The sequence below is a fragment of the Malus sylvestris genome, chromosome 15, assembly GCF_916048215.2.
Source record: "Malus sylvestris chromosome 15, drMalSylv7.2, whole genome shotgun sequence".
NCBI lineage: Eukaryota > Viridiplantae > Streptophyta > Magnoliopsida > Rosales > Rosaceae > Malus > Malus sylvestris.
Genome location: NC_062274.1, coordinates 28444501 through 28516589, shown reverse-complemented (window position 1 = coordinate 28516589; position 72089 = coordinate 28444501). Strand labels below are relative to the sequence as shown.

Genomic DNA, 72089 nt, shown 5'->3' with positions numbered 1-72089 from the left:
AGGTCCAAAGAAGAGGAGGCCTAGGCAATTTTATTTTTTCGATTTTTTTTTCGATTTTTTGAATTTTTGAATTTCCGAATTTTTGAATTTTTGAAATTCGAAAAAAAAAATATATATATATATATATATATATATATATATATATTTTAAAGCTTTGTAGATGAAGCTTTGGTGTTGAAGCTTTGTAGGTGAAGATTTGAGGTTGAAGGTTTGTTGGGCACCATGAATTGATTTTGCTTCACACTATCTTGATCAAGATAGTGTGAAGCTTTTGTAGGTGAAGCTTTTGTGTTGAAGCTTTGTGGGTGAAGCTTTTGTGGGTCAAGCTTTTGTGGGTCAAGCTTTTGTGGGTCAAGCTTTTGTGGGTCAAGTTTTTGTAGGTGATGCTTTTGTGGGTGATGCTTTTGTGGGTGATGCTTTTGTGGGTGAAGCTTTTGTAGGTCAAGCTTTTGTGGGTTAAGCTTTTGTGGGTGAAGCTTTTGTAAGTGAAGCTTTTGTGGGTCAAGCTTTTATGGATCAAGCTTTTGTGGGTGAAGCTTTTATGGGTGAAGCTTTTGTAGGTCAAGCTTTTGTAGGTCAAGCTTTTGTGGGTCAAGCTTTTGTAGGTGAAGCTTTTGTGGGTCAAGCTTTTGTGGGTGAAGCTTTTGTGTTGAAGCTTTTGTGGGTGAAGCTTTTGTGTTGAAGCTTTTCTAAGTGAAGCTTTGGAGTTGAAGCTTTGTAGGTGAAGCTTTGGAGTTAAAGCTTTTGTTGGGTACATAGAGAATTTGTAGTTGTCTTCCATTGATGAAGCTTTGTTGAATTCCCTTTTTTTTTTAGGAAACTAGAAATTTGAAAATGTGGGAGAGACAACATATACAAATTTTGATTCCACACTGTTGAGCAAGAGATTGTGATGCAAGCCACACCTTGTAGTAGTCGAAGGTTTGGATGAACCATATAAATTGAATTTACTTCGAAGGTCTGAGAATTGTAGTTGCCCTCCATTGATGAAGCTTTTGTTGGCACCATAAATTGGTTTTGCTTCATACTGTCTTGATCAAGAGTGTGTGAAGCTTTTGAGAATTGTGGTTGAACTCCTTTGATGAAGCTTTTGTTGACACCATAAATTGGTTTTACTTCACACTGTCTTGATCAAGAGTGTGTGAAGCTTTTGAGAATTGTGGTTGAACTCCTTTGATGAAGCTTTTGTTGACACCATAAATTGGTTTTACTTCACACTGTCTTGATCAAGAATGTGTGAAGCTGTTGAGAATTGTGGTTGCCCTCCATTGATGAAGCTCTTATGGGCATCATAAATTGGTTTTGCTTCATACTGTCTTGATCAATAATGTGTGAAGCTTTTGAGAATTGTGGTTGAACTCCTTTGATGAAGCTCTTATTGGCACCATAAATTGGTTTTGCTTCACACTGTCTTGATCAAGAGTGTGTGAAGCTTTTGACAATTGTGGTTGCCCTCCATTGATGAAGCTCTTGTTGGCACCATAAATTGGTTTTGCTTCACACTGTCTTGATCAAGAGTGCGTAAAGCTTTCTACGAGTTAGAGTGTTTGCATTGTTACAGAGGGGAAATGTTTGAAGTAGATGCAAGAGAGTTGAATAGCTTGATCTTCGTATGCCATGCACTGAAGTTGCTGTTAGCTTGCAATAAGACTTTGTTGGTGACTATAACTCTTGTTGGGCATAAGTGCTTCCCTAGTTGAGTTGTCAAGCTTGAGGGTTTTTGATTATTTGTGAATGCTAGGAGTTCACATGTACAAGTTGTACCATTCGTTTTCTTGTAGGTGGAATGAATGGTGAGTTGCTTTCATCATTTGGTTGGTGGTACGAAGGTGAGTTCCTTTTTCCCCTGGTTAGTGGCATGAATGGCAAGTTGCCAAATGATATTAGGGTACGGGTTGTACATTTCATCACCTGGTTGGTGGCATGAAGAAGAGTACAGGTTGTACATTTCATCACCTGGTTGGTAGCATAAAGATAAGTTCTTTCTTCACCTGGTTGGTGGCATGAGTGGTAAGTTACCAAATGGTATTAGAGTACGGGTTGTACATTTCATCACCTGGTTGGTGGCATGAATGAGAGTACGGGTTGTACATTTCATCACCTGGTTGGTGGCATGAATGGCAAGTTGCCAAATGATATTAGAGTACGGGTTGTACATTTCATCACCTGGTTGGTGGCATGAGTGGCAAGTTGTCAAATGATATTAGAGTATGGGTTGTACATTTCATCACCTAGTTGGTGGCATGAAGGAGAGTACGGGTTGTACATTTCATCACCTGGTTGGTGACATAAAGATGAGTTCCTTCTTCACATTTCATCACCTGGTTGGTAAGAATAAGGGCAAGGTGTTTAGACACATTGTAGCAAGTGTCGAATGACACAAAATGTGTTGAAACCTTTCAAAGCACAGTTGGCTTATGTATGAATGTGTTAGAATGTATGATTGAATGAATATATTGTGAAGCTGTTAGTTTATTTGTATAGTCTTGTTAACATATTCTTAGACTTTGTTTCATGTTGGAAGCATTCATGTTGAAGCTTTGAACCCGAGTGTTTCATTGCTAGAAATGTAAGAGGATTAGGATCAAGTTGTCTAAATCACCTCTTTATTGAATTCATGCCAAATAGTCTTCGTTACATAGGATGCTGAATGGCTAAAGCTTAACACTTGTACAATGTGAGTTTACTTGTAATAGTACTTCAAGTGATCAGCATTCCATGGATGGCCAAGGGTCTTGCCATCGGAGCTTCTAAGCTTGTAGGAGCTAGGGCGACTGATGCCAACAACTTCAAACGGTCCATCCCAGTTTGGACTAAGTGTTCATTCACTCGGGACTTTGTCGCAAAGTAATCTTTTCTTCAATACCCAGTCCTTCACTTTGAAAGAACGAGGTTTAACCCTTGAGTCATAGTAGTTGGAGATGCGCTGCTTGTAGGCGACATTCCTCAAGTGAGCTTGATTTCTGTGTTCCTCGACTAGATCTAAGTTGAGGGTAAGTTGTTTGTCATTTTCGCTTTGCACGTAGTTCTGGACTCGGAACGTTGCTTGCTCAAGCTCAACTAGGACAACTGCCTCTGTACCAAAGGCAAGTGAGAATGAGGCTTCTCCTGTTGATGTCCGATACGAAGTGCGGTATGACCAAATAACTTGGGGTACAAATTCTGGCCAACAATCTTTAGCCTTGTCCAAGCTGGTTTTCAAAGTTCGCTTGAAGGGGGTGTCGATGATCCTCCTTGTGAGAGGGCCAGGCCTGGGTTGGTTCTAGTCAGGTATCTCGGCCTAACGTTCAGCCTTCAACTTGTTTACTTCCTCAAGGAGCTGTAGGACAAGGGGTCTTCAGTGGAGTCATGTACCACTCGGATTTTCTTTCGTAAGTCTACATCGCCTATTGGAAGTAGGAAAGTTTGAGCAAGGGCGTGTGATTTTTCCTTGGACTCGTCGTACTGACTTCTAGGGGAGTTTGTCGGAATACCTCAGAGTCCCCTGTACCTTCATGTTCCTCTAGGATATGTCATTCCTTCCCTAGATTGGCAACTGGCCTGGGTCGTGGGAGGGGACCAAGTTTTTCAGAAACCCTTGGGTCATTGATTTTCAAGCATATATGGAGGGGATTATCTCGACGTTGCTTTAAGAAGTCTCGGCAGTCACGATAAACGATTTTCCATCCTTCCAACCCTTCTGCAAGGAGATGTCTTCCTCCACTTGTCCTGCTTCGGGTCAAAGCAACTGGGTTGAGAGAAGTCTCATGTTGATCAATGTTTTGATGATTAGCTCGTTCCTCATCAGGGATACCCATGTCAAATGAAGGTGACCTTTCGTGTTGGGGGGCACCCAAATGATGGTTGATGTCCACAGGGGCAACAAGCTCGCGTGTTTGAATACGCATAGTTTCGCGAAGCGTCTTAAAGAGCTTTTCATACTGCTCTTGGAGGACCTCATTCTTCATTGCTATCTTGTTGTTTTGAGCTTCTAGCTCATCGACTTTAGCTTGAAGAGCAACCCTCTTTCTTTCCTTCTTTCGTTGCTTCGCATTAGGTGTAAGAGGGGTGTCATTCTGTGTGCTGTGGCTTCATTCGCTCCCCATGTTGGAGAGGGAGGCCTGGTCAAAAGAGAGTGTACGAATGGTGGAAACCACCTTGACAAAGCTGAATAGAGTGGGAATAAGTGTCGTTTCCCACAGACGGCGCCAAATGTTGATGCACAAAATCAGTGAGGACTTTGGTATAACAAAAAGTGTTAAGTTTGTGACCTTCACTAGATTGCTTCGGTCACTAGTGTGGATAAGTATGTAAATGGATAGAGACAGGGAAGCAAACACAAAATGTACGTGGTTCATCCAGATTGGCTACGTCTACAGAGTAGAGGAGTTCTCATTAATTGTGAAGGGTTTACGCAAGTACATAGGTTCAAGCTCTCATTTAGTGAGTACAAGTGAATGATTTAGTACAAATGACATTAGAAAATGTTGTGAAAGAATGATCTCTATTTATAGAAGACAGTTTCTAGTTTCATTCTGACCTTGACACGTGTCGTGTTGTGATTGGCTTCTAATGTTGACACATGTCGCGCTATGATTGGCTTCTGATGTCGACACATGTCGCACTGTGATTGACCTCTTGGTTGGAGGGAAACTCTTCTGGGTCCTTGACGGTATAACGTTGACCGATGCTCAGTAGTTTCAGGATTTGTCAAGTATGGTACAAACACAAAATATGCATGCATAAAAGCATAAGTAAGTTTAAAAGAAACTACTATTCTTGCTAAGGCTCGTGGCCTCGCCATAGCAAAAGGGATTAGTTACGCACAATCATAAAGAAAAATATTATTAAGAACATAGCTAGAAAACACATTGTAAATAAACTTGAATTGTCAAAAGCTCTCTAAGTCGAATTCTCTAAAGTAGTGCGTTTTTTACCCTAATGGCTAATTAGCCTATGTCTAGTACTACAGAATAAAATCCTTCCAAGAACAGATCTTCTAAAAACTATGCAACAAAATAAGTTAAGAGATACTAGGAAACATAATCCCTAAATGAAAAGGAAAATCTGCCAGCAAAAAAATAAAGCCACGTTTTGGACCTTAGACATAGGGGTGGGTTCAAAAAACCGAAAACCGAAAAAAACCGAAAACCAAACCCAACCAAAACCGAAAAAACCGAACCGAACCTAATTAATTAAATTAATTTTTTTATTTAATTATTTGTTTTGGGTATTATTTTTTAAACCCAATTTGTAAGTTAAAATGTGCTAAACCCAATGTGTTGCCAAACTTTAAGCTCAAAATATTAAAAAAGGCCTATAAAAACTCTAAACCCTAACCTATTATTTCTCCCCCATATAAGGTTCCGGAACCAAACCTCTTCCTGAAGTACCTATATCCATCTCCATAGCACTGTCTACTTCTGCCCCAGCTTTCTTTTCCAAATCTACTCTCATATAACATGTAACAGAATCCATTAACATTTATTTCAGGTAGATTACTTGCGTAATTTGTGATGGAAAAGAATCCATCACACACTAAATAAATCCACCCACGCATTACTTTTACTAATCTAGTTGTCGACATGCAGTTACAAGCATACAGCCCTGATCTTTGAACAACATCATACAATTTAATTTTTCTAAATCATTTGTACGATTTTGGTGTTGTGAGGTTGTTAGTTTGGACTTTGGAAGACTTGATTGATGATTTTAGTTCAACTTTAAATGTTTATTTTCATTGTCCTTGATTCTAGTTAGAATGCTTATGTTATGATTGTGTTGGAGATGTTAAAATTTAAAATTTTAATGTTTTTCATTTTTTGAAGAAAAAAAAAAACAAAAAACCGAAATCAAACCGGAAAAAACTGAACCGAAAAAAAACCAAACCGAACCGAAATTTCGGTTTGGTTTTGGTTTTGGCAAAAAACCGAACCGATTTGAACCAAACTCACCCCTACTTAGACACCTCCAAAACAAGTCCAACATGACTTATTTTAAAGCTTAAGATGTCATAAACATATTTGTAGAAAGGTGCGAACCCAAAAAATGCCATCTTGGATGCCAAAAGGCTCAAATAAGCCCAAAACGTTACTTTGACAGTACTGCACGCTGCTTCTTTTTTTCATTGCTATAAATTAACCACTTCGTAGAAAAATCTGAAACTCTGAGACGAACAAGTTGAAAGACTGACGAACATCTTCCAACTGGAATTACTCCAAAACTTGTCCACTTGATTACTTTTTGGGATGTGATATCCACACACCCCATTTTACTTCTCACACACCTTTTTAATTTTCGATCGTCGGATCGGATGAATTGAAGAAGATCAATGGACATAAATTATCAAGGGGTGTGCGAGAAGTCAAATAGGGTGTGTGGATAGCACATCCCTACTTTTTACTTAAGAGAAAGTCACTTATCCTACATTAGAAATATACTTTAAAGTATCAAAATTCTCACAAAAAACTAATAAATTAATACTAAGAATAGAGCAAAATATATATTATAATATTGAATCATCGCACGCCATAGAGCACAAAAACTGTATTATTTGATATTGCTAATAGGCCGAATTTTTTGTTGGGCTGTCCATCTGTACATCGGCCGGACCAATCTTGAGATTGCATCCTCCCTTGTAGGATATTGGATCATACCAACCTCTTTTGGAATGAGTCTTACGCCAGAAGTCCGGTTTGAATAGAGGGGTGTGGTGGATGGATTAGAATTTGGTGACCTCAAATCCAAATTCTTAGACTAATTCAAACATTGAATTCATATTTGTCCTAAATCCTTCTGGCATCTTAGAATGGACTCTCTTTTTAAAATTCTTATCGACTCCGGGTCTTGGATCTTGAAAAGCCTTAACTGAAATGGCTTGGTGATTCAATGTGGTTGATTTGGCTCATTGTGCATTGTGTTCATACAAAACAATTTTAAGAACACGTGCGTAAACTTAAATTAAGTTTAGAATTCCAACCTTTAGATTTCATAGAAGGATGAATTTTTGGCTTGGTGATTCAATGTGGTTGATTTGGCTCATTGTGCATTGTGTTCATACAAAACAATTTTAAGAACACATGCGTAAACTTAAATTAAGTTTAGAATTCCAACCTTTAGATCTCATAGAAGGATGAATTTTTTGTTGAGACTCTCAAGTGTTTGCCCTCTCCTAATATCCACATGAATGAATCTCAAGTTGATGAAGAAAGAAGACGACAAACTGCTAGGTCCTTGTCCTCTACTAGGTGCGTCGGCAAGGAGTATAGGGTGTGGTGTTTTGTTTTCCAATTTCTCTAAATTTCTAAAACCTAATTCCCCCTTCTCTCAAATTTTTTTATTACACAACAACAACAACAACAACAACAACAACAAAGCCTTTTCCCACTAAGTGGGGTCGGCTATATGAATCCTAGAACGCCATTGCGCTCGGTTTTGTGTCATGCCCTCCGTTAGATCCAAGTACTCTAAGTCTTTTCTTAGAGTCTCTTCCCAAGTTTTCCTAGGTCTTCCTCTACCCCTTCGGCCCTGAACCTCTGTCCCGTAGTCACATCTTCGAACCGGAGCGTCAGTCGGCCTTCTTTGCACATGTCCAAATCACCAGAGCCGATTTTCTCTCATCTTTCCTACAATTTCGGCTACTCCTACTTTACCTCGGATATCCTCATTCCCAATCTTATCCTTTCTCGTGTGCCCACACATCCCACGAAGCATCCTCATCTCCGCTACACCCATTTTGTGTACGTGTTGATGCTTCACCACCCAACATTCTCTGCCATACAACATCGCTGGCCTTATTGCCGTCCTATAAAATTTTTCCTTGAGCTTCAGTGGCCTACGACGGTCACACAACACGCCGGATGCACTCTTTCCATCCAGCTCGTATTCTATGGTTGAGATCTCCATCTAATTCTCCGTTCTCTTGCAAGATAGATCATAGGTAACGAAAACGGTCGCTTTTTGTGATCTTCGCTAGATTGCTCCGGTCATTAGTGTGGATAAGTATATAAATGGATAGAGATAGGAAAGCAAACACAAGATGTACGTGGTTCACCCAGATTGGCTACGTCCACGGAATAGAAGAGTTCTCATTAATTGTGAAGGGTTTACACAAGTACATAGGTTCAAGCTCTCCTTTAGTGAGTACGAGTGAATGATTTAGTACAAATGACATTAGGAAATATTGTGGGAGAATGATCTCGTAATCACGAAACTTCTAAGTATCGGAGTGTGGTGTCGTCTTGACTTGCCTTATCTGTCTCATAGGTAGATGTGGCATCTTCTCTGGAAGTACTCTTCCTCCATCCAGGGGTGGTATCTTTAACTGGTGGAGATGCACAAGGTAATGTATCAATTTCACTTGAAGCTTACTTGTAGTTTCAGGCTTGGTCAAGCGCGATACAAACCATGTAGTAGGAGTCCCCCAAGTCGCCGAGCTAGGGGGTCTGCTGAAAGAGGTGACAGACAAGGTAAGCAATCAGAGCTCCGACTGATTGTTCACCTTCTCCCCATCTTGCAGCAGCATGAAGGATAAAGAGAAGAAAAATGAGAAGAGATGATATGAGATACTTTTGCTTTTGAAGAAGTAACTTTCCACAGGCTTATTCTTGAACTGAGCTGGAGGGTTTTCTGGTTTCCTCCAGAGTATAAGGCCGACTGAAGAATTTGAGGGTCAAAACAAGTCCATCAAATCTAGAGTACGTTCCACCCTGCTGATATGGGATACTTTTGCTTTTGACAGAGTAATGGATGTATCGGCACGTGTGCTGTTACGCTTGTCTCCACATGCTTCCTTGTATCCTTCGCACTTGCCCTATCTGTTCCTCAAGCAGATGCGGAATCTTCCCTGGAAACATAAGATGATGAAGATGAGTACTCGAGAGCAATGCCAGGTAAGTAATCAGGTAAGGGGTTCCAGGCAGTCAGTTCCTGGCTGGAAGCTTGATTCCAAGTGCTGACTGATTGCTCTCTTTCTCCTTGTCTTGCAGGTAAAAACAAGGCCAAAAGAAAAAACAGGGAAAAAGCATGATATGGGATACTCTTGCTTTTAACCCTGATGATATGAGATATTCTTGCTCTAGTATAGCTTGTTTGCAGAGGTATTATCGGGGGGAAAGAAAGCTGAATATTTCGAAAGGCTTTGTTGGGAGTGCCCTCTCAGATATGATGAAGGGTTGAGCATTTTTGCAGGTCTGCCTGTCCGTTGGGGATGGAGGTCGACATATATAGGAGTCTCCCTAACAACAAGTAGTAATGCTATTCCTTTACCCTGCTTGGTCATAGCACGGTAGTGGGAGCTGCCAGTTTCACATGTTTTAACTCTGTCAGAGCACTTTGAAAAAGTGGTCTGTGGTATCTGGCTCTCGAGATTCGGAGAACGATGCCTCTTCGATTTTTGAGAAAGCAATCATGCTGGGGGTCTGACTCTCGAGATTCGGAGAGCAGTGTCTCTTCGATTTTGAGGAAGTAATCATGTTGGGAGTCTGGCTCTCGAGATTCGGAAGGCGGTGCCTCTTCGATTTTGGAGCAAGCAATCTTGTTGGGAGTGTTGTCTTGAATGTGAGTAAAGGTTGGACATGTTTGCTAGTCTACCTTGCCACGAAGCACAAAGGTTGACACACAGGGACTTTCCAATTATCCAGCAATGGTACTGTTCCTTTACCCTCTCTTCGATTTTGAGAAAGTAGTCATGTTGGGAGTCTGGCTCTCGAGATTCGGAGGACGGTGCCTCTTCGATTTTGGAGCAAGCAATCTTGTTGGGACTGTTTTCTCGAATGTGAGTAAAGGTTGGGCATGTTTGCTAGTCTACCTTGCCACGAAGCACAGAGGTTGACACACAGGGACTTTCCAATTATCCAGCAGTGGTACTGTTCCTTTACCCTTGTGGGTAATAATATGGTAGCTAGACCTTCAAAATTTATGTGTCTAAACTTTGTTAGTGCTTTTTCTTTGCTATTCTTTTACCTTTCTTGGTCAGAGCGATGTAGTGGGAGCTGCAAGCTTCACGTGCTCAACTTTGGCAGAGAACTTTGGCAAAGTGATCTGTGGTACCCATGAGTTATTGTTGCGTGTGGGAAGTGGGTGATTGAACAGTAAGATTCATGTGCTTTCTACTTCACCAGAAGTCTTCGACAGAATGCCCATAATTTCTGCAAAGCTGAGTGTGCGTGTGACAGGTGCTGACAAGGCTAGAAAAGTAGATGCCTCTTCGATTTCTGAGATCGGCCCTCGTGGTCTCTGAGCAGCCCAGCTTTTGAGAAAGCGAGCGCCTCTTCGATTGATTCGGAGAACGGTGCCTCACCGATTTTTGAGAAAGCAATCATGCTGGGGGTCTGGCTCTCGAGATTCGGGGAGCAGTGTCTCTTCGATTTTTGAGAAAGTAATCATGTTGGGAGAGTGGCTCTCGAGATTCGGAGGGCGGTGCCTCTTCGATTTTGGAGCAAGCAATCTTGTTGGGAGTGTTTTCTCGAATGTGAGTAAAGGTTGGGCATGTTTGCTAGTCTACCTTGCCACGAAGCACAGAGGTTGACACACAGGGACTTTCCAATTATCCAGCAATGGTACTGTTCCTTTACCCTCTCTTCGATTTTTAAGAAAGTAGTCATATATATATATATATATATATATAGAACAATTCCATAAACCAGTAGAAGTACAAATTAATCCTCCACCACACATATATGCCGCATGCGATACAATTCGTTTGGGCTTGTCGCACAACCCTTTCGTCACTGGATTTTTGCCTAGCTCGCTGCTAGTTTAGTTATTTAATTAATTTGGTCTTTCATTTCGAACTGAATTTCCTTATTTTATTTGAGTTTGAATAACTTACAATAAATATAAGGCCTAAGTAGGACTTAAGTTTGAAACTTTGAGTACATATTTGAGAAATATGAAAACGGAGTCTACTTCTATGTCTTGGGTTTTGTTAAAAGTCTTAGTTAAGCTTAAGCTTAATGCACCATTGAGTTTTGTCCGATTCATCTTGGGCCGTTGGGTTATACCGGTTAGCAACACAAAAACCCAGTTTAAACTTGCTCCTTCCAACGGCTTTTTGTTTGCCCAAAGTAGGCAAAAGGTTATTGGCGAAAAGGAAAAAAGAAAAAAAAAAGCCAAAAGGTTCAGTTAAGTATGTGAATAAAACATAGAGTGGTATACCACATACCACTATTAAAATGGTGAGACATGTGTGTTAAAAAGTTAATAACTTAAAAAATAAAATTTCTCACAATTTATATAAAAACATGTAATGTATCACCCGTCTTTCAGTCACAACAAAAAATTTCTCGTTAGGTACCATCAAGTTAAAGGCAACTAAGCATGTACTTCCGTGGAAAAAGGAAAATTGTAGGCACCAAATACTTTGTTCCGAATATTCAACATCGATCTTGGGGAAAGAATCGCAAGACAAAGACATTTTCTTTGAGTAAAATGAAATTATTATTCACTCCTTCTCCTTGTATGTCTAACAAATGCACAAATTCTTGAAAGCACAATAAGGAAAAACTTGTTCTTACATATTAAAATATGACTTGTTTGTAAAGAAAAACGACTCATCCCAAATAAGCAGCCGACTAAGCATTTGTTCTTGAATTTAAACCTTTTTTGGATCACCATATTCCAAGCGGCTCCATCCTGAAGTGGCATTCCTCTTGCAACATTTGTCTTTTGAATACAAAATTTGAAGGTTGAAACCTTACGTAAGGACAATTGGAGACCGTCGTACTTCACCTGTGACCCTCACCACTTCATACCCTATTTTAAAATCGAGCATGCAGTACTAAATCCAAAATTATCTCCAAGGTGAAGGCAGGTTAGGCCTTAGGGTCAGACTTTTTTACTCTGGACATGCATGAGCTCTCATGGAAGGTGCCCTGCCGGTAAAAGTTTATGAGGTGACCAAATCACTGTACACCACTACTTGAGCGTGATATCAGGGATATCTCAGCCACTATGGGAGGCAATACGGAAAGCTAAAATTTGTATGTGTTACATAAAGGAATACACTGCCTTTGACATTGTATTGAAATCAATCAACAAATTTGTTGATATAAGAGAGATGGTGGGGGAATCAAACTCAGACATTAGTTGTATTGGTGAATGCTCTTAATTGCTAGAAATCTATTGTATAAAGGATGCATGATATAAGATTTTAATTTGTACCGTAAAAAAATCAACCCTTTACTGATATTTGATTTATTATCAAACGTCTAAAATTAGAACCATACATTTAATTAAAATTCATGAAAACAATGGTGGTAAGTTGTTTGGTAAGTGAATTTGCTTAACGTCGTACACGACATTCCCACACAAACTCACCATGAAATGGGCCAGCTAGCTATTATGTCTGCAACCAAACAAAAAAGTGATATGGTATTGGTAACCTGTCCCCTTGATTCATTAATGATAATGACCTATACTGAACTCTCAAACGAAATAGTCATTGGTCAATAACATATCCTGCAAATTGATCCTTGCTTGAAAAAAAGGCTCTTGACGAAAAAGTATGTGCACGTAGAAACTTAAAATATCGATCGTTGCGTTCATTCCTGTTGGCCCCTTCAAGCTTCACTACAAAAAGCTCGTATAACTTTATATATACATGTAATAAAAGTTTGTGCACGTACAAAGAAAGCTTTGTGTACTCGTAGAAAGAAAGCTTTTTCTTTTTCTGTATCAATATTCTCTATGTACTAATATTGAATTGAAGCTGCTGCATGCTAAACAAGAAATCACAAATTAAACAACCAGAAAGTGAGAAATAACAAGGCATTTCCATCATATAGCCCTGTAGTGAAGACAAACATCTCATTTGCTCAATCATTCTCAAAAAAATTCAACTGAGAAACTAATCTATCTGTGGAGCCTTATTGGTAGATTCCCAAAATTTCTTGGTATGGGAAGTACTTACGTGGGTTAGGAAGCGCTAGTGTGCGCTCAAGCAATCAGCCATTTTCATGTGATGTGGCCCTCCTTTGTCTCCACCCATGTATTCATGAACTACGGGAGAGCATATCAGTTTGCTTTTTTCACTGAGGTTCTAGAGAAACCCACACCATATCGAACTTTAACGATTCGAATTATTTGTTTTTTAAGTTGCACCTCTTAGATTATTTTTACAAAATATTAGTCAAATTGGAAATATTTGAGGTATCTAATTGAGTTCAAAGGAATTGACGAACACTATGTTCTAAGAAATGAAATTTTATTGTGCAATCAAATAGACAAATGGTTTAGGATTGAATTAAATTTTTGCATAGATAATCTATTAATCGAGACTTATAAAATAGACAATTCCGATCATTCAAGTTCGATATGAAATGACACCCACAATTAATCTCCATTTTTAGAAAAAAATGAGGATCTATTCCCCTCAAATGCGATACCCCAGGGCTTGCTCATGTTAAACCCACATGTTCATCCATACCCACGTAACCAAAATTTTCATGTCCTGCCGCCAACCGAAAAAACTACCTTGAATAATGGTAATTTGGATATATTTACTTCTAATTAATTTTTGAGAGAACTACATAATTTTTTTCTACCTTTCATGTCATTGTCTCTATATGAAGATGATAGTTGTAAAGTAGACACTGTACGGTTATTTTAGGTCTAATGGTAATGCGAAATGTTTGGTGTCTGCTTCTTTGTCGAAGTACAATTTTATCTGTCAAAAGGTTTCCGTGTCTGAATTTTTTCTCGTCTTGTCTGCATGAAAAGTAATTAATTAGCTGTTTCCTGACTTAGACACTGCTTTGTTGAAGTACATAGAGCACCTCTAAGAGTTTTATTAAATTTTTGCTAAATTAGATAGTGAATAGTGCTATGCTAGTCAGTTTAACTTAATATTTTCATCAAAACTTTTTATATTAACATAATTTTACGACTAAATATTAGGTAGACCAATTTTTTAGATTAAAATTACAAACTATATGAAAAGGCTTGGACTAAGTTTATTTTAATAAAAAACTATGCCATAACTTTATTTAATGAAAAAGACTTAAATTTTAATGAAAAACTCTTAAACTTTAATAAAAATGACAATTTTTTTTTAATGAAAAAGACATAATTTTAATATTAAAAAAAAAAGACTGAAGTGCAGACCTGCGCGCCACTCATACAAACTGTTTATGAAACATACTACACTGTTTATAAAACTGAATGGTACTACACTGTTTATGAAACTTATTACACTGTTTATGAAAGTTAACGATACTACACTATTTAAGAAACTTAACGGTACGACACTGTTTATGAAAATTAATAATACTATATTGTTTATGAAATTTAACGGTTGATGCTTGTCCCAAATTTTCAAGTTTTTTCACCATAATGCAATAAAAAGATTTATTTTAAAAAAAAAACCATGATAGAGATCAACATCAACGCCCACACCTGACTGACTCCCTCCCAACCATACTGCCCCAAATGTGGTTCTGAGTCGAACATAACCCACTTCAATTTGAAACTTTAATTTTAGAGGAATAAAATATGTTTGGATTATGTCAAAGGGTTATGCAACTGAAGGATTGGTTGGGTGCTCTTTGCACGCGCCTTTAGATAGGTTTTTTTGTTTTTTTTTCTTTCTCTTGTTCTTATCATTAAATAAAGTTATAGCATGATTTTTTGTTAAAACTCAAAGTTTTGAAACATTTTTTATTAGTTTTCCTTAAAAAATAAGCACATTAATCAATACTTAAGTAATAATTTAATCATCAACCAATACGTCATATGATTTACAAAAATATAGTTTAAATTGTTGGCCTCTCTAGCATTATCCAACATTAATATTTTATTACATTTTCAAGAGGGAGATCTTTAAAAGGAGAGAGAAAAAGAATTGAATAGTTGGTGACTTTTAATAATTGGATGGATACCTAAACCATATAATATAAGATGGATGGATGAAGTGAAATAGTGCATCATGTCTGTTGTGCGATCTTTGTATGCCACTAAACCTCAATAAAATATTTTATAGGACGGCAATAAGGCCAACAATGCTCTATGACACGGAATGTTGGCGGTCAAGCATCAACATATACGCAAAATGACTGTAGTGAAGATAGTACTTCGTTGAATATGTGGGCACACGAAAAAGGATAGGAAAAGAACGAGGATGTCCGATGTAAAGTAGGAGCAGCCAAAATTGAAAATAGGATGAAAGAAATCGGTTAAGGTGGTTTGGAATGTGAAACGAAAACCTACAAACACTTTGGTTAGAAGATGTGATTATGAGACAAAGGCTCAGGACCAAAGGGGTAAATGAAGACCTAAAAAGACTGGGAAAAAGACTCTAATATGCCAAGAAATGAGGAAAACATGAAAGAATCTAAAACGTCCACATAGAACTCCGTGTAGGCCAATAGGGCGCATTTCGTCCTTTTGCAAATTAAAAAAAAAAAAACAATTTACGCCAAAATTTCGGGACGCACTGTAACAACCACGAACATGAAATACAAAATTTAAATAGTGAAATTCGAGGATGGGATTTCACAATTGGTCTCCTAGTTGGAGAAACTCATGTGCTTCGGCAAGGTGCCTCGGTACAAAGACTTTAGTAGGTCCATGAGGGTATAAAGTGATTGGTGCTCAATTGTTTTGGGGGTAGAGCATCTCCACCGGTCCCTTTGTTGCCATTGCAATTGGGTTAAATTGCCTCCAAGCCACAAAAACTTTCTCCACCGATCAAAAATTAAAGAGGCAATTGGGCCAAAGGCTTGCAACCTTGCAAGAATTACACGGACTTGCGCCTGTTTAATCAGCAGGAGGGTGAGGGAAGGCCCCACCTATGTGACAGCCAAGCCGAGAAACCCATGTGACAGCACAATTTCAGCACGCTTGCAGACCTTTGGATTTCCAATAGTTCTTTTATCTTAATCGTTAGATTTTGTACGATTAATAAAATTTGATAATTTTGTAGCGCCGCCACGTGGTGCTTTGTGAGCGTTTGATTCAAAAAATTGGAAACTAGGATGGCCATGATTAATGCAACTCTAAAAAATCCAAAATAAGAAAAAAAATCATAAAAATTACCAAAAAAAAAAAAACTTATAAAGTTCACACTTTAAAAATCTTACAAAGTTCAAAACACTTGCAAATTAAACATTTAAAATTACTCAAAAATCTACGGTGATAATGATATGTAGGGATAAGAAGAACAAAAGAAAAAAAATAAAAAAATATTTGAGAATAGTAATCGCCCTTACCCTTCCTTCTTCCAAACGGGTGGACTTGCACAAAAGTAACTATTGATTAGAGTGAATAGTAAGAACAATTTTATTGCCCTTACCTTCCAATTGCCCTTGCCCTCCACCAATGGGTGGAGACGCTCTTAGTGAAGTAGGTACAAACAATGCTTCTCAAGTTTCCAAAGTGAGAAAAACTTCTCGGTTGTGGACTTCTGTTGTAAAAGGGGAGGAAAACCCTTGCCCTTTCAAAGTGATCCCTCACCTCGCTTTAGAGAGAGATCTCAGTCCAAAACTGTACCCTCTCTACTTTCGCAAAGGTAACTAGCCTCCTTGTATAATGTAACTCACATTTACACAGTGGAAACAAATCTATACCGACGTAGACGTAAACCATGACATATCTATAAGAATTGTGCTTGATAGTTTGAGCGTATTGTATTAATGTTTATATAGAGATTACAAGTAGAGTTTGAGTGAAGAGCAAACTCTTCAAAACAAACCAAAGATAATTTACAGATGATACTATTAACAAATAATCTATTTGAATTCAAAATCATTCAACAGCCAAAGGATTGGACTGTTGAAAAGTTTCATCTAAACCTTCCTGTTGACTCATTCCATTGTGATCTCCAATAAGTTTTGTGGCGGGAAGCTTGGATTTCAAACATAGCTTATTAATATCTTATTCATTCTTGTGTTTGTGGGATTTACTTCCGGATCTAAGTTGGTCCAAAATCGATTCAATTTTATGAATCATCAATTCAAACAATCCATATATGAAGGAAAGTTCAAGAAAAACATGAAGAGACAACGTACAGATCTATGCTTAATTACCTACCGTACTATTGCTGAGGTACAAGATTAAAGTGTATGTTTCTTTATAATTAAGTGATTTGACTAAGTAAATATTTTTTGCACTCCAAAAGCTTTAAAGGAAATATATATTTACATCTGCCGTTTGGGATCTCGTTGGCTGTCCTCTTTGACCCTTGATTACAAGAAAAATATTAAGATAGTTAAATATGCTAATTAAATTATGGTGTATGGTAGGCCTACCTGAGATCTTCAATTAGTTTTAATGCACGCAGTCTTACTAAGACACTGATGAGTTATAAACCCAGAATATTTGTACATCAAAAACCAGGTTTTATTGAGGAACACATGCAGAAAATCAACAAAGAGCATGGAAATCGACAAAAATTCCGACTTCCATATTTTAATTGATAATTTATAGGAAAAAATAATTGATACATATTAATTATAACTTAATGAGAGCTAACCAATTAAATCCTATCACATGCAAAGATCACGGGCCGTTTGGGAGGTTACTTATCAGAAATTTGTTGAAATAATCGAACAACAACCAGATCAGAATCATCATAAATTTGATTTAATTTGAAACTATAATACGGATGGTAGGTGAATTATTTAAATTTAAATATGTTCAACCAATTTTATATTTTATTTTTTAGATAATATTTTGCTTTTCTTTTTGGAAGATAATATTTCACGCACTTTCTAATCGATACATGTCAACGGGGGGCTAGCAACATTTTATTCTTGTCACATGTCATCGAAATGGCTATTACTTGGACTTCGCATAATAAGATGAAGAAGGCTAATCTAAATTATGAATGAATCCGAAATTCATATTAAACAACACAAATTAAGGAGGCTGCTCACCCCAATGTCTTATTTTCTCATTTATAGTATATAGAGTTTTGTTCTCCTAAGGTCCTCAATTTTGAGCACAAGATCATATGGCTGTTACCTGGACTTCGCATACTAAGATGAAGAAGGCTAATCTAGATTATGAATGAATCCATTAAGGGATATTTTGGACGCGGTCCCTAATCCTTAACATTCTTTGATTAAAACCTTAATAGTATTCAAAGTTTGATCAAGGTCCCTTGACTTTGTACACCTCATTATATTACTATTAATATTTATATTTATATTTTTATAGTTTTGACATTAATTGTTTGATATTTTATGAGATTTATAATCCTATAAATTTAAAATACATCATTATAATACTATTAGAAACGGTTACAATAAAAAAATTCAAACATTTTAACATTTTGATTGAATAAATGGATAAAAACTATGTAAAAATAAGAAATAATAAATGACAAAAGAATGTATCCATAGTGTTAAAAAAATTGGTACATTTTACAAAACAATGGTACATTTCACATATAACAAAGTGGTACATTAATAAAGAAAAATGGGTACATTAGAAATAAATTAGGGTATAGATAAAATATTAAAAATTATGAATACAAATGAATTTTTAAAAATATAGGCGCTAAAAGAAATTAATATATGGGTATAAAATAAAACTAAAAAGAAAATACTATAAATTTAAAAAAAAATGTTGCAAATTAAAAGTGGGTACAAACTAAAAATATAAATATATGACACAAAGTTTAGGCATAAAACATAAGTATATCATATGTAATTTTTCTATCATTGATTAAATATACAATGTCACGTGAGGGTATACACACGGGTACAAACACAAATAAAACTTTAAAAAATATGGGCACAAAAAGAAACTAATATATGGGTACAAATTAAAAATGAAAAGAAAATTGGTACAAATTAAAAAAATATTTGCAAATTAAAAATAGGTACAAACTAAAAATAAAAATATATGATAAAAAATTTAGCCATAAATATAAATATACTAATTGTAACATTTTTAACATTAAAGGAATATATTTAAAAATAAAAATATTTTATTATTCAAATAATTAATGATGTTATTAATACCCAAGGACCTTAATCAAAAATTGAAAATGAATAGGATTTTAATCAATGGAGTAACAAAAACAAGAATGTGAACCTAATTTTTCCTTATATTAAACAACACAAATTAAGGAGGCTGCTCACCCTAATGTCTTATTTTCTCATTTACATATTTATAGAGTTTTGTTCTCCTAAGGTCTTTATTTTGAGCACATGTGAGGACTAAACGTATATTAGCCACAAAATTATATTCATATATATCCAAAAGCTTAAAATATTTGACATCTTAATAAAGCAAAATAAGAAAATAAGTTTTCTAATTGTTCATGAGTTTTAAGTTGGTTTTGCTTTATTAAGGTGTCAAATATTTTAAGTCTTTGAATCTATACTAATATGATCTTGTGGATCCTTAGGAGAGCAAGACTGTTACATTATGATCTCACCCATAATAAACAAAATTGAAACACTATTTTCCACCCACTTTATTCCATAATAAACTCTAATATATATATAAATTCTTTTGTAATATTTAGAAGAATAAATATTAGAGTGCTAATAAAGTCAGCAGAGCCTCCACTCACCAAGCTTCCATTCTTGATTTTTATTCCGGTTAGAATTCCAAAATCTGGTCACTTCCTAGATCTTCAGCCAATTGCAACTCTCTTTCCCCTTCTCTCCAAACACCCTTCCACCAACGCAACCCTCTTCCAAAATCTTGCGTAGTGCTGACAATCCGCTTTGAACTTCCACAACAGTTCCAACTTTAGGTTCATTATTCCATTCTAGTACTCCTTTTCAGTTCAACATGTATTGTCATACAAAAAGAACTTCGTGACCCTCAATGGCTTTAAAATTATTAATGATTACTAAACCAAAAACTTTCACTTTTATTTTTGGTAGAGCAATAGTGTTAATGAGTTAGATATTTAGTTGTTAGGGAGACAGAAATCAGTGCGAGTTGAACACACACCAGAGTGCATAGATATGATTGCTTTCCATCAATGCGGCAAAACGTCATCTGCTAAACCATTTTATTTTTAGTTTGACAAAGAAAAAGATATTTTATTTATAGACATTTGATAAATGATGGGAAAACATTTCACCCTTTCAAATTTTCATACTATAAGAGCATATTTTGTACAAAATGACAGGAATAAACTTTAATTAGACATATCTTGCGTAGGCTAAAATAGCTCAAGGCTCTTCAGAGGGTCAGTTTAGAGCATCTCCACTCATTGGTGGAAGGCAAAGGCAAACACAAACACAACAATGTTATCCTCAAGCCCAAAAACACCTCCATGTAATCCAATAAAGCAAAGGCAAGTGGTGTGCCAACCACTGCCCACCCAAAAGTCGAGTAGGAGAAGCCCAACCTTGTGATAGAGGAAAAGCCGACGTTAGTATGATGTCAAACCGATGCCAACGCATATTTTATTTTATTTTTCTTGCTAGGGGAGTGTGTTCTTAAAAGGAGAATGGCCCGACAAAATTGAAAAGGTGGACCCCACTGCAAGGCAAGAAAGGCAAGACTGGAAGGATAGGGTGATCATATCCTGACACATCAACAATGAGTTTTCTAATTCAAATTGTTTTTGTAGAAGTGAACAAAAATCACATCATGAGAAGAAGACTTATCATGAAAGATAAGGAAGTTCCATACACATAATGGACCGAGTCACAATGACTTTATCCCCTAGGTTGAATGCTATTAAGAATATAATTGTTTCAATTTCGCAGTTGGTTAAATTATTAAGGGATTTTTTTTTAGGAAAACTAATGAAAAGGGCTTGAAAACTTTGAGTTTTAATGATAAGGACAAAATAAAGGGTAAAGTGAATAGTACCAGGATTGACTTTTTAGTGTAAAAATGTGGTTTTTCGTTAAAATGAACAGTACCGGGTGCTTTTGGTTAAAGTTCCCTTTTTTTTTTTTTTGCCTTTTTTAAATTAATTATATTTGTGTAATACTATGCTTTTGCCTTGTATTTGAAATAATTTAATATAATTAAACATTTTCAAACTATAAAAAAAAAAAGGAATAGTACTTGGCCTTGCCATTTCAAATGATTGTGTGGTGCCATGATTTTTCAGTGCCAGAGTAAGGCTGGTCCGCATACAGTTAGCTCAGAAGTCCAGTCATAGACTCACCAGTTTTGGGCAAAGCTGTATTAGACAGGGTAGTGGTGCCACCATCAATCGACTTCGGGGCATTAGGCAGAGTCTTAGCGACTCTGTTGGATGACCATTCTTGATCCACAAGACACGTGATCTGATACGTATATGGACACAATAAAATCCTATAAGTATGGGAGTTCTTACAATCTAAGGATTGGCATGCGCCACAAGTAATGACAACTCCTAAGAGGGTGCAATATCTACTTCTAGATATCCTAAAGGATTATCTCAGCTTAGAACAAGGATTCTATCCTAAAAAGGTCTCTTTCTCCACAGAATAAATACACCCACCTAGGGTTCATCTATGGTAACGCAATCTAAACACTTGAATTCTCTTGCCCATTGCTTGAGTCTAAAATCATTCACTAACTTGACCATTGGAGAGTATTTGGCTAAAACACCCCCTCCCCTAGGCTTTTGGCTTGCTCACTATTGTTTCACTGTTTAGCATGTTGCTCTGATTTGTGCTTAACCACTGCTCACGGAGGTGCACGAATTTGGTTCCAACAATTAGAGTTACACAAAGGCAAGTACTATTCAGTATAAATAATGCCTTTACCCTTGCTTTGCCCTTGTCTTTGACTGATAGGTGGAGATCCTCTTAGGCCCTGTTCTAGCCCAAAACTTCTCAAGGGAACAATTTATGAAAAATTGGTAGCCAATGAAAACCAGTCTAGCTTTATCATCTAAATTAACACTAGAAAATGACAATACTAAATCCTGCTTAGGACAAGTTCGAGATTATCCAAGATAGTCCTAGGAGTCTAGCTCCATGAGAATACCATTAATATGTGCTTTTTCTCGTGGGGATGTGCATTTTCTCATGGGGATGCAAGTACTATATATATATATAACCTATTCCTATAATGGTTCCTAGCTCTTCTTTTGATCGAAAAACATTTTAGCATATTTCACTCATACTAGAACATGTGAATTTGTTTTTATTAATATAGCCTACAAATGGGATATGCATACATGTCACTTGCGCATATTATAATACGTGAAAGGTTCATCATCACCTAAATATATTAAAATTTGACTTTCCTACACACGGTTTCAAAAATGTAGAGGGTATTAAAGCATTAGTGGAGATCTGCCATCGAACGTCAGCAACGTATATATGACATGAGCATATGATTCAGTCACCTTCTCAAGCCGCAAACTACAGTGGTACCATTAAGTATGCTATATGGCAATTGGCAAGGAATGTATGTGTTTGGGTTAATATTTGAACATTGGGTTGCAAGTGTGTGGAAGCCCAGAGATACCAACTAAAGGGAGACCTGCCCGAAGCCTAAGCATCAAGCCCAGAGACAAATTGGCGCATTCCCATTAATGCATAGGCCATGTGCCTATGATTTTAAATGTTAAGTAATGGGGACTAACTCACAATCAGCCAAAAAGCACTTTTAAGTGGTAATACAAGTAAAAAGTTGATGACTCACTACCCTCCAAGTGCTTTTGGGCAAGAGCAATGTCACAGCAGTCGGGCTAATTCACCTATAAAAGGAAGAAAAGGCCCCAGAGACAACGATACTCAACCAATCAAACAAACAAACAACCAAACTTTGCTCTCAAGCTAGATTTGCATCCAAAAGCTGTAATCAGCCCAAATCCCAGTCCTTTTAGCAATAGATTCCTTAGAAAAGCTATCTTTTGTCTAATTTATTAGCTCTACTACTCACCCGGTAGTATTGATCTCATTTGTAGTTTATGTACAACTCATTTCCAGTCATTTAGGTCACAAGCAATCTACAATACCGGTCATTTACATTCATCTGTCATTTACATTTCCAGTAACCTTGTCATTTACATGTTGTTACATTTCTCCACATAAGTAAAGTCTTTATCTTTAAGGCAAAGAAAGAATATTGTTTTGAGCCACTGCCACTCAATAGCACAATCTCTTGGTTAGAAGTTGAACTCAGCCGCAATCTCAATCATTCAAATCTCGTCTACTAGCGGCATCTAGTAGTGGCACGCTCGCAACCCACCAGTTCCATGTTCGAGTAAATTCCTGGCATGTCTGTGATGTCTATGGCGAATTTAGGGGGTGGGCAGATTAGCTCGCCCAGTGGGACACATTTAGTCTTGTATGCCAAGAAGAATGAAGGAGAAAACCTTCAAGTGGAATACAGAATACGAGCCACCCCAGTGTCTACCAAAATCAAGCATGACAGATCAGCTAGAAGATTTCCCCATCTCACAAAGAAAAGATATTATGGGAAGCCTGACGTCATCCGAGAAGTCAGGAAAGAAGGTGACCAATGAAAACTTGCAAGCCACTATGATGCAAGTACTGAAAACTATGGAGTGTATAACTCTGGAAACCAGAGGAGAAGTAAGCAGACTATGTTCTTTGATAGGGGGTTTGCAAAGAAGATTAGATCTGGAGTACTTTACTCCAAGAAATAGTCATGCCAGGGAAGTAATGAGAGAAGCTAATCCTGAGAAAGAACCAATTATTCCCTTGTTTCCTTTGCTTGAGGAAAAGAGGGATAAAGGAAAAAGCAAGGAAGGATCTGGAGCTAGTTAGCCAGTGTTGGAGGAAATGCTAGAAGCGGAGTTGCCCTACCCCTTATTATTTTCACTAGATAGTAAGGGGTAGAATAAGAAGGAGAGACCAAGGTATAGGATGCCCCCGTTGATTGGAGAATCTAGTGGAAAAGGCGACCCTACCAAGGTAGAGAATCCTCCTCTTTATAGCCCTCTATCATTGACCAGTAAAGGAGGGGATGCTAAGTGGAGAAAGCTCGAACCAAGGAAAGAGACTTTCTAGAGCAATGATCGCAGCCCGAAGTGGGAAGCCCTACATACCCTATACAACAACGCGGCTCACCAACAACTCAAGGATGAATTGGTCGAGCTAAGAAGGGTGATAGCTTAGAATGCTCAACCCCAGGCTCGCCTGCTGTTTAGAATCACTTATCAGAAGCCATACTCGTAGTATATTGATGAGCAGAATCCTTTTCTTCTCAACTTTAAGATGTCCGTATTTCCAACTTTCAGAGGAGATGATGGCAGTGTATCCTTTAGAGATCACATCTTCAAGTTCTCCAACCATTGTGTGGCATTTGAAGATAATCCTAATTATAAGTTGAGGTTGTTTAGGAACTCGTTGGTTGGCTTGGCATCTCAATGGTACTCTTTGTTGCCCCTCCAATTCTATTGCTAACTGGGGGTAAATGGAGATAGCCTTCCATGAACAGTTTTATAGGATGAAGCCTGAGATGTCCATTAATAACCTTGTAGAGGTGAAACAATATGAACATGAGTCTACATAAGACTTCATGATGAGGTTTAGAATGACAAGAATAAGGTGCCAGTTCCCTATCAATCATGCCCAACTCATATTCGTTGCTCAAAAGGCTTTGTGGCTGCCTTTGAGGAAGAAGTTTTATGATGTGCAGTTCAATGAGTTGCAAGAGTTGGTGATTGCTACCACAAAGTATGAGAAGTTGTTGCTTGAAGAACAGTAAATGAAGCACTCGTCTAAGGTGCCCCATTTCTACAAAAGCAAAGCTGCAATCCACCAAGTGGATTTTGAAGAGCTAAAGCTAGAACAAAATGATGGCCATGGAAGGGAAGGGATGGACATCTGTGTAGCAGAGATGACTACCCCCTTTAAGCCTTTAATAGTGAAGGGGTTAGTCCAGCCAGTCAAGTATCAGAAAGTGGTAATGAATGATAATGGTTTTATCCCTATGAAACCCTCTAAATACCAGAGTTACTCTTTTAATTTAACCAAGGTCGTGAAGATCTATGAGGAGTTAGTGCGGGCAAGAGTGATTGTACCCGACAGTACCAAGAAGATGCCTAAGCCAGAAGAGCTAAGAAGGAAGAAGTATTGCAAACTGCATTATACTTCCAATCAATCCATAACCAACTGTGTCCAATTCAGGGATTGGATACAAGACCTTATAGTAAAAGGAAAATTGCTGCTGGAAAAACCACAAGCGAATATGATGATCGACATGGATCCCTTCCTAGAAGCCCCAATAAACATGATCAACCTAACGTGGGCTGAGAAAGGGAAATGGAAGGTCACCTGGGAAGTAAAAGCAAAAATGAGGCAAGTAGTTGACAGGCCAACATAAGGAGCCATCAAGTTGCCTGAGAAGCCTAAAGCAACCATAGTCAAAGAAGTGGTATTATGTGGCAGGTGTCAGTGTGAATGTGAGTTGGAAGTACCAGCATCATGAGCTATCATTGATCAGGAGTTGATCAAAAGAAGAGAAAACGAATAACAAGAAGCCCGTAAAAGTGTCTTACGAACAGTTGAGAGAGAAACCTTAAGAAATGTTTTCCAAAGGTTGGGAGGAGATTCTCAACCATAGGGCTAGTTAAAAGTATTCAGAAATTATGAAACCTCTGAAGAAGTGGAAGACAGAGAAGCCAAAACACCAAGATGGGTGGATGTGAGGCCACCCCAGCCAAGCTATGCTGGTGAAGATGTCAAAAGAAGGGAAATGATAGTGAATCTAGTCATAAAGAAGAATCCTGCCTGACTCGGGCGGAAATGGTATGTGGTTGGAAAAGATGGGAAACTTGTCAAGGAAATGAGAGCTTCTATGATTAGGAGAGTTCAGAGGTATCACAAAGCCCATATGAACTCATTAAAAGTCCCCACTGCCTCAGAAACCTATGAGAATATGAAGTTTGAGAAAGTACCTCATGGGGAAGAAATCAACTTCAGTGGAAAACAAAAATAGGTTGAGAAAGCAAATAGCAAGACTGAAGAGGAATGAGATCATGTGCCACATAACCCGCATCCAGGAAAGTACAAAATCTTGATGAGAGCTCAAGAGGGCATGGTGATGATATCAACACCAAGATGGAGCCTGGAGCCAATATGCTTAGGAATTATCTCACCTGAGAGAGGGTTGCCCGCACCATTGCTGGTTGATACTCTCTGTGAAAACTCAGCACGGACACAGAACTTTGGCATAACTCTGGAAGAAAGGTTGCCCGAGTTGATGCTACCCAAAGAAGCAGAAGCCTGGTTAAATGATTCATGAGCCACATTGGGGGCAAGAATAAGGACTTACCTAGGCTAGCAACTTCCACATAAACATGACATATGTTTTATCTGCTATGTTTTGTCCCAAGCATGATCAACCTGGCATAATGGAGGGTGATTACTTGGCAACAGAACCTATGATGGCACATGTTAGTGTTGAAGAAGTAGGAAAAAAAGAGTTGGGCATAATAGTTTGCCCGAGCTTGCAAGGAAAGAGCCCGATAGAGTGTACTCGGACATAATGGTCTTCAGTCGCCCGAGTTTGACCCTAGCTAACCATCTCAAGCCTATTTATATAACTACTTATCTAGAGGGAATACCCTTCAAGAGGGTTTTGATTGATGAAGAAGCTGCAGGTCAATGTGTTGCTATACAAGCAAATGAAAAAGATGTCTAGAAATGAGGAAGATTTTATCCTCACGGATCTAACAGTTTCCAGTTTCTCCGGAGCCATTACTAGAACTCATGGGATATTGCCCTTGGAGGTTGACTTGGGCTTCATGCAAATCATGCTAGCCTTCTTCGTTGTGGATAATACTTCCACATATGAAGCTTTACTGGGCCAAGATTGGATTCATCAGAGTCTCTCGGTGCATTCCACCCTACATCAACAAGTAGCAGTTTACCATAAGGAATGAGATATGAGACCAGGATTTTGGGAAATGGTGGAGGTCGAGTCACGACCATTCCTCCCCACTGCCAATGTGGCAGAAGCCAACTTTTATAATCCTAGTATTGGGATTCTTCAGTGCTTAGAAGCTGATAAGGACGGCTACCCGACTAAGGTGACGGCCCAAAAGCTTCTGGAACAAAGGTTATTCCTTACCAAAAAAGAATGGGATAGACCCCATATTGTCCCTACTCCCCAACACCAGTAATGACAGAACAAAGAATAAAGGACCAAGTAATTGTAGTCAGGTCCTTAATTAAAAGAATGTGGTGTATGGAAGAGAGAAGAAACAGGAAAATGAGAACTGTTGCCCGAGCATACAACAAATGGGTAAAAGTTAAAAACCTTCAAGTACGGAGAGCTAGTATCGAAAACAATTCTGCCTTTAGGAGCTCAAGTTGGAGGCTTTAGGAAAATGAGTCTTACTTGAGGAGGACCTTTTATCATTCACCAAGCACTGGATAAGGGAGAATATTACTTGACAGATTTGGAGGAAAACTTGCAAACACATCCAGTTAATACCAAGTTTTTAAAGAGATATCATCCAATTCTCGGGGATGTTAGAAATTGTTATATTAAAGAGAGTTAGTGATTTTAGAAAAGAAGTGAAGTTAGATGGTGCAGTAAGAGCTTTAATATAATGCAAGAAGTAAAGGCAAAGAATAATGTTATTTCATAAAAAGAAAGTTACAATGGCCTTAGCCTAACAAATCTACATCTTCACCTATAGTGATTATTCTGGAGTGGTAAGTCTGCATAGTTGAGAAAATTCTGCTAGGCTCGGCCAAAACAGTGCTGCTATTGATAAGTTAAGACTTGGCATCTTCTAGTTCCATATTTGCCTTCTTCACTTCTTCAACTTGCTGCTGAAGTTTACCAAGGAGAGTCGCTTGCTCAGCCCTTAGCACAGTTAGTTGCTCCTTTAACCTTTGGATCTCAGAAGACATTATTTTGATCCTCTCCTTGGTGGTTGATCCTTCATCCACCAACTGTTGGATATGAGTTGAAACAGTGGATTGTTTCTCTTTAAAACATCTCACTCGATTGGCTTGCCTCTCAGCCCTTAGATATTGATCCCTCAGAGCTCTCAAGTTCTCGAAATATGAGAGGAATGACTCATATTGAACTCTTGATAGTTGATCAACCTTAAACAAGTTAGTTACAACCTTTTCTACATCATGGAGGGCCTTGAGACTGAATGATGCTGAGAATTTTCTCCTTGACCACTCTTGGAAGACTCGGCATTGATCTTGAAGACTTGAAGACTCAGAAGGATACCTTAAGGATCTTAGCTTTGCCTTAAGTTGCCCAAACTCTTTAAAAAGCTTGGGCAAAGATGTTTTTATAGAAGTAGGTGCAGAAGTGGAAAGTAGTGTTCCAGCTTCTTTAGAGAGTGTAGCAAGACAGGAAGTTTCAATAGAAGGAGGCGCTTGAGAAATAGGAGCAGTTAGGGTCTTAATCTTCTTCTTAGGCCTAGGGATAAGAGTCCCCGTGACCCTAGAAGCTAAGAGAGGTCGAGGAAGCTCGGTCTTACGCAATAGATGAGGAGGATATTTGCTTGAGTCTTCACCATAACCCTGTGGGAAACCAAGAAAATAAATTAAGAAGAAAGATTATAAATCAGGACATAGAACAAAGAGTAAAACAAGAAAAGTGGTATACCCGAGTCAAGCCTAAAGCCTTGGAAGAAGGAGAATGATGAGTGGTGACACATGGGTGTTGAGAGGGATCATCTTTGCTAACTAGATGATGAGAAATGGTGCCCAAACCTTTACCAGAAGCCTGTGAAATAGAAAAAGATAAGTGTTAACAAACTAACTAATGCAGAAAAGAAAAACAGAAGGAGAAAAGTCTCTATACCTTAGTAGGACCCTAAGAAGGAACGGGCAAGCTAGCCCTATCTGCAGCTTGAGAAACTTGCGGGTTAATAACCTCTGAAACCACAAGGATCTCAGGGAATACATGCTCCGTAAATGCAGATGTTGTCGATTGATGAAAGGTTGGTGCAGGGGAAGATTGAAAAGAGTAAACAGAAAATAAGTATAGAATGAGGGAGGGAGGCTTCAAGCATAAAAGTGCTAAAATAATAAATACCACCAAGTTAGTATCCTTGTCTACAAAATGCATCATTTCCTTTGTCTCTGGATTGAATTGGGAGGTTGGAGTCACCGGCAACACAGGTTCCTTAACCTTAACCTACAAAGATAAAAGACAAGTGTTAATAAGATTGGTAGATAGACAAGTCAAAAGAATGAAAGAGAGATATACCTTTGAAGACTTAGCCCGAGGATGAGAAGTTTGTACCATTCAGGCTGAAGGTGAAGAGGCCTCAAGTGAAGAGATCTTTTCTTCCCTTATGGCCTATTTCAAGCAATCAGGCAAATAGTTAAGAAAAGGAAGAGGTTAAGGGAATAATCTTGAGAAGCATGCCATACCTCTAGTGCTTCAAGGGTAGCATCTTGCAAATCTTTAACTTGTTGATGCATCTCGGCCCCTAGAGGATCATCCTTGGAAACAACAGTAGGCCTCTTGGTTTTGTAGGGACCTAAACCCAAAACAAATTGATTTTTTGGTTCTTAAACACAAAATGCAAGTAAGAAGGAAAGGTTGAAACAAAATTCACTTATTGGAGGCTTTTTGTTTCTTCCTACCTATGCCCGCCTTAGCCATGGAAGCGGAAGACTTGTAGGATTTTGAAGTCTGTGCCCTTATTATCTTCTTGGTGGGGGTTGCCCGTGACTCAAGAATGGAGGGCTGAGCCTAAGGTTGCTCTTCTGGCTCAGACTCTGAAGTCTCCATTACAGTTGCCCGAGGCTCCATTACAATCTCTACCTCACCTTCTGAGTCTCTAAGGGACTTGAAGACATCTCTGCCCTCTCCAGCACCTTGCATTTCTGCCTCAGCTACGACTTTTTGGAGGATGAAGGCGTTTGCAGCATTTTCATCTTGCCCGATGACCATCTCTATAGGGTTGCCTTGAGTTGCAAGTACAAAGAAATCAGTAAAAGGATTCAAGTGGGTAGATTCATAAGAATTTCAAGTTAAAAAGTAAGAAATACCTATTAAAATGAGCTAGTTTTTCTGATGAACCATTTCCTTCTAAGTCTCAAGCTCATTTGAGCTAAGATAAAACTTGATAGAGAGATGCTTGAAGAGGCGATCATGGGCTTCGTGCAGGTCTCCTCCATATATTGTGGTCCACTTTATCTCCCACCAAGAAGCAAAGCTTGAAGTACATTCAAAATTAAGAGCCATGGTCTTTCAGGCGACCTTGCTCATGACCTCAAAACTGCGTCGGGTGGCTTGAAAAGTAACTTCAGGTGGAGAGTAAAGATGGTAGAAGGTGCCACATTGAACGGAGTCAAAGAAAGGCACCAGAATAGCTTGTCTAAAGCCCAACTGCCTGCTATAGAAGTTTGGGTGATCGACTTCTAGCCCGCGCTCGTAGCGGTCAGTCCTCATACCCCAAGCCAGATCTCTCGACTGGATGCAACTGATAAATCTCTCTCTATAAATGGGACTAGCATATTCTCCAAAAGCGTCTTGGAAAGCTTGGTCACTGAACCATGGGTATCTCCTAAGCACTAAAGCGCCCCACTCCAGATCTACCCGAGTCCTGCAGACTCTGAAGAAGTACAGATATCAGAATGTGAAATGATTGGTAGGAGATGCTTCAGCGAGGATTCGGGCAGGGGCCACTTCTTCTAAGAATTCTAAGTTGGGAGCCCAAAGCTTGAGGAGATACCATTGAAGCCAAAGCTAGATCATCCAAGTTAGGCCATTAAGGTTGGTTTCAAATGGTTTACCCTTTGTGATCTCATACAAAATATGATAGAGATGAGCAAGGAGGAAGGGGCCCATGGTCACAACATCAAAGTTGTGAAGAGCTTCCACCTGAGGAATCCATTTGATCTTCATTGCGTTGGACTTATTGGGGAAGACATGTTTGTTGAGCCAGTAGAAGAGGAAATACATATGCTCTTGATCTTTGTTGGCTTTGAAGGAAGAGGGGCCAAATTCCTTCTTAGAAAACGAGATAAAACCCATGAAGGAAGTTCCATAACTCTTAAAAGTCGTAGAGTTATACTCCAAATGAAGAAAGGGGGGATGACTGCTCGAACTTTCAGCGGTCGGACGAGAAAGAGGAACCCAGTCGTGGGTAACGTCCACAATTTTGCCCGAAGACCTGTGCCATATCCAGGATAGTCGAGGACATTGGACCCATCCTTAAGTCAAAGGTATTGGTGCCCGAGTTCCAAAAGAGAATAATTGTTGTGAGAAGCTCGGGTTTAACGAAAGGTATTGGTGCCCGAGTTCCAAAAGAGAATAATTGTTGTGAGAAGCTCAGGTTTAACGATCATGGTGGTTTTAGAGAGCATTCTCAGCTCATAAATTTCTTTGTTCATCCACTTCTGCTTAAAGGTAGGCTCGAGTTCTTTTATCCATTGTGTCTATGCCTCATCCTTCATGACTGGGAAGCCACGACGATGGTTTGACCATTTGGAGGAAGAAATGCCCGACTTAGCCTGAAATGGGTTGGAGGTGAACCATTTCTCCTTGGGCATGTTTATTTCAACAGCAATAAGGACCTGAGAAGTCCATGTAGGTCCCAAAGAGTGCACTCCTCCCTCATTGAACAAGAGTTCAGTGTATAGGCCTGCGTGAGGGCGATGAAGGCCATTGAGTAAGCGGCGCATGGTGGAAATCCCCTTATCAGTCTCGCATGAGGATTGGATTCGAGCAACTTTGGGTGCCATTAAGGACTTTGAGAAAAAGATAGGAGGAAAAGTTGGAATTAGGGGGCAAGAATTGAGAAGGCAAAAACGTACTGGAATTTCTAAGAGTTCGAAAGCTTGAAATGGTTAAAATGATTTGCTGAAGAGGTTAAGTGAGGATTATATAATAAGTGGTTAATTAACAGTGGAATTCATGGATTAGTGCAAAGGTTTTAGTTAGCAAACGGTTGCTTTAAATGGTGTAAGTCCCGAGAGAAGGCGTGCGACGGCTATTTAATCATTATTAGCGCTTGGGATTATAGCCTCAACAATGATTAAAAGGGACATTGTTTGGGTTAATATTTGAACATTGGGTTGCAAGTGTATGGAAGCCTAGAGATACCAACTAAAGGGAGACTTGCCAGAAGCCCAAGCATCAAGCCCAGAGACAAATTGGCGCCTTCCCATTAATGCATAGGCCATGTGCTTATGATTTTAAATGTCAAGTGATGGGGACTAACTCATAATCAGCCCAAAAAAAAAACTTTTCAGTGGCAATACAAGTAAAAAGTTGATGACTCACTACCCTCCAAGTGCTTTCAGGCAAGAGCAAAGTCACAGCAGTAGGGCTAATTCGCCTATAAAAGGAAAAAGAGGCCCCAGAGAGAACGACACTCAACCAATCAAACAAACAAACAACCAAACTCTGCTTTCAAGCCAGATTTGCATCCAAAAGCTGTAATCAACCCAGATCCCAGTTCTTTTAGCAATAGATTCCTTAGAAAATATATTTTTTGTCTAGTTTATTAGCTCCGCTACTCACCCGATAATATCGATCTCCTTTGTAGTTTATGTACAACTCATTTCTAGTCATTTACTTTACAAGCAATCTACAATACCAGTCATTTACTTTCCTCACCCTTGTCATTTTCATGTTGTTGCATTTCTCAACATAAGTAAAGTCCTTATCTTTAAGGCAAAGAAAGAACCTTGATTTGAGCCACTCTCACTCAATGGCACAATCTCTTGGTTAGAAGTCGAACTCAGGTGCAATCTCAACCATTCAAATCTCGTCTACTAGCAGCATCTAGTAGTGGCACGCTCGCAACCCGCCAGTTCCCTGTTCAAGTAAATTCTCGGCATGTCTGCAATACCCATGGCGAATTTAGGGGGTGAACAATATGATTATGGGAGTTCGCGCTAGAATAGAATATACATGATACACTAATCACATTGTATAGAATCAATCATGCATCATAATCACAATGGAGTAATTTTTGTTTTCGAAGACATAAAGGAAATTTGGTGCCACACAATCACCAAAACTAGTTTTACAAAGGGGTGTGATATCCACACACCCCATTTTACTTCTCACACACTTTTTTAATTTTCGGCCGTCCAATCGGATGAATTTAAGAAAATCAAGGGACAGAAATAATCAAAAGGTATGTGAGAAGTCAAATGGGGTATGTGGATAGCACACCCCTTTTACAAATGAAGTGAAAGCCACTTCACATCCCCAAACACGGACCGTGTGCACTTCTCTACATTCGGAGAAAAAAAAAAAACTAAAACGAAAAAAAAATTCAACCAATTAACTTTTTGGCAGAAAAAATGTTTGGTCTAAAATGTAATTTTCCTTAGCGGTTTCTTGTACTCAGACCAGGCTACCTTTCATCTACCGGGAATAGGACTGCGGTCATCGAAGGATAGCCGGGAAACCCACTTCGTGAGCGACTGTCTTCTCGAGTGGCTTAAATGGCTGCTTTGGCTGCCGCCATTGACCTCAGGGACGTTGTAATACTCCCCCACAAATGCCTTCAGTCTCTGCATTGCCAAGTCCAGAGTTCTCTCGGGCAAGTTGGCAAAGCAGACACGGAACCAACCAGGTTCCGTGCAATGACAAGACGATCCAGGAGATATATTGAGGTGAACTTCGTATACAATCTTTTTCCAGAGCTCCATTTCGGCTTCAAAGGTGTTGGACCTAAGCAAGTGCCTCATATCCACCCAACAGAACAAGCCAGCATTGCCGTTGAGGCAGCTAATGCCAGATTTCTGAAGGCCGGAGACGAGCTTTTTCTGACGTTGTTTGAGTCTTTTGTGGTTCTCGGCTATGTAGTTCTTAGTGAGTTTTTTGTCGGATAGCATGGCGGAGAGAAGGTGCTGAGTTTGAGAAGAAACAAGACCAAAGCTTGACATTTTTGTAGCGGCGGCCACAACCATGTCGTCGTTGGAGTAAATGGCGCCAACTCGAAAACCCGGAAGGCCAAGATCCTTAGAGAGGCTATAGACAACGTGAACTCGCTGCCAAACTTCGGAATTCTCATCACAGTTTCTATCTTTGAGAACTTCCATGACGCTTATAAAGGATGGGGAGCTAAAAGCTGTGCCGGAGTAAATTTCATCGCTAATGAGGTGGATGCCCTTGTCTTCAACGAAGGAAAGGAGGAGGTAGAGTTCGTTTCTGGTCATTGTGGTGCCCAATGGGTTTGATGGGTTCGTGACCAAGACTCCTTTGACTCTGAGATTGCGTTTTTCGGCTTCTTGGTAGGCTTCTTCCAGAGCGGTTTCAGTAATTTGGAAGCCATTGGAGCTTGTGCAGTGAATGGGTACAATCTCGACTCCAGTTCGCCACTTAAGGTCTCTATCAAATCTGTAAGACACGTAAGAAAATACTCGGCTATTAGGGATGAAATTAGTGTTTAGTTATTTCTTATCCCGAAATGGAGTTCATGCCCCACGTCAGAATACTAAGAAAGTAGGTCTTACAGTTCAAATTGTTTGTTAAAAACAAAGAAAAAAAAAATGAAGTGAAGGTTAATATACGTACCCTGGGTAGTATGGGGTAGGAATAAGAACGGCTTCGCCGGGGTCAGCAAGGCAGAAAATAAAGGTCTCATTCGCTGAAGTTGCACCGGCGGTGAGCACTAAGTGGTTGGGATCAAAGGTCACTTTGTTCCCTCGGATTTCCGCCATGAAATCTACCATTGCCTGTAAGAAAAAAATAATCAAAAGCTGAGTTAGACATGCAACTGGCTAGAAGACTTGTTCTAGTAGTAGCTTTTAATTGCATTAACGAAAAGTGAGCTTATACTATAAATTATTATAATTTATAAGTTTACCTTTTTGAACGCGGGAAGGCCATGATAATCTTGGAAGAGAGCAAGCTCTGCAAATATGGATTCTCCATTTTTTTTAAATGCAGCTGCTTCTGGATTCTTAGCCAGCCATGACTCGAGAAGATCAAAACAGAGCTAGAAAAAAAAAATATTGAAACGCGCACAAAGTTTATATACTAAATATAACTACATATGGTAACATATATGCATGGTAGTAATAAAAAATTAAGCTCGTAAATTATAATAATTAATTACCTGATTTTCTGCTAGACCCATCTGAATAATCCCGTTTGTGTTGTGGACCTCATGGTAGGGGTTCTTCTCATACTCTTGCCAACCTAAGAAGTAGGAGGAGTCTTGGCCGTGAGAGTTGAACGTAGCGTTTCTGGATAACATGCGCATTTTGGTTAATTTTCTTCTGTATGGATACAAGCTGTAAGAAAGAAGTGTGGAAAGGAAGAGAAAGCAATAGAGAGAGAGTTTGAGGTTTTGGTTTTGGATTACAAGTTTGAAGTGGGATATTGGATGTTGTTGGACTGGAGGGGTCTATATATAGCAAAAAAGTAATAATATAAATTTAAATATATAGAAATTATTTGTCTAACAAAGGAATGACACGTCACACTGAGTAGTCATATTTTTTATAAATGTTAAGGAGATTATCTTAAAATTGTGCTTTCTATGAATTCTCTGTTATCTTACATTTTAACATTAATTTTTGCACTGATATTATAAATATTGTACCAAAAACATGATAAATAAATTATGAAGAATCTCACTTTTAAGAAAGTCTCTTTAGATTTCTCTGGTTCTTTTTCTTAACATTATGATCCAAGTATTTTGATTCAATAAAAATCCAAAAACAACATGATAATTAATTGTACGCGCTTTTGCTCCACCATCTAAAGACATTGATCATGAAGGACCTTCAGACACTCCCAAATCCCAAAGCAATGAAGTTTTAGTGTTTACTAATCAACATTAAATAATTAATTAAGGGTAATACTAAAGACTAAATTTGTAAACAAAATTTTGGAAACTAAATTATATGGTAGTTGATGATTGATTTATTATTTAAATATTGATAAATGTGTTAATTCGAATAGGTGACATATTATATAATTTGCAAATTTTATCTCCAAATTTAATTTTCCTAGTATCATCCATTAATTTATTTTCTCACTATTTGCTTGGACTGGGAAGTGGGTAGGGCGTTCACCATTACCTGGCATTACCTACAAACTTGCGTGGGGATTATAAGTGTACATAGAAGCATTAATCGGCTTGTAATTGAAAAAAAAACAAAGAAACAAGAATTAATACTCGGGTCTAGTTTTGTTTACAAAACCTTACCGACAACAAGTATCATAGAAAATGCCAAGAGCGACCCACCCTGGTCCATATGCTTCTTGACTCTAGTAGCCACAACTAATTTTGTCGGGCATTTTTCTCACTTTCTATTTTTTTTAAGGAAAATTAATGAAAAATACTTAAAAACTTTAAGTTTTAAACAAAATAAAGGGTAAAATAAATAGTAACAGGATTGACTTTTTAATGTAAAAATGTGATTTTTCGTTAAAATGAACGATACTGATATTTTTTCGTTAAAGTTTTTTTTTTTTAACCTTTTTTTTAACCTTTTAAGTTCGCACAGGTTTTTATGTCTGCTCAGTTCATTACTCCAATTACCAAACAATGTTTGATTTGAGTCAACCTCGAAAATCCGGTACGAACAAAAATGGCATCTCTCTTTTTTTCTTCATTTAACATCATCACTCTATCTCCTTTAGAATTAGGTATACAAAACAAGGAAAACACTAGAATCATTTGTTATAATAAAACCATTTTTGTTAAGGAAAACTAATGAAAAGGGTTTGAAAACTTTGAATTTTAACGATAAGGATAAAATAAATGGTAAAGTGAATAGTACTAAGATTGATTTTTTAGTGTAAAAATATGATTTTTCATTAAAGTGAACAGTACCAAGAGTTTTGCGTTAAAGTTTCCTTTTTGTTAACCCTTTTTGTTAACCGTTCATTTAGAGGAGAATTTGGATTTTCCATGAGATAAATAATTTTAAAAAAGTTGAGATTCCACTAAAAATTAATTGGTAATATAAGAATAGCCTAAATTACTTATAAGTCGATGGAAGTGCTAGAAAAAGAGTTGTAAACACGAAATTCTTGCAATAAATAACCCAAGAATACGTATACAAAGTAATAATTGGTATTAATGAATTTAGGGTTACAATCTCTGCTACAATTTTTAATCCTCTGATTCGATCTTCTGGGTGAAAAAAAAGTGTGTTGTTGATCCGAAAATCGTGATGACTTGATCTCAAATAAACAAAAGCCTTAGGGTTTTGGCTAATGGCGATGGAGGAACCGGCATGTGTAAAGGTGCTTGGTGGTTCTTCACAAGTATGACAAAGAATGCAGAGATTTTTTTGTATCTTCTGAGTGTTTGGGAGTTTGAGAGTCTAGGTGTTTTGATGAATTTCTGACCCATTTCTTTGTCTTGGAGCCTCGTATTTATAGGCTCTCCTAGTCTTGCCTACAGTTGGATTTGGCCTTGATTGTGGATTTTATTCATCGATGAAAGAACCAGAACTTGATTCGAAGCTTGGTTCGTGATTTGACTCCATCAATTAATCAATCACATTTTAAATTTAAATCAATTAATTTATTTGATTTAAGTTAAATTAATCAAAGAATTAATAAGGATAAATCCTTAATTAATTTTTGCCAAATGTTGACACGTGTCACTCTTGATGACTCGTCTATTTTTGATAAGCTACATGCTATTTGTACGATTTGTGAGACACATGGTGCATGCCAAGTAAGCCCTAGCACGTCAAGATTTTATTGTGTTGGTAAACATTTACTTCACTAAAATTTTGATGTCTACGAATGACCCCATTTCAAGGCATGGTGTATATATGTGCTTGTCACGTGTAGAATGTGCGTTTTGAAGTCCCTCCACATAGTGAATGTATTTTGATCACTATGCTTTGAAGTCTCTCAACATAGATGTCGATGCAACCATTGAGGCTTGATCTATAATTGGGCTGAAAGTTTCTTCAAGGGCCATCGAGGCTTGTCTTGAATGAAACGGGACCATGAAGAGTTTCACGTGATGGTGGACGAATCGGTACGTGTTTTTTATTTTTTTTGTGCTTGTTGAATCTCCACGAGCTTGATGAAGAATAATAATGTTTTCTTTGGGCAAAGAGCTTTCTGGTTTCCTCCAAAGGTTTGGATTTACTTCATTCCTCTAGAGCGAATTTTATTCAAGGGTGGTGTACTCTTGGTCTTGAATTAGACTTATAATTTCTTTAGGGGTCGTCGAGGTTTGATCTTGAATGAATGGGACCACCAGGAGTTTCATGTGGCGGGCAATCTTCGACTTTAATGTGGATGAACCAACACATGTATTTGTTGTGCTTGGTAATTCTCCATGAACTTGATGAAGAACACGAGTGTGAGCTATGAAACATGGTTCACAAACTTATGGTTTAAAGCCTCTCAAAGTGAACGCTTTCGTGCTTATTTAGGCTACCACCGTTAATATGAAATGAATGAATAGGCATATGAGGACCCTATGAGACGGACTTGTAATTTAATTTGAAGCCTCTCCTCTTCTTTTAGACTTGTGATTTGAAGCCTTCTATTTTCCTTTGGCAGAGATGCACACACTTTACCTATTTGGCTCCATAAAGCTTTAATAGACTTAGTTCTTCCCTCGGGAATGTGGTGAATTATAAAGTGTAATGACTCAAAACTACTCTGCGAATGTAGGGAAGCCCTAGGGAGGGTAATGAAAGTGGATCGGACAAAAATGAAAAGTTTGTAAATTTTCTAAAACGCAGTTTTTAGGGTCTAAAGCCATCTCCAACCAAATAGTCCAGAGGGCTAAAGGGCCAAAAATAGACCGAAAACTATCTCCAACCGAAGGCTAGGCCAAAAGGCTCGTGGGCCCCATTGGACAAAAAAGGGCCAAAGGGCCAACTGGTTGGCCCAACCCCGCCAACAAGCCAGCCTTGGGCCAAGCCACATGCTGACATCATATTTAATTTTTTTATTTTACAAAATTAAAAAAAAAATTAAAAATTCTATTTTTTTCCTATAACTTCCTAAGTCATTAAACAACATTAAGTGACATTAAGTAACATGAAACAACATTAAATAATATTAAACAACATTAAATAACATTAAGTAACATTAAACAACATAAAAAAATTAACAACATGAAATTTAAACAACATTTTTTAAAACATTTAACAACATGAAAATTATTGACAATCCATAACATAAAATTATTGAGGTAATTTAATTTAAGTAACCATAGTAATTCAATTAAAATAATAAATTATGTTTGGCCCTATGGCTCTTTGGCCCTCGGTTGGAGATGGTTTTTTGTCACAGGGCTATGTTTGGCCTATGGTCCTTTGGCCCCTTGGTTGGATATGGTAAGAAATATAGCCCTGCACTGTTCATTAAAATATTATATTCTTGGAGGGCCAAAGGGCTAAAACAAGCCATCTTGCCTCCTTCGGTTGGAGATGGCCTAAATAACCTTGGATGACCGAAATCCATCTTATGTCACGTTAATGTTCGCATTGCTTGTCGGCTCACTCGCTAATGTTTGCATTGCCAGTTGCTTTTTTGCCACTATTGTACACTGCATTGCTTGTTGTTGCACCGTTGCTGCCTTGCTGCACTGCTTTCTACGTGTTGCACTGTTATGGCTGCTTCTTCGTGCTGCACTGCCATGGCATTGACTGCCGCACACTGCTACCGGCTGCAAGGGTTATTGCCTCGCTACAAGGGCCACTACTGGCTGCGAGGATTGTTGCATGGTGTTGTTCACTATTGCACATGGGTCAACTTGCTATGATATGATGACAAATTTGAGGATCCACCATAAAATCAATCAATAATATAGGGAATAACCCAACTTATAGTTTGATGCAAGGCCCATTCTCCCGTCAATGTATTCATCTCAATACTTCTGTTAATTATGATTCCATGAAATTATATACACTATATACTTTCAAAGGATTTAACATTAGATTATTTATGAATTAATAAAAAAGGTACTATAAATTTCCTTCTATTATGGGTTCGTTTGGAAGTGTTTTTAAAATGTTTGAAAGCGCTTTTAGTGAAAATGTTTTTGAAACCAATCTTCAATAAAAATTCAAGTGCATCATGAAAAAGCACTTAAAGTGCTTTCTGCAAGAAGTATAGAAGCAAATACCTGATGCTTCTTCCAAAAAGCACACTTTTGGAACCAAAATCAATTTCACCAAAAGTGCTTTCAGTCATTTTAAAAGTACTTCCAAACGAGTCTTGTGACAAACTATTATCAGATAAATTAAAAGGAAGACTTTCAAAAGATGACTCATTTATATCATCAACTTACCCATTGCATCTAAAATACTAGTTTCATACCTTACTTCAAAACTAGAATATGCATGCAACTATAAAGTTTTCAAGCAATTAGCAGTTTAGCATTATAAAGAAAACACACAAACTAGTTAGTAAAATCCAGAGATACCAATTACAAATAAATTTTTGAAAAAAAAAATTACATTTAACAAAAACAAATGAAGAATAATTATACACAAATTAAACAACTAATCTCCATACACTGAAAACCAAATAACTAATATCTATCACCGAACTAATAATTATATTGAAAATATAATAACAAAAAGAAAGAGATATTATATCTAGAATCCAAATACTTTATTTAGGGGGTCCATTTTTTTTAGAAATCAAATATTTTATTTAACGAGCTCAATATATAATGAGTATATGGTATACAGACGCAATTCAAAATCAAAATGGTGTGGTTGTTTATAAATGATTTTATTACCAAATACCTTAAATCTGGTTTTGTTTTCTGTTATTCCAACTAACTTAGTATTATTGTTTGCATAAAAAAACTGTATTATTGCCAAAATCTAAACCATCTTTCAAATCCTTTATTAATATTTTCTTTTCTCTCCTAATACGCTGCCCATTGGTTGGACTTCCGAAAATTGAGCTGCAAATCGTGATTGAACAACCGAAAATTGATCAATTTTTATAATTCATGAGTGGGGCATCCTAATTGGACTACCAAACTTGAGCAGCAAATCTTTGGTAGTCGTATTTTCATGATAATGTCTTGCCTCTTGGACGGCGGTGATCGGGTGTGCTTTTCAAACTTTGAAATGCATTGTTAAAGCTATAACATAAAAATAAAAAATAAATAAAAATACTTAATTAGGTTGAAAATATAAAGTGATGGTTGGATTACGATTTTATAAAAGCAAACAACAATTATTATTCTTAACAACTTCTAACCCATAGTCCGCCCTTTGTTTGTGCTACCTGATTTCTCAGCTTTACTTCCCATTGTAATTCGCATAGATTAAAAGTCTTAATAGTTGTCGCGACAGGAAGTAATAAAGTTCAAAACCCACTTAACAAATGCATTTCTTTGGTTAATTAAAGTGATTAAGAGAGACAGTTGATCTCTTTTTAAATTTGTTTTTTATTGAAGCAATTAATTAGTACGTAACAAGGCTGAGTAAGTAGGCGATGGTGATGGGCCGCTTCATTCACTGGCTCCCAGATTTGAATCAAGAGAAGTTAGTGACACCTCACTGTGGCATATAGCTGCACTGATCCTCTCTGGGGTTGATGGCTTCCTATTAGAAGCCTAGGTAGGTCGGTCAATATCAAAGAAACAACCGTATTTTACGGGGTAATTTTCATTGTATTACTTCATTGAAATATATACATATACAATCCTTTGTTCCATAAGGAAACAAATAAAGGACACAAACAATATCCTACCTAATAAGGACTCCTAGTATTTACAATATTTTACTTTCCTTTTTTCCCCTAAATACCGACTCACGTTTAAACTCCCCCTCAAGTTGGTACAAAGATATCACACATGCTCAATTTGACTAGTGAGTCATCAAACTTCTGACTACACAACGCATGAGTAGGAATATCTGCAAGTTGCTCATCCGAGTTCACAAACGGTATTGACACAATCTTCTTCTTAAGCTTCTCTTTAATAAAATGTTGATCAACCTCTACATGTTTTGTCCTATCATGCTACAATGGATTATCAGCTATATATATCTCTCGCGGACTTGTTATCACAATATAGTTTCATAGTCTCATTCAACTTAAACCCAAGACCCCCAAAGAAGTTTCCAAAGCCAAAGAATCTCACAAATGTCGTGAGCCATGCCCCTTGTGTTTCTTATTTCACCATGTAACCAGATTTCCTCCTACAAAGGTAAAATACCAGAAGTAAACTGCTTATCACTTACATTACTTGCCCAATCAGCATCTGTGAATCCCTCAATCTTCAAATGCTCGTGCTTCTCATACAAAACTCCTTTCCCTAGCCCAGACTTCAAATATGCTAGGATACGCATATGATCTACGCTCGGTGAAAGCATAAACTGACTCACTAAACTCATAGTATAGGCAATATCCAGACATGTATGAGCTAAATAAATTAGTCTTCCTACAAGTCTCTAATAACTACCCTTATCAACTGATTTCTGATTCAGATCCAAACATAAATGATGCTTTTCAACAATTGGAGTGTCTACCGGCTTACACCCTAGCATACCAATTTCTTTTGAGAGATTATATTCACACACCCCAAATTACTTCTCCCACACCTTTTTAATTTTTTAATATTTTCTACACACCACTAACACTTGATAGAAAAATATTAAAAAATTAAAAGGGTGTGGGAGAAGTAATTTGGAGTGTGTGAATATAATCCCCATTTCTTTTAATAAATCCAGGACATATTTACGTTGAGACAAGACGATACCTTCAGAAGAGCGAGCAACTTCAACCCCAAGAAAGTACTTAAAATCTCCTAGGTTCTTCATTTTGAACTCAGTTGCAAGATTTTCCTACAACTTCGAAATTTCATCAAAATCATCCCTGGTTATAATCATGTCATCTACATGGATGATTAAGGTTGTCACCTTATTTTGTTTCCATTTCACAAACAACGTGTGATCAGAATGACTATGACAATACCCATTCTTTTTCATAACCTAAGTAAACCTATCAAACCACGCACGAGGCGATTGGTTAAGTCCATAAAGTGACTTACGCAACCGACATACTCCGGTATTTCCATCAGCACTCTACCCGGGAGGAAATCCATATATACTTCTTCCTCCAAATTCCCATGGAGAAAAGCATTCTTTACATCGAACCGTTTTAATGGCTAGTCCATATTGGCAGCTAAAGAAATCAGAACACATATCGTATTCATCTTGGCAACTGGAGAGAACGTTTCCTAGTAATCTACACCATATGTCTGGGTGTATCCTTTAGTTACCAACCTTGCTTTGTACCTGTCAATTGATACATCAACTTTGTATTTAACTGTAAATACCCACTGGCATCCAACCATCTTTTTTCCTTTGGGTAACACGGTCCCCTCCCATGTATTATTTTTCTGCAACGCCAACATTTCCTCATCCATTGCTTTTGCCCACTTTGAATCCTTTATAGCTTCCTCCACATGGGTTGGTACTCAAACTAACTCCATATTGTCCACCAAAGTTCGGCACTCCGGTGCAAGACCATTGGATGAGACATAGTTGGCTATTGGATACTTCACCTTCCTTTTCGAAGAAAACCTGTCAGGTGGCACACATCGATTGTGTCTCGGTAGCAACTGATATGCACTTACATTATTATTTGGATTAGTTACATAATCATCAACAACATTTACCTCAGGTATATTTAGAAAAGACATATTGGGCGACACTAGGGAACTAGAGAGAGAGGTTATATCCATGGTGACATACATATGTCGGGTCTCATGGTGATAACATTTATATCCTTTTTGTTGAGGCAAAAAACCCACAAACACACACCGTAGGGCACACGGATCCAACTTAGTGCGATGAATTTTCTGAATGTGCACATAAGCCACACACCCAAATATTCGAGGAGTGAGAGTATTAGTAGACACCACTAGAGCATGTTGAGTGAGGACTTGGAGAGGTGTTCGAAATTCGAGAACCTGAGACGACATACGGTTAATCACATATACTGCATAAGTGATAACTTCAGGCCAAAACACCTTAGGAACAGAGGCTCCAAGAAGTAGAGCACATGCCATTTCTAAGATATGGCGATTTTTCCTCTCAGCAACCCTATTTTGTTGTGGGGTATGAGGATAGGTCATTTCATGGAGAATGCCTCGATCACAAAGAAACTCTGACAATGCTAAATTAATATACTCACCACCATTATCTGAGCATAAAACTTTAATCACAGACGAATATTGTGTCTGAATCATCTGAGAGAAAGATCTAAATACCATACCAACATCACTTTTATTTTTTAACACATATAGCCAGGTCATACAATGTAACAAACCATTTAATGCTAGAAGAAGTAACAACTGGAGAAGGCCCCCAAACATCCGAGTGTACAAGTTCAAAGGGCAAAGACCTTTTATTTAGACTAGGAGGAAACGAAGCACGATGGCTTTTAGCAAGAAAACATACTTCACAATGTAAGTTTCATTCATTTATTCCACTAAATAGACTAGGCAACATATGCCGTAAATACCCAAAAGATGCATGCCCTAACTGATGATGCAATAACCATACTTCTTGTAAATTACTAGCACGAGACACTCGAACCGCATTATCTTTACTAGGAACGATGTCATCCACATAGTACAACTCATCTTTCTTAGTTCCACGTCCAATTATCTCCTTGGTCTAAATATCCTGAAGTAGACAAAAGGACGGATACAGTAGAACAACACAATCCCATTGTTTAGTAACTTGTGTTATTGATAATAAATGATGGGAGAAAGAGGGAACAAGCAAGCAACGATGCAAAGGGAGAGATGAGGTGAGATGCACGGTGCCTGCGTCACACACGGGTGCAAGGGTACCGTTGGCAGTTGCTATGATTTTCCTGTGAGTTGTGGTCATATATTGAAACATATTTTTATCATACATTATGTGATCTGTTGCACCAGAATCCAACATGTATGTTGCTCAGTTTTGGAGGCTAAAAGAACACGTCCCGTAGTACCAGACAAGTCACCCTGAGTAGTACAAGTCAACAAAGTTTGACTAGGATCACTAGAACTAGGCTTGGCTCCTTTGGCTGTTGGTGTAGCAACGGCAAGAACAACCTCCACTGGTTCCTGCTGTTCCACATTCCTTGGCACGCAACTTCTTCTTATATTCTGGAAACCACTCAGGCACCCTATGCTTGGTGAAACAGTGAAACATGTTTCTTTAGTATGACGAGTCTCACAATAGAAGGTACACTTCAAATCATCTTTATTTTCTCTGGAAAAATGACGAGAATTTAAAGATTGATTAGAAGCATTAGTAGGATGGATGGGTGCAGGTGGCCAAGAGACCATGGCCACGGACGACAACCCTCATTGGTTGTTACTCCTACTCATCATAGTGGCATGTAGGTGTGTTTCACGCCTAACAACAGAAAACACCCCCTCAATAGATGGTAAGGGTTGAGTACATAAAATATCATTACGTACTTTATCAAATATTTCATCCAAACCAGCCAAAAAAGTATACACACAATCGATTGGAATCTTTTCCTAAATTGTCTTGAGATCTGTAGCACATCCCATCTTAATTGGTCTCCATTGATCTAACTTTTGCCACACGGACTTGAGGTCAGCGTAATACACACCAACCGACCAGCCTTCTTGACGAAGTCTGAATGATTTGACCTTTAATTCATAAATTTGAGAAATATCCGAACCATCATAATAGGTCCAAGCCAGCTTTTCCCAAACTTCTTTAACTGTACACAGGTGAATAAAAAATTCCATAATAACAGGTTCCATGGAATTGATCAACCACCCTTTTACTATTGCATTCCCTATCTCCCATATCTCATATTTAGCATTATCCTTAGCAAGTTCCTTGGTGCTCCCTGTCACGAAGCCCTTTTTACCATGTCTAGCAATGTGCATCTCCAATACCTTGGACCAAATAAGATAATTTGATCCATTAAACTTCACGGTGCTTGATACAGCCGATGCATCGTTCTGAATCACAATGAGACTCACTACCGGGTTGTTGGTTGGTGTGCGGAAACCACCTTCCAACTTCAAGGTTGAGTCATCTCTTATATTTGCCATCGCGACTTACAGAGAAGAAGGAAAGAATCACAAAACCTAAGTTGTGCAATAAAACCTTCACGGCAGCAGTAAGACACTGCTCTGCAATACCAGGATACATAGCCTGACATATTTATGCAACAACAGCGCATGAACCAAGTTGACTGAACACAGCAGCGGAAGAAAAATTTTGTTTTATAGTTTCTAGGATTACGTCAGCTTGGCTCTGATGCCAAATAGAATTTTACGGGGTAATTTTCACTGTATTACTTCATTGAAATATATACATATACAATCCTTGTTCCATAAGGAAACAAATAAAGGACACAAACAATATCCTACCTACTAAGGACTCCTAATATTTACAATATTTTACATTCCTTTTTTTTTCCCTAAATATTGACTCACGTTTATAGAAACAACTATGAAGTAACCCTAACATTGGCTATTATATATGAAGGTTTAACACCCTTATAAGCATTTATGGTCTTGGTTGTATATAGGTATATATAGTATATATAAATTTCCCTTCTGCTGGAAAAAAATTCAGTGAGCAAGTTTAAATGATGTAAATTAACCATCTAGATCGGAAGATGTAAAAAAATGTAAAACTTAAAATTTATATCTATCAGTTAGACCCAAAATTACATCATCTCCTGAAAATAAACAGAATAATGCCTTTTTTACTTTTCAAATTTGCAATTTTCATTGTGATATTCCCAACGGGTGGAGACCTAGTTGGACAAATATGTTGTAAAATAAGGTTCCACTACATTTCACCATAAAAGAAAACAGAAAGTCCATTTCAATCGCATGAAGAACTGTAGACTTTGATTCTTTTGTACATATATATATATATATATATATATATATATATATATATATATATATATATATATATATATAGTTATATTGTTAGTCTTTATTTAAAGATCATTCTTACAAAAAAAAAATCAAATTAAAACTATTAAACTATTTAGTTATAGCAAAAAAAAAAGAAAAAAAAGAAAAGACAAACATGGAATATCTAAAAAAAAAGAGAAAACTTGATGAGAGTCAAACTTTTTTAGGCATAATTAAGAATAATCTACTTTATTAAAATAAGTCCAATCTCTTAAGTTTAGGATTATTTCTTTAATGATAAGAATTATAACATCCTTAACGAGACTTGGGATAAGCAGGATATCGAGGGTCAGGAAGAACTTAGAGCGAGGCAGCTCTCGGAGCAGGAGGTGTTTTCAGGGTGGAGGTGGCGAGGGGGATAATGCAAGGTCTCGAATGTGGTTGGGCGGTGTTTTTCCACTAGAGGATCCCCTCCGACGGTTTGGGTCTTTCTCAAATGATGTGGTGCGTGAGGGTGGTGCGTTACTTGTGGCAGTTCCTAACTTGAGGGGGCTCGTTACCTTGGAGTTAGGGGAACGGTTGGTAGCGGGCAATAAAAGGTGCAGAGATAGAGATTCTCATGCTAGAGACGAGGTTTCTATTGGTTCTAAGAAGAGGTGCTCTAGTTCATCGGTGGGAGTTGTCGGCTAACAACCCCACCGTTCACAATGAATTGCCTAAGTTGGAACTGTCGGGGGTTGGGGGACTCTCGTGCAGTTCAAGCGTTGCTAGAAATTATCCAGTGACAACATCCTTTTTTGGTCTTCCTTTGTGAAACCAAATGTAGTTCTCAAGCTATGGAGATTAAGAGAGGTGGATTGGGGTTCCAAAATTCAGTTATGGTGGCAAGTAACGGAAGGTTAGGGGATCTGTGCTTGCTTTGGAAGGAGGAAGTCGAGTTAGTGGTTCAGTCTTCATCCCCAAATCATATTGATGCTGAGTGTAGGTTTGGAGGGGCCTCAGATTAGTGGCGGTTTACGGGGTTCTACAGGTATCCGAATATTGTTGATTGCCATCTGTCCTGGGCATTATTGGCTACATTAAGTCAACAATACTCACTCCGATCATTGTGTGTGGGAGATTTTAATGAGGTGCTCAGTGCTTTGGAGCAGCTTGGAGGGGCGGGATGGAAGGAGAGTCAAATGCATGGTTTTCGTGAAGTGGTGCATGAGTTCCAGTTGGTGGATGTAAGGTTTGTTGGTAGTGATTACACGTGGATGGATAATAGAGAGGATGAGGTGCGCTTGCCACACAATCCTGGATCAGTTTGTTTCCCTGCTCTCGGATTTGTCACCTTAATCCATCCAAATCGGATCATTTACCTATTGTGGTGGAGATTCAAGACTCGGTGGGTGGTGTTTCTCGGAAGCCTCGTCGATTCCGCTTTGAGGAGATGTGGTTGCTTAAAGCTAGTTATGAGGAAACTATAGCAACTATATGGAATATGCTGCGAAGGGGGACGACCTTAGTGCGGGTTTGTGACAAGATTAGAGCCACTAGGGTGGCTTTGCTCGAATAGCAGCGCTCTACTTTTGGGAATACTAAATTGGAGATTGCGAAGGTAAGGGACAAACTAGGCGTGTTATTCGAACATCCTTCATCTCTGAACCTTATTGAAGGTTGAGGAGTGTTAATGCATGAGCTTGATACTTTGCTTGGCTGAGAAGAAACGTATTGGAGACAGAAGGCGTGGACCCAGTGGCTCAAGGAAGGGGATCGAAATATGAAGGTTTTCCATACTCGTGCTTCGAATAAACAAAGGAAGAATACAATAAAAGGGTTACGGGGGGAGTATGGGGTGTGGTATGATTCACGGGAAGGGATAAAGGACATGGTGGTGAGCTACTTTCAAAGGATTGTTAAGATGCAAGGAGTTCTTAATAATGCGTTGCAGGAGGTACTGGGGGCAGTTTCACGTCGTGTTACCCCAGAGATGAATAATCTGTTGTTATAGCCATATTTCGCTGAGGAGATTAGAATGGCGGTGTTCCAAATGCACCCATCCAAATCTCCAGGGCCAGATGGTATGTCCCCACTCTTTTATCAACAATTTTGGCATGTGGTTGGGTTGGATGTTGTCGAGGCGGTTAGGTCTTTCTTGTAGTCTGGGTATTTTGGCAAAGAAATGTGTTTTACCCATGTGGTGTTGGTTCCTAAAGTTAATGAGCCACATGATATGTCTTAGCTACGCCCTATTAGTTTGTGTAACATGCTTTATAAAATTGGAGCTAAAGTGATTGCAAATCGCCTTAAGGGTATGATGGTAACGATTATCTCGCCAAATCAAAGTGCTTTTATGCCAATGAGGCTTATCTCTGATAATTCTTTGGTGGTGGTGGAAATTGGGCACTTTTTGCATAATAAGATAAATGGTCGGGATGGCTTCTTTGCTCTTAAACTTGATCTTAGTAAAGCATATGATCGAGTTGAATGGAGATTCCTGGAGGTTATGATGGAGAAGTTGGGATTTGCTGGCGAATGGATTAAGATAGGGATGACTTGTGTTACATCTTTGTCATACTCCTTCTTGGTCAATGGTTAGCCATGTGGTTATATATTGCCGACCCGGGGACTCCAGTAAGGAGATCCATTGTCGCCATATTTATTCCTACTGTGTGTTGAAGGTTTATCGGTGCTTATTGCCAAAGAGGAGCAAGATGGGGCTTTGAGTGGCATTCAGTTGTGTGGTGATGCTCATTCAATTCATCACCTTCTATTTGCGGATGATAGTTTCCTTTTGGAAAAGAAAATGTGGATGAATGTGTGGTGATTCAACGGATCCTTAATATCTACTCTCATGTGAGTTCATTTGATCAAGGAATGTTAGCAGGCTTTTTAGGGGTTCAGTTGGTGGAGCGGTATGAGAGATACCTAGGTTTGTTGACTTGTGTGGGGAAGGATAAAAAGTAAACGTTTTCGTATATTAAGGAGAGAGTGTCACAACGCTTGAATAGGTGGAAAAGCAAGCTTCTAAGCCATGCAGGGAAGGAACTTCTTACAAAGGTGGTTGCCCAATTTCTTCCTACGTATGCCATGAATTGTTTTATGCTATCGAAGACTTTTTGTGATAAGTTGCATCAACTTATGGCACGGTTTTGGTGGGGGAATGGATCAGAAGATAGAAAAATTCATTGGCGTTCTTGGGATAAGATGTGTAAACCTAAAGGTGAAGGTGGGTTAGGCTTCCATGACCTCTATGCGTTTAATATGGCGGTGTTGGCAAAGCCAGGGTGGATGGTCATTCACCATCCCTCGTCACTAATAGCACAAATCTTTAAGGCAAGGTACTTCCCGATTTCTTCATTTTAAGAACCGAAGGCACCCCTATCGTCGTCGTATTGCTGGGAGAGCATTGTTAGGGCTTGAAAAGTGTTGGTAAAGGGTTCGAGGTGGGTGGTAGGAGACGGGCGGTAGATTCAGGTTTGGATGGATAGGTGGTTGCCAAGACCTAGCACTTTCAAGGTCCTCTAAATGCCCCATCCAGAGTAGGTTCATATGAAAGTTGAAGAGTTGATTGATACTTCCACAAGGGCGTGGCGTACCAATTTGCTATCGGAATTATTTAGCCCGGAAGAGGTATCTCTCATTCTTTCTATCCCGCTTAGCTTTCGTGCTCGGCAGACAGGTTAGTTTGGCACTATGGTGAACAGGGACGTTTTTCCATCAAGAGTGGGTATTGGGTGGCTCAGCAATGGCTCCAGTCTACAGATAGTAATGCTTCCTCTTCTTCCAATGCTAGTGCTTATGCGAAACTATGGAAGCATCTTTGGAAGGCTAATATCCCACCTAAACTGAAAAACTTCACTTGGAGGGTGTGCCATAACATTCTTCCCACTAAAGTGAATCTTACGAAGAAAGGTGTGAGGGTGGAGTCGGAGTGTGGGATATGTCAGGGAGAGGAGGAGGTTGCGGAACATGTCCTTTTTACTTGTTCATTTTCCAAAGCAGTATGGATGTTGGAGATGCTTGAACGATGGTGTTGTGGGGTATTTGGCTGGAAAGGAATGCACCGGTGTGAAAGGAATCCAACGTCCCACCCATGGTTGTTTAGCAGCGGGTGTCATCATGGTTGTTGGTGTTTTAGGAGGCTAATACGAAAACAACTAGGACGGGTGGTCTCCCTTCCCCATGGTCGGCTCCCCCTTCCCAATGGTGGGTCAAGCTTAACACTGACGGGGCACTGAGAGATCGAGATAAGCTCGGTGGGGTGGGGGTAGTGTTTCGGGACTGGAGGGGATGACACTTGACGGCAAGGGTGCAACAGTACCCAGGCATTGTCTCAGTTCTGATCCTTGAGATGTATGCAATTAGGTTTGGCTTGTAGTTGGCTCAGCAGTAGGGTTTCCAATAGGTGGTGGTGGAGAGCGACTGTTTGAAGGTTATTACAACACTCAATCACTTTTGTTGACGCCTTGGTGCTTGGTATGATTGCGGAGGACGTCTTGCAGCTGGCATCCAATTTCCCTATGGTGAGATGTATCCATGCTAACCGCTTATGAAATGGTGTTGCACACCATCTTGCCAAGTTTGCTTTGTCTAGTGGCAATAACTTAGTCTGGTTTGAGGAGCCTCCTATCATTATTCAGGAGCTTCTCTTCCAAGATTTATGTACTCTTCATGAGTTTGATTAATGACTATATTGCTTTCTATTATAAAAAAAAAAAAGACTGATAATAAAAATTGATTTTTTTTCCTAATTATCTCTTTAATTATTTCTTCTTATTTCTTTTTTTCTTTTTTGTTGTTTCTTGTTCTTCTTCTTGCTCTAAACCTATTCATAGATTTTTTAATTTTTATAATCAACCTATATTATATGTTAATTGTATTTATGTACACATATATGCTAGATTTTGTTTTATAATCAACATGCATCACAAATTAATGTGTCTAGCTTGTAGGTATATTATGTTTTTATTTCTTTTAGTTAACTATTATATTATATCAGTTTTGTAGGTAGACATCTTTTCTCTTCATATATAGTAGGTAGTTACCAGATAATACTTTAATTTGAATATTTAAATATTCCAAAGCTGAATAAATGATATAAAAATTAAAATATTAAAACATTTTTAATTGAAAGGACAAAATTGGTATCAAGGCATGTAATTGGATAGCTAGACTCATTCTAAAAACAACTTACGTTTCTGGACCTAGATCCAAAATATCCAAAAGAAAACAAACAAAAATTAAATTGTGAGGCTTTGAATTTTAGAAAAAATTGCAATATCGTTAGGGGAAGACCAAAAGTCTACCAAACAGTTCGGGAATCCGAAAGTACATTGTAGAGGATAAATTTTTTATTACGACGGGAACACAAGTGGTATACCACGTGTTTTAATAGAAGTGGTGAAAAATTTATTTTTTAAGTTATTAATTTTTTAGCATACATTTCCCACCATTTATATAATAACACGTAGTGTACCCTTCCGTATACCGGTTACACTAAAAAATCCCTCACAGAGTGGTCTGAGTGGGCATAAAGAGAATACCTCTTATCAACTTATTTGAGGAACCCTTAAAAGATCATCACACTCTTCCATGCATTCACTTTTCACAGACGATGAATATCTTGGCATAATGGATGAAGATATGACTATCACATTCTTTCACTAAAGCTCGTTCTTTTTATAAATAAAGTTTAAATTTACATATCTTGACAATGTTTGTTGGATTCTAATAACAATTATTTTTTTTCATTAGCGTCCAGTGTAATGCTTTGAAATTGATCATGTATGTAATCAATAATCCTTGCATTATAGTCCAAGCTAATTAAGATTATTACTCATGCATTTAGAACCATACGTGAAGTCTGGTCTCTCATTTGGCTAAAATGATCTGATTGATGCAAATATGTGAAAACTAATTAAGGTTGGTCCACTTTGCTGGATTGAAGCATGGTTATGGGACGACAATTAAGATATGACCAGATACTTCAATTCCCAAATAATCTAATCAACTATTAGTGTTTTAAACGACCAAATCAATTTACTTAATCTCGTATTAGCCATTGCTGGCTAGCTAGCAAAAAACGCAAGATGGAAAGGACATGAACACAGATAGAATACGATGAAGATGGAAATAATTAAAGAACATGTGATAGTAGCCACGTGGTTTGTAGTGGAGAGGGGGTTATTAGGGCACGTGAAACTCTCGTTTAAGTCCCCCCCAACCACACCCAGCGAGCTCTCTGTAAGCAAGATATACATTTACAGTTGGGGGACCATGGGAGACGTATTCCATGCTGACAACTAACATGATGCTCACGTTAGACCATTCCAGAAGACATTGCCATGGACCATTTGCCCCCTTTTCTTCAATTACGTAGGTCCCTTAATTAATTCATAATTCCTCGTTCATATATTGATTAGGAATCCCTGTTCTCGTTAACTCTAATGTCCAAAAAAATCATGGTCATTCACTGTTCGATATTAACCTAACCGCAGGAAAAAAAAAAAGAGTACAACAAAAGAGTTGAATGGTACCACCATTAAATTAAGATCAACTGATGAGTGACCAGAACATATTTGGTGTATTGGTTAGTTACACTCCAATCCAATTTACATTTGTTAATTTGTATATATGCATACATTTTGTTATATATTATAATTTTATAATATTAACCATTTGAAGGTCAACGAAAGCTATGGATACCGGCCATTTGACTACAAGAAGCAGAATGTAAATTCAACCCTATTGCGTGCGAGAGGAGATCACATTCACGTCCACACATTCATGAATAACCCTCCTCGTATATATCTTAGTTACAGCGTATTCAGATATAGATTCAGAGACTCATAGATTCATGAATCCCCCATATATATCTTAATTATAACGTATATATAGTTAGCTAATTACGTCGGATTTAAATTAAGCTATATATATGGTTCTCTTCTCCCATACATGGACGTACGTGTTCGAACTCTTCCCCTGCATACGCGTGCAATTTGACATATAGAAAGCGACAAGACAATTAATTAATTACGGTATGTGTGTCGCTATATTTTGCTTCCCCATTTTCATGCATGATTTTCATTCTTTTCATCTGCATGTCAACCTATATATGGTAGAACCTCAACCACATATATATGTTCACAATTACTGATTGCATATTGAACTACCAAGTTTTACCATCTCGAGGATAATCATGTTCAGAGTATATCTCACTTACGTTGAAGAATATTCGATGTGCACTTTTGGACAAAGGATAATTTGTTCCCCACATTAATATTGGAAATGCACATATTCTACCATTCTCAAATAACGTATTTTTATCATACATGACTTACAATTAGAATTGTTCAGCTTATAAATCTTCATTTGAAGATCATTCTTATAAGAATTATTCGAATCGGAGATTGTTTAGTTATTCAAATGTATCAAATAAAATGACGGTTCATATGTTACTTGATACTCATACCGTTCTATCTGTTCTATAAATTTGGATGACTAAACGATGTTTAATTCGAATGACTTTTGTAGGAACACTACAGGAAAAAACATTTTGCCGGACGGAAAAACGTCATAGGCTCAACGGCAATTTGTCACCGTAATACTAAACTGATAGAGGTTCGTCAGACAAAAATAGTCGGGCAAAATCCATGGCGCGGAGTTTTATGCGACGGATTAAAAAGTCCGTCCGGTAAGTTAATATTTAACCGACAAAGACCGCTGTCGGCAATGCATGTATTTAACGGACATGATTCTTCTTACTCGAAGGAAAGTACCTCGTTCGATAGGAAACAATTATATAGTGGGGTGAGCTTATCCCGACAGAAGAGTAGTAATATGAGATTTGAGCGACGACAGTTCAGTCGATGAAAAATTTATTAAATTAAAATAATATTTAATTTTAACAATAAAAAGGAGAAAAATAAAAATATTAAATTCAAACATTTTTAAAAAAAATATTGTAAAAATGGAAAATAATATTTACTGCTAGGGCGGCTCTTAGGACGGCTGCTAGGCCGCATAATTCATGGCCCTTCCTTCACCCAACCTTGTCCATCAGCACATGGAAAGACACATCTAGATCCAGTGTTAGCTCCTCCACAGGCACGTCAGGATGATTATGGGAGAGATTGGCGACGTACTTATCATTCTTCTATACCATAGAAACCTATAAAAAGAAGGGAACTTTAACGAAAAGCATCCGGTATTGTTCATTTTAACGAAAAACCACATTTTTACACTAAAAAATCAATCCTGGTACTATTCACTTTACCCTTTATTTTGTCCTTATCATTAAAACTCAAAGTTTTCAAGCCATTTTCATTAGTTTTCCTTAAAAAGAAACCCAAAGAATACAAAGTTAGATTATCAATTATAATTAAAACCATGATTATTGTAATGAAATTATAAATAAAAAATACGAAAATACACTTACATAAATTTTCGTCCGCAACCTCATTGCCATGATTAGCATGGCTCTCCCCCCAAATCACCGGCACCAGGAACTTTTCCCCAACCTCTCGCCGACCCAGCAAGGTAGGGGGTCGAGAACCGAAATGGTGATCGTACGGCTTCTTGTCTTGGTTTTCTATATTTGTCGCTGATTTTTTCTGTCCATTACAAAATATTTGTTTAACTTGAGTAAAAAAATTACATTAAAATAAAAACTAAAATATTTGTTTAACTTAAGTAAAAAAATTACATTAAAATAAAAACTAAACTATTTGTTTAACTTAAGTAAAAAATTATAAAAAATAAAAACTAAATTTCATTACCTGATAATTTTCACTCTTAAAATGAATTAAAGCCACGCCCACTCGTACCCTCTCCAATAACTCTTGGGGAGGGTCTACAAGTGCTGCCTCAGGCGTTAGACAAGTCTCGTAGTAAAAATCAAAGAGTTGGTTTAAAACGACAAAAAATAAATTTTAAAAAATATTATTAAATTGAGCAAGTATTTGTACATTTATCGAAAGCTGGTGGTTCATCTCGGCACGAATCGACGCTCTATGCATAATCCAGGAATCGGCGTCTATAAGGCATTTGTTGCAGATGAGGGTACCGCACTCATGAGTCAACAAGTGTTTTAACTCCTAAGGATGGTGGGGAGGTGTCTCTCCTACTGTAAAATCCTGTCTCCGGAATTTCACTATTCATTAAGTATCTCGTAATTTAAGTTCGTATTTCACGTTTACGTCATTTTTATTACTTAATTTTAATTTCGTAAATTTTGGGAATTAAATCGAATATTTGTCGGGTTTGAATTTTCGTAATCAATCTTTATTTTTCGTTAACTTTTCGAAGTTTTAAATAGTGTTTTTAAATAAATCTTGAACCCACGAATACATAGGCGAAAGCCGTTTGTGAGTCCGAGTTATAACGGTATAGTTACGGACGTTTGAAGTTGTGAACTATAGATTGTGGAAATTATTTAATTCCCACATGTGGGTTAAAGGTTAAGTTAGTTTAAAAAGGGGACCAATCAGATTTTTTTTTAAGGGAGAGAAAGGACCAATAAGGGAAAGGGGCATTTTCTTTTTCCCCATTTTGGTCAACATGTGCTCTTTCACAAAACCGGCTCTAACCTGGCCGAATTCCAGCCAATCTTCACCAAATTTCAGGCCATTCTCACCCTTCCACCACCTGCAACTTGTTACACAACCTCTCATTTACCAAATTTGCTCAAAATCAAGGGTTTTTAAGGCCAATTTCTGGTAGAAGTCCACAAGAGAACCCGAGGGTTCTTAACGATGATTCGTCGTTCCGGCGAGTATCACCATTCACCATTACCCTCAATCAACTTCCCTTGGACCCAGGAACAAGACCCAACTGGTGGTTGGGGCGTTGGAACACCAAGGAAGCCGAATTGAAGAACACCCACCTTAGGGTTTTCGATGGGTGCGAGCTAATTTGAGGGCCTTCCCGGCCAAATTGGACTCGACCATAGGTATAAAGTTTGCTCTACTTGTTGAGCCTTCATTCTTGTATAATTTGAGCATTTTTGGAAAAAGTTGAATTTTCCGATGTGTGACATTTGATTTATGAAATGTTGTTGGTTGAGTATAGTTTTGATAAGGTCCGCTACTTGAATATTCTAGCAATTGACGATCTTACCATTGAATTGACACCAAATTTTTAGTATGCTATTGTAGATATTGTTTAAGGACCTTAGGAACTTACTAGTGAAAATCTAGTTGTTGGATCTTACAAAGCAAGTGATGTAAGATCATGGACCATACCTTTGATCAACGGTTTGATTCTCATTAAATGTCGTTGTGGGAGACTTATGAGAGTTTTGGGTATGTGAATTTATTGAGAGAAATCTAAATGTAGAGTTGTGCTTTGTTTTTGGCGGTGATAGAGCTTGATGCCTTGAATTCCATGCTAGAGTGCGTTAGTGTGGACCTCAGGTGACCTTAATATATGTGATATTGGTGATTACCCTGTTTTCGTAATTGTTATCCTATGTGGATATGACTTGGTTTTATAAATATGTTTTCTATTGAATTGTTATTTTTAATGTTTAGCCATTGATTTAAGTTTATGAAATGAGATTTGACATGTATATATTAAAATATGGTTTGATTGGTTTGATTGGCAAGTTGTGATGAAATGTGAGGACTAGTGGTTGACCATTAACCTATGGTGATGGGGATTTGTTGCTTTGATATGATTTCATCTCCCGCTTCGTTGATTCGTTCTAAATTTAGTATTTGTGTCTTATTTTCCTTGGTTGAGCTTTTGTAAATTAGGTAACTTGTGCTTGTCTCATTTCTTTAAGCCGTTGTATATATGGTTGTTGGCCTTTCGCGATTCCGTTGAGTGGTTGGCCGGAATCGTATCCACTCAGATTCCGTTGAGAGATGGTCCGAAATCCCTCATACTTTGTGATTCTATTGAGTAATGATCTAGAATCATATCCATCTTGGGTTTCATTAGTGGTCTTGCTTGGTTAATCCATATTAGGGGACTGTACTATATATGGACCGTGCTTGGTTAATCCGCGTTGGGCGATATTATATATGGATCGTGCTTGGTTAATCCACATTGGGCGATCCTTATGGCCATGTATGCTTAGGAGTGATCATGCTTGGTTAATATAGTTAGATATTAATATCGTGCATCTTGAATTTATGGAATTGATTAATTGACGTGATCGCGGAATGACGTTGGGTAAGTGACTTGAGAATAATATTGTGCTTTGTTGTTCTTTGATATGTTACATACTATGAATTTCAGTATTATGTGAAACAAAGTGATTTATATGATGGATAAATTGGAAAGTATCTATGTGAGAATGGCATACCGGTGTGCATGTTTATGTATAATGTGGTACTTTATGAGTTCTGTTAGAAGTATTTTACAAAACGTTTTAGTGCTTGACGAATAGTGAACTACGTTTGGCTTGATTCCTATTGAGGGTACGCAGACAGTCTAACAAGGAGGTTAGATGTAGCCATAAAGTAAGCGAAAAATTACTTTGAAATTTGATTCTCGAGTTGTGATTTGCCATATCCCGGAGGCGGGGTATGTGAGATATACGAGTATTTGGTGATGTCATGTGTCGATCTTGGACATATGTCAGGATCGGGGCGTGACACCTACAATCTGGATCCTTTGCTGAGTGGTTCGACTAATCAAATTTATCTTTAAGCCTGACCAATGCCCCAAATGTTTTAACTCTTAAGGATGGCAGGGAGGTGTCTCTCATACTCCACTACCTTCACGGAGGCCAATTTAGCTTCTAAGCTGCCCTTAGAAAGCTGAGATGTGATCGAGATGAGTGGTGGGAGTGGCTGGTCACAATGACTACTGTGGAGTTGCTTGGCAGATCAGGCTAGCTAGGGCAATGACACTAACAAACTAATGTCGGTGGCTGACTCGGTAGTTGCGGCCTAGGTCCCATTAGCCCTCATAGTGGCATTGGGGACCGACAACTCACTCTAAGCAAAAGTGAAAGCAAAACGGTGACCACTCATGATCTATCAGGGATTCATCTATTAAAAAACTATTTCAAAACCATGTCAAATAATTACAAGAAGAAGGCTCTTACAGAGAGCTCGAGTAAGGCTGAAAGCCACTGGACAAAGCATGACAACAAGGAATAAGGAACAAGGCTCTTATAGAAAACATAAACCTTAAGGAATAAAGTGGCAGCTACAACTCACACATATCAATGCTGAGTTGTAGGAGCAACTTGTAACCTATATGCATCACACTCAATTCACTATCAATTCACTTTCAACATATATGCATGACTTTCTATTCACTATCAATTCACATTCAACCTATAAGCATCACTTTCAACTAGTAACCTATATGCATCACTTTCAATTTATTAGGGTTCGAAATTCATTAATCAAATTTTCAAATCCACAAATCCACAAACCCATGATTTACAAACAAATTAACAAATCCAACCTATATCCATATGTAGCACCCTTGATTCACAAATTCACAAATCCATAAACGCATCCATGATTCATGATTCCACAAACCAATTCATAAATTCACATATGGAATATACATGAACATCATAAATCCAAATATTTATCTCAAATTCACAAATTCATACAAATCCACAAATCCATCTCAATTTCTTAAATCCAAAAAAAAATTCACAAATGTAAAATGAAATTAAAACTTACAGTGACAGAGATTAAGAAAGAGGTTCGTCGGGGATTTTGAGTTTAAGAGATAACATCATGACGGCTGAGACCACTGAGTGAGATGAAGAGGATATAGGTTTAAGGGAGAGAATAGTGAGAGAGATTGAGAGAGTACCTAGAGAGATTGAAAGAGAACTGAGAGAGATTGAGAGAGAACTAAGAGCGAGAGTGAGATCACAAAGAGCAAGAGTGAGAATGGCGCAATGAAGAAGAAAGAAGAAGGTCATGGGCTTATAACATTTTAAACCCTTACCCAATAGACAGTTCGTCGAGTAAAACCTTTTAAAATTTTGACACATGTTCATTACCCTAATCATTCATTAGGTGAATCGGAAAATATTTCAAAAAATTCAAAATTTTGGTTAAGTAAAACAACTTGACTCGACGAAATATCCAGATGGTTGGGCAAAGCTAGTCAACTTGACCTGACGACAATGTCACCCAAGCTCTCATTATTAAGTCAATAGCCAGCCTTGACAGTTTTGTGCAAACCGAGCTGGTATTCTGATCTGCTAGTCAGCCTCACAACCACAAGCATGAGCTTGTGGAAGCCTTAGCCCATGCCCAAAGAGCTCTCCACCAGTCCGAAGAGTCCACAGGATCTGTAAAGGGTTAGCAAGCAACCAAATCACCCAAGTATCATAGGCTTGGATCCTATTCGATTACCTTTCGATCCCGAATCATCAATGAACGAGTAATAAAGTCAACAGGTTAGTGCCGAGATGCTGAGATAGATTTTGGCAAGTGTACAACTTTTTTAATTTATTAATATCTTTAACTTTAGTTATTTAATGTGGTTTTAATTGATTTTTTGGTTTTGTTTTTGTGTTTTTTTTTTTTGGCATTTCAAGCCAACTTCGACATCAACATGCAGGACAATGGAATACTGACTGCCTAGGGTGGGTGTGGAGGGAGCGGTATAAGGGGTTGAAGTATGAGCTGCACTGCTACTACAAGAATTGTGCATCTCCTAATGTAGCTTTTACTGATCCACTTGTAGAATTTCGGGAGAGGATACGTGAGTGGCAATGGATGTGCACTCAGTTTCAAGTGAAAAATTTAAGGTAAGTTTTATTTATATTTTAATTTTAGTTTAGTTTTTCAATTCTTTTAGTTAAGTTTAATTAATTTTTTTTAATTTATAGAAAAAATCAGCGACAAATAAAGGCAATTGGGAAAAGAAGTCATACCTTCATTATTTTAGTTCTTGACTCTTATCTTACCGCGATGAGGAATAGCGGATGAGTGGTTTGCATTTCCTGGAAGTGGAGGTTTGGGGGAGACGCCTTCCAATTTTGGTAACCAGGTTGCAGACGACATTTTTGTAAGTATTTCGTTTTACGTTTTAAGTTTAAATTTTATTATAATAAAAATGGTTGAAATTATGATCAGTAATCTTAATTGGTTTCTCTCTTTTTTGTTGTAGACTTCTATGACATAGAAAAAGGACGAGTACCTCGTCAACCTCTCCTAGTAGCTAGGGGGTTTGGTTTTTTGCCAAAACCGAACCGAATCGAAAGTTTGGTTCAATTCGATTCGGTTCCTTTTTTTTTTGTTCGGTTGTTTTTTTTAGTTAGATTTTGTTTGGTTTTGTTTCGATTCAGTTTCCTTTTTTTATTTTATAAAACCTGATTTTTTTTTTTTTAATATGGAATTGGAAAAGAGGCTTGCATTGGCACACTAATAATAAGAAAATGAGAAATCACAAAAACAAAACCACATATGACATGCTTGGTCTATCCTCCCATCATCTTCTTCCTACTCTAAAGGGATTCCTTAAGTGTAAAAAGATTTGGTTCGGTTTGGTTTTCGAACCTCCAAAACTGAAACCGAACCAATAAAGTTCGGTTCAATTCGGTTTTCTTTTTTTTCCATTTTTTTTCTTCAGTTTTTTAGTTTTGGTTCAGTGTTTGGTCTGATTTTTTTCGGTTTTCAATTTTTTGGACCCACCCTTACTAGCAGCAACATACATGCCTATGGAGGAGCTGACACCTGATCAAGGTGTATCTACAGTTGTTGATGGACAAGTTTGGGCGATGGAAAGGCAAGAAACTCAGCTGCCTAGGAGGGGATCAGGTTCAGGACATCAGTGGGTTTTTTTGTTCAGCAAGCTCTCATCCTTCGATCGAATCATCTTCTAGACTGTAGCAGGTGGAGGTGGAACTAGCACGCTAAAGAGAATAAGATGCAGGTAGCACGACAAAGAGAAGAAGCGGGGCACGATTGGGAGAAAAAGCTGCTCGTGAGCAAGAAACTGCTACGCGTGACTGAGAATCAGTGAGCCTTTACATTGCTGGGATAGCCCAATCCTTGTCTGCTTCTAGCATTTGCATTCTTGAATCCCCGAGCGACCTTTAGGCGCCATTCCCCTAGCCACCTCAGCACCCACGTACCCACGTTGCTTAGGTTTATTATTTTATTTTTTGTAACATAATTGTACGAAGAATTTTATTTTGAATGTAATTAAATAAATTTAAAAATTGTCATTGATTTTAGCTTTTTAAAGTACTATAATTAGAACTAAATAGTTATTTACTATTAATATTGTTTCGAAAATGATTTTTTTTTTAAAACAAATGAAAAAAATTAGCCCGGCGAATAATTTCATTGAGCAAACTTTATATATTTTTTATTTTGGTTTTAAACATATGCCCGACGACATGTTTGTCGAGCAAACTTTATACTGAGGTAATTAGACACGGAGGATACTTCTCAATTTTATAAATGATTGGAATGAATGAGTATTCTTCTTGAATAATTCCTCTCCGATAGCCACTTAGTACTACAGTTTAGTGGTATTTCTCTTTACTTGTAAATGAGAGGTCTTAGGTTTGATTTTCGCCAAAGGTGAATTTGAACCACATTATTGTTAGCCCATTGTGAGACTTAGCACATTCTCCTACCCCTTAATGTAAATAATATTGTTTTTTAATTAAAATAAATAAAAAATTCCTCTCCTACCTCCAAGTTGGCCATAATTTTCATTAAGACCTTCTAAGTTTTACATTAAAACTATTGACTTATCAATTCCAATACAATCATCTATACCAAACAAGGCCCTTAAGTTTTTCTAAGTTCAATAGACACGTTTCCCACTTTGAAGGTGTGTTAACGTTAGAGTTATGGTATTAACAAAAACTTTAGAGTTATGTCTTCAATGCTAAGGCATTTAGCTCACACATTAGGACTGTCATGAGTGTGGGATAGAGTTATAATTCCTTAATTAGTTGACATAATATTGGTCATATTAGCTAATATAATATCTATATATCCCACCCTAATGTCTTATCTTCCCACCCATCTTTGAATGAATTTTTTGATTACATATTTATCCATTTGTAAAATGACTACTTACCCTCTTTTGTGTTATTTTTTTTAAAGAAAAGTTTGGGTGTGATAACTCTCGCACTCTGTTTTGACGATTTGTCTACCTTAAACCCTAACTCATCTTCCCATCTCTTTTCATTTGTAGAAAGCAAAAAGAATGAACTTAGAAGATAACGTTTTTATTGAAGATGTAGAAGGTGATGTTTTATGGAAGAAGTAGAATCTGAAGAGGTAGAAGATTAATTTTATGTGTTAATCATTTGAATTTGTCACAACCGTATAATTGAATTTATCGCTATCAAACTTTTCATTTAAATTTGCATAGCTCTGTGGTTTTTCATTTGAATTTGCATACCTCTCTGGCTATGATTTAATATTTAACTTTTGCCTACAATATTATAATTAGTTAGGGTTTTGGTCAATAGTGCGAGTCACTTGGAGCTGCCATGGTCGATTGGTTTATGTCTGTTCATATGCGTATTTTATATATACATGTCTGTGTGCAGGCCCCTTATGTAAACCAATTCCCATTTTTTTTTTTAAATGGGGATTAGGTGTGAGGCTCACTCTACACTTCAACGATCTGAACCATCTATTTTGTAGGTCTCGATTCATAGATCATCCTTGCAAAAATTCAATTCAATCCGAAATCATTTGCTTATTTAATTATCAAGATAAAATTACATTGTTTCTTATATAACAAGTATTCGTTAATTTATTTGAACTCAATTAGATGTCTTAAACATTTTTTATTTGCCTAATATTTTGCAAGGATGATTTATGAGGTGAAACTTGAAAAATAAATGGTTCAGATCGTTAAAGTTCAATGTAGTGTGGACCCCACAACTAATCCCCATTTTTATATAAAAAAAAATAAATAGGGATCCCTTCCCTTAAAGATTTCCACTGTGTGTGTATATATATATTGAGAGTTATTTTAGGAATAATAGTGGGTGGGAAAATAACATTTCAATTTTTTAACTTTTTATGGTGGGTGAGATTATAAAATAGGTGGGGAAATAAGAGAATGAAGTAGGTCTAGCAACTCTCTATATATAAAGTGAGCATCCTAAAATGATGAAACATTTAAAATACCATAAATTGCCCTTTAAGAATTTCAAAAATTACATTTGAACCAAAAGGAGTTAGTATAATTCACCACATTTCAAATTTGAATGAATTTAAAATTTAAAATATAGAAAAAAAAACTCTCACGTTTGTGGGTGGTTTCATATTTTTGCTTAATTTCTTTCTTTTTTTTAATAATTTTTTAATAAAATATAAATTAATTATTTAAATAAAAATATATATTAAAGGCCAATTGTCTCGGCGTGTGTGTGTGGCAACATACTAGTATATATAAATGTAGCACCCTAAAATAGTGAAACATTCAAAATACCATAAATTGCTCCTTAAGAATTTTAAAATTACAATTGAATTAAAAGGAGTTAAAATAATTCAACAAATAACAAAACTCCACGTTAGTGGGTGGCTTATGTTTAACTTCTAATTTATTTTAAAAAATATCCTTAATAATATATATATATATATAGAGAGAGAGAGAGAGATAGAGAGAGAGAGAGAGAGAGAGAGAACTTAAAATTTTTAATTTATTTTGTAAAAAAATATTTAAAAAAAATAAAACTTTAATTTAACATACAAAGGCCAATTGTCACACGCGTACAAGAGAGTAGTGAATAACAAAACTAGATAAATAATATTTTTGTCAATCCTCATGTATATGTATTCCTCTATATCAATATTGACTGATTTATTATAATTGACATGTCGATATATGGATTTCAAATACAACCTATATATACACGGTTGACAAAAAACAAATTAATCAGTAAGTATAGCAGGTGTCCCTTCATCCTTTCTATATAATTGAATCAAATCAAGTTGTTCGAAGTCACACCTCCACTGGCTATAACCTATATCTACCAATAAGCGACTTATGATTTATGAACGGAGGACCATTTCATTTTCGTTACATAGTCTCTGTCGTGCATGGTTCTTTCACACCAGGTCAAATTTTGTCTTGTTATTGGCCATGTGGGTCACTGAAGGAGCAGTCAGGTATGGAGTGTGCCTCAATTCCTCGTCAAGGAGTCACATTTTATGAACAAGTTCTTGTAATTATTTGCAAGCTGCAGGAATCCAAAGCATCCAAATCAACAGTAATCCCAGCGGCCCAGCCGAGTCATGCATGCAGTTTTCTCCTTATTGCGGACTCTTCCAGCCAATCTTTGAGAGTGAGAGTTGCTTGCTTTGTTTTATTCCTTCACTGTTTTTTATAGCGTGGCTAGATCGTACATGTATATTCGCTGTTTTAAATTATAATTTCTCTGACCTTTGAAATTGGACTATTGCATGTTCGCTTGATTGGCATAAGCCATTTGTTCTAGTGATATTCTAAATTTAAATATCATGAACAACATTCGTTTTTTCTTAGTTAGATGAAATACTAAATTTAAATATTTCTTAGTTAGATGAAATACTAAATTTAAATATCATGAACAACAATTGTTTGAATAACTAAAAACAATGTTGAATGAGTTGACATCGTTTTTCGAGCTATTATAATATGTAATTTCGACATAAGAGAAGCCAATTTCATGGCATGCTTTGAATTCAAACAACGGAATCAAATCAAACTTTGGAGCATTGACTTATGCTTGCATTTGTTTCAGCTTTTTGATAAAATGATATTTTATATTAAAGGGTGAAGAATTTAGGTTAAGTCACCCAATCGATAAGTCATAATAATGTGTTGTGAAACTTGTTATTCTTGAAAATTGAACTAAGACCTAACTTGTCAGTGAAAAAAAAAAAAAAAAAATGAAAAGAAACCACTAGACCATAGTTGTAGTGACATGGTGCAGGTTTAAGGTTGATGGTACCGTCTCCTGAGTTCATCTTGTAAGTCTTTCCCCCTATAAAAAAAAAAAAGAGTTTAAAAGAAAAAGTTTGGACTAATGAGAATATGTTTGATTAATAATTTAAGACACTCTGGATTGCTGACAAGAGGACACTAGTACATGGGAGCAGGACAAGTAAGCCCTGAAGTATATTCATAGGCCCAGACCCACAAAGACCAATACTGGACACAAAATCACTGGACCCAGTTCATTTGAGCTCCATTCTTTCCATTTCCTGCACCTCAGGTGGTATGTTGACGACAGTTCCAAACTTGAAAGATGTTTAAACTGTGATGGCAAGATTAAATTTCTTTTATATTCACCCATTTAATTTTCTGTACAAAGTAAAACCAGTGGAATCGAAACATCAAATTTGTTTAATGAGTAGATTCCAGGAGCTTCAAGCGGCAAACTATCTTGAAACCTAAAGCATAAAAGCATGGTTGATGCTGCAGAGATTAAGTACAAAGGTATGGTTGATGCTGCAGAGTTTAAGTTTGAGTTGGATCAGCTTCTTCTGGACCTTGTTCGGATAGGAGATAGCATCATTTTTCTAAATCTTCATCCTTAGACTTACTCTCAATGGCAGCACGCATGTCTTTGTCTCCAACGGGAACAAACTCAGCAGTTGCAGGATCTTGAAATGGTGCGTCTTTCGTAGGCACATGATATCAATGTCAACCAAAATAATGGTCATTTTTAGCTGCAACAGTCTTAACAATTTGCATAGCACCAACACAAATCCATTTCAACCATAGTTCAAATTTATAATTCAGATAACCCTAACTGAAACAATACTTCGTTAATTAACAATAACTCTAAACCGGATAATAATCATGAAAAAAAATTCATAAAACATAGCTCTGTAAAATTCAAACCTGCCTTGCTGAAGTATGAATCCAAAGACTTGTTCCAAATGGTTAATAGGTCGAATAGTTAATAGGTTTTGGTGCAAAACTTATAAATTATCACATATACTCAATTTTTTTTTTTTTTTTTTTTTAACATTCACACTCAATTTCAACATATTAAATAAACCTTATACTTATTTGAGACTTCTGAGAAGCCTATTCATTTGTACGGCGCTGCTTTTGGTATGTCCCCATTGATGAAAATCATCGTGGAAACATTGTTGTCCAGAACAATTTTTCCCAAGTGTTTAAAGATGAAAAATCATATTAGCATTTTTGCAATAGAACATGAATACTGGGAACTAGTAAAGACAGACTGAAGCCTAAAGTGACAACGTCAAATTGACTACTTCGTTGAAGTAGCTCGCCTAGCAGCCCGTCCTATGGCAAAGTCTTACAAATTTCCTCAAGCAGGCAAGGTTCTTGAAGCATCAAAGCCAAGACTAAAGCCAAAAGTGAGGATGTGGGATCAATTGCTTTGTCGAAGCAGCTCGCCCAGCCACTCGTCTTACGGCAAAGTTTTGCAAATCGCCCCAAGCAGGCAAGGCTCTCGAAGCCCCCAAGCCAAAACTAAAACCTAAAGTGGTTGCGTGGGATTGATTGCTTCATCGAAGCAACTCGCCCAGCCACCCCTCTTATGGTAAAGATTTGCAAAAACATAGTGAAATTGCAAGAATTAAGTAAAGCGAAGAAAGCAGTTTATTAAAGTTCTAGCAAATTGATAAACTAGCTCAAATGCCAACAAAGTTCAAGCACAGCATAACAAAAGGAAAGAAACAAGAAAATTCCTAAGTCTGAGCAAGAAGACTACTCATTGACAGCCTACACGATCACTGGATCCTCGATTGTCATGCCTTTAGCAACCACACCACTCTCAGTAGCCAAGCTTCCATCATTTCATCCTCAGCTGCCTCTACCTGGACAGTCTCACCCTCAATTGCTCCACCAAAGGTAGCCTTAATGAGAAGTTAGGCAGATCCACTGGAAAATGGAGTAAGTCCCGAAGTCTTTCTAGGAAAATTCATAATTCGACAGTCTACCCTAGAAATAGTCTACATAGCCAAGCTTGTAGAAATCAGCCTGATAAGAAGCAAGTCCAACTTCATGACTGACCCTCTCATTCTTCAGCTGCTCATTCTCTTTAACAAGACCAATGTGAGAATCCTACAACTTATCCAATTCATGCTTCAGGTTCTCGTTAGCAGACAACGTACCTTGCAGTTCCAGTTCCTTGGACTCAAGCTTACTGGCAACATCCTTGAGACAAGACACTTCATTATTGTAGAGCCAAAAATAATCGAGAAAAATATAGAGGCGACACATGGATTCTAGGGTAAAAAGGACAAAATTACCCTCGAGGAATACCGGAACTCCTACGCGCGAGCAGTGAACAATCATGACTCAATCAAGGTCAAAAGTGCTCAAAATAGGTAATTATTCAAAACCTAATTCATCCATCCTCATCAAATCTTCTCCACAAGGTAACCCCCAAATCATTCCTTTCAAATTATATTAATTAGCTAATTAATTGATTTATTACTCAATTAATTTATTAATTAGCTAATAAATTGTGAATCACACCCAAAAAACCACCCAAGTGACCGGTCCCCATCTCTCCCAAAGGGGCCCGGCCACACCCCTATAAATATCACCCCATTTTCTCCAAAAACCCAAGTTGAATCCTTTTGCTAAATTATTTAAATTCTCCAAACACTTTTCCCTCAAAATTCTAACTTTGGCATCGAAGGTTCTTCGGCCAAAGCCCCCTCCCAACCAAATCCATCGTGGGCGCGTGAGGCTTTTAGCCTTGACCTAAGGTATTATTTGTTTTGTAGGTGGAATTTTGTCCAAGAACAAGAAGGAAGAAATTTGCATCCACAATTATGCGTAAAGATAAATTCTCGTCCTTGGCATAACAAGCAGATCAAAGCTCTTAGTCGACACACTCAAAGTCCTGAACCATTGGTGAAAACCAATTAACTTCCTTTTCTGCAGCTTCTAACATCGCCCCAATCGCACTAAGCTTAGCTTTCAAATTGCCAACTTCCTGGTGAATGGTTTCCAACTGCACAAAAGTAGAGGCAGAGACATCAGACCCTTTCAAAACAACAAGTTCAGATTTGATTTTTTCAATCTTTTCTGCAGTCGAGCTAAGCTGAGCCGTCAACATTGCCTTGATATCCTTAGCAGCATCCTGATCAACTCGCTTGGACTCAACTGCCAAGATCAAAGTATTCTGCATAGTAATAAGTAGGGAAGACATTCTTAAATAAACATGACGCTCCGTAAAAGAGTCTAAGCAAAATACCTTCACGACACTATTAACAAACTTGGCGTATGCATTAACGTCCTCAAACAAGTCAACTTTCAGCAGTGCATAAATCTCGGGAAATTCCTTAGAAACAAATTCGGTGGACTTCTCATAACTGTCCACACGAGTAGACTTCTCATTCTCAACAGACGAATCAGTCGCATAAGCAGGATGAACAAGCCCTAGTGCCACCTTAGAAGCAGAATCCACATTCCCACTCTTCATAGCGGTGAGCTTCTCAGAAGCCAAACTAGACTTGGCTCCACACGGATGCTTCGATACAAACCTAGCCACTGGGGGCACCATAGAACCCTTACGCTGAGCAATCTTCTCAGCAATGGTCGTGGCCACCTTCGGAGCAGCAGGCTTTGCAAGGTTAAACTCATTAGTATTTTTCTCCCCTTTAGGAGAAGTTAGATCAATGGCAAGTTTTTTAGCAGCAAATGGGCCCTCACAAGTAGCAGAAAAAGTCTTTGGCTTCTTTTCAACCAACGACTCTCAAGGAGGTGACGAAGATCTCTTCTTTACACTTTCTTTGCCAGCAGGTTCCACGGCGGCGATCGGATGCGCAAGCACTTCCTCCTTGATTAGCTTAATCTCTTCCCTTAGAGGTAGTCCACCTTTCTCCAGATGAAGAAGACTGAACATCGAGCACCACTTACAGTACTAAACAGGAATGCCCAAAGCAATGTGCACTTTCTTCATATCCGACGAAGTTCTTGGAGTTGAGCCAAATTCTGAATCTACACAAAGTAAGAAGGATGATCAATAAATTAAAGTCAAGGGCAGCTCAACAAAAATTCCAAGTAGACCAAGAATGAAGCAATTTACTTAGCATTGATAATTTCAATCAAAACGCGTAGTTTAGGCGAGGAGTCGAACTCTCACTCCTCGCTAACCTCTAAGGTATCTCTCACTTACTCATGATCACCCTTGCAGGAATGTTGTGTTCCTTTCAAGTTCAAATATAAGGATAGTATAATGGCACAAGTAAGGGTGTTGAACCACAGAGACTGATTAGAACTCTACAAATTACTAGCTTTATGAGAACCTTAACTAAACAATGAAAATGAAAGCTGGATTTAGATTTTTCAATTGAAAACTTAAATAACTTAAAAAATGCTAGAAAGATAAAGATAAATGATAGGTTGATTCATAAATAATGGGAATGGAACTAGGTATACCAATTTCACCATTACAAGTCAATTCCATGAAAATTAAGTCAAAAACGCTTTCAACTCTCCAATTTGAATACTTTAACTGAATAACATAGAATAGTTTTACAAGGCTACATCAAAATCCCCAACTATGAACTTAATTACACAATATGATTACAGAATATATAAATATCAATAACAACACGAGTGAAATTAAAGTTCATAGAAGAAACCCCCCTTGAAGCAATTCTGATGTGGAAATCCTTCAAGAAAAGCGCAACTACGTGGTTTCTTCGGTGGCAACAAATGGTGAAGGGAAATAGGGTTTTGTTTTGGAAGAAAGGCCAGAGAAAGAAAAGAGAGAGAGCTCTGGGCGAACCCAAGGGGAAGCTTGTGTAAAAGTGGCTGAAACTCTTTGTTTTATAAGATTAAAAGAGGCTGTTACAGATTGCCAATACATCCCAGTAATTGGGCATTTAATTCCTACGTTTTTTTGCTGTTATTGGTCTTATAAATAGCCTTATTCATCACCATATTCAGTTTCCACTTTTAATTCTTTGTCTACATCAGCATCCTTATTCAATTCTCCACTTTTAGCACCATTTTACCTTATATGTCCTCAATTGAGCTCCAAAATACGATTAGCTATACACTAACACAAAAGAGGGTAAAATGCAACTAGTTTAACTCAAAAATATCACAAAGGGACTAGGAATGGATAGTATAAATGCATGAAATATATGAGTTATCATTAGCTCCAAAAATGGCATGTTTTCACTTCTTTTTCCTTTAAATTAATCCTAAAGTACATGTAACTACAACTGACACAAAATAAGGTAAAATGCAACTAGTTTAACTCAAAAACATCACAAAAGAGGCTAGAAATGGATGGTTTAAATGCATGAAATATATGAGTTATCAAGGAAGCATCAAACAACTTATAGTGAGACCTCAATTGCCCCCACACTTTCCTTGTGGCCAATCTCGAAGAAGAACCATAACTCATTAATGGTTAAGCCTAGATCAAAGAACTTGTTTAAGTTCGAGAACTCCACCATTACGCGAACTGCATTCGGGAAACATTGAGCAGGCCCACACTTCATGGAGCATATCACCTCTTGGAAAAGCGCGGCATGGGAAAAGTCAATCCCCACACAAAGTAGTACGGATGGAATTCGATAGCTCTATTCCAAGCCTTGGCAACTTCACTACATGGTTTATTGCTACTATCATCCTTCTCCCACTTGAGGCGAACCCCTTATCGAATTGCATGTATGTACCTCTCAATGAAATCCCAAAACAACTTATCGAAATTGATCTTGACATGAGCAGCCTTGCAGTAACCTACTTTGCCGAAGGAACCACCTTGACGATACAAGGGCAGAGGATATTCTGTTGGAAATGTGCCCTAAAACCAATCATATGATGATACTTTACGGACATTTCACATGTTAAACTAATCTAGTTTAAATATAAAGGGCAAAAATTATTGTTTGAGCTGTCTCATATAAATGTTATATGCTTAAACGATAAAGTCCAAGGAATATGTGATTGGGAGAATGCAATCTAAAGAAGTTAGATTCATGAGACCATTCTTTCGTAGACACATCCTAAACGTTCCTGATCATAGGATTGCCAATTGGGCATTGACAGTCCGTTAAGATCAGTACGTGCTGTGTCTTCTCTCAGGGAGAGTGACTAGTCTCGAGTCATTGGTGCGTGTGACATCAAGACAAGTACGTAGGTGCTCAATAGAGAATGAGTTCACTGAACACGATCAACGAAGAGTTCTCATATTCATGTCACATGAGAACTCATGGTTGGGATAATGCAAAGTAGTCATTTGACTTGAGGCATCACAGCTGTCTTGTGGTTAAGTCCTTGATCTTTGATTATGTCAAAGTCACCCCATCCGTGGGTGTCCACGACATCGTTGGGGTTAAGCCACTTAGCTATGGAGGCAAGTGAATGTGCAACAAGGGATCTCTAACCTTCAAACCGTTTGAGGGAGAATACTCTATGATATGATTTGGAATCTCTGGCCAGAGTATGAATGAGATTTAGGAAAGTCGTTCCAAATCACATTCAAGGTAATCATATAAGCACACGAATCACATTGGATAGTAGACATGAATAAATAAACTATCAAACCAAACAATGTGGTCAAGAGTATTGT

At 37.7% G+C, this 72089-nt stretch overlaps 1 protein-coding gene and 2 long non-coding RNA genes across 4 annotated transcripts; 1 reads left to right on the top strand and 2 right to left on the bottom strand.

The window, feature by feature from the left end:
• Positions 1-32716: 32716 nt before the first annotated feature.
• LOC126601364 (1-aminocyclopropane-1-carboxylate synthase) lies at positions 32717-35154 on the bottom strand. 2 transcript variants are annotated; one of them, XM_050268066.1, is made up of 4 exons: positions 34874-35154; positions 34622-34753; positions 34330-34490; positions 32717-34152 (listed from the first exon to the last, which is right to left on the bottom strand). In XM_050268066.1, exons 1-4 carry the CDS (start codon positions 35018-35020, stop codon positions 33171-33173), a joined length of 1422 nt encoding a protein of 473 aa, XP_050124023.1. In that variant the 5' UTR covers positions 35021-35154; the 3' UTR covers positions 32717-33170. The 2 variants fall into 2 exon arrangements, with proteins under 2 accessions (XP_050124023.1, XP_050124024.1); XM_050268067.1 differs by having other exon boundaries at positions 34622-34717.
• A 19329-nt stretch (positions 35155-54483) lies between these two features.
• LOC126605439 (uncharacterized) lies at positions 54484-59485 on the bottom strand. Its single transcript, XR_007616954.1, has 3 exons — positions 59266-59485; positions 55053-55227; positions 54484-54785 (listed from the first exon to the last, which is right to left on the bottom strand). It is a non-coding gene; the product is annotated as an uncharacterized LOC126605439 (long non-coding RNA).
• A 213-nt stretch (positions 59486-59698) lies between these two features.
• LOC126604623 (uncharacterized) lies at positions 59699-61738 on the top strand. The gene is made up of 4 exons (XR_007616693.1): positions 59699-59996; positions 60138-60350; positions 60432-60610; positions 61249-61738. It is a non-coding gene; the product is annotated as an uncharacterized LOC126604623 (long non-coding RNA).
• The last annotated feature ends 10351 nt before the right edge of the window (positions 61739-72089 follow it).

What these genes read in the sequence shown, in the direction of transcription:
- LOC126601364 (XM_050268066.1), bottom strand. Translation starts at nt 35,020, where the DNA reads ATGCGCATGTTATCCAGAAACGCTACGTTCAACTCTCACGGCCAAGAC. An exon ending in TGGGTCTAGCAGAAAATCAG is followed by an intron (nt 34,754 to 34,873) that starts GTAATTAATTAT and finishes TTTTTTTTCTAG; the next exon opens with CTCTGTTTTGATCTTCTCGA. An exon ending in CCTACCCCATACTACCCAGG is followed by an intron (nt 34,153 to 34,329) that starts GTACGTATATTA and finishes CGTGTCTTACAG; the next exon opens with ATTTGATAGAGACCTTAAGT.